A 72089-nucleotide genomic window follows, 5' to 3' on the forward strand; every position below is an offset into this window, starting at 1 on the left:
CAGTAATTTAGTGTGGGTCAATGTCTGAGTTGAATCCGATAACTATACATGTACGGCATGAACATTTCCAATATTCTCATTTACTAGAATCTAAAAATTGTGCATATTGAAAATATGTATAGCAGTTTTTAAGGATAAGAATATGAGGAGAGCAATAAAATCTTGATTATTATTTAATAACAATCAATTATGACTACATATATATCTTTAAAAAAATCCATTTTATCTATTTTATACGAAAATAACATTAAGGGTGTGTTTGATTACATTTATTTTCCATGAAAAATATTAGTTTTCCATCCAAATTTTCACTTGGAGTGTTTGATTGCTATTTTTTTCTATGGAAAATATTTTCCAACTTTTGAAAACATGCCTAATTTTCCTTGTTTTTAAGGAAAATATTTTCCTTGGGTAGAGGTGGTTTTTATTTTCCACAAAAGATGGAAAATATTTTCTTTTCTAGGTAATATTTTTCATGTCAATCAAATACACTCTAAATTATGACTTGAATTTAGAAACAAAAATGTCAAAGTTTGATATTTTTAAATGGTCATATTAAAGTATGATAATTATATTTTTTCCAAAATTAAAACTAATTCATGTTTGACAACTATTAAAATGAGTTCTAGACTAAGAAAAAGTTATGTTTATATGCAAAATATTTTATTGTAAGAATTTGCGATTTCAAAATGAGTTTATGGGGAAAAAAAGAATTATATTATACAGAAAATTTTTCACAGACACAGGTGTCAAAATATCATTCAAAGATGGGAAAAAAACATAAAATACAGATGAACAAGATTTTTCCATTTCGAAATCTTGTATGAATTCTGTAAGCTTTCCCTGTACTCAGGAAAAAAAAAAAAAAAAAAAAGGTCTTATTTTAATAGTTGCCAAACGAGGGGTTAAAACTTAATTGTTGTTCAATCTTAAAAAATGTAGCCCAAAATTCTTAAAACTGAGCCCAGCCCAATATAAAACATGCACTTCCCGCCGTAGCCACTCTCAATTTAAAATCCCGCAATTTCCCTCTCATTTTCATTTCCAAATAAGTTCTATTTTCCTTAAAAAATATCTTCATTGACTTTCATCGAACCTTTTGGGAGATCAGATTCAGAGAGAGAAAACGGAAATTGTGGAGTTTAGAGAGAGAAAGTAGGAAATGTGGAGAGAGTCTGTTAGGGTTTCTGGAAATGGACTACCCTGAATCTACCATACCCTCCGCAGGGGACGCTACTGAAACTGTTCCCGTCCAAGTACAAGAACGGAACTCTATACCTTTTCTATAAATAAAATATGTAAAATTGGGGAATTTTATACCTTTTTTTTTCATACGATTTCGTTTGGGTTAATTAATTTTTTTTTATGAAATTTACACACATGGACACAAAATGTATGCCATTTAGATGTGTAAATTTATAGCATTTTTTTAGTTTTTACTTGACTTTATGTGCATAAATTAATTTTAAGCTGATTTGCACTATTTTGGTAATGGGGTGAGGATTTTAGTTGAATTTTTAGATGGGTATTGTAATTTTATATCTGTGTAATGTGTTTTCCCTTTTGGTAAATTTAGATACTATGTGGCACTGTACTCGGTCTCCTATCATTTAATTTTTCGTTCTCCCAAGAAATGCATCTGGTTCATGTTTTTGACAGTTAACTTAAACCAATCTGCTCTAGCATCTTATCATACTCTACTCATCTATACAGAAGCACATATGTTGCATGGACCATTCATCGATGCTTTGAATTGTGAAGTAAGATTATCCTGTTAAAACAATCTGTAAAATTGATGCCAAATGTAATTTGAAGCATAATTTTTGTTATCGATTTCTATTAGAAGTGCTTAATTTGATTTGGATTTTTTTTTTTTTTAAAGAAAAAGAAATTCAACATGTTGCATCAATTGTGCTGAGCTTTAGGTAGTTCAGATTTTGACTTTCTTCAATTTTGGTGCCATATGACACATGCCAAAAATGATAGAAGGTACTCTGTTTATTGATGTCGATAACATTTTGGTCGCAGTCATACATGTCAATGGATCTTAAGAGCATATGTCATAGTTATATGATAATAAACCAATATTTAGAGAGGATGCACATGTATCTCCAATTTATATGGATAGAGAAGTTTGTTGAATTATAACCTTTAGCACTCACATTAATTGAAAAAATTATAAGCATTTTTGCACATATAAATCACATACTAAGTTCTAGTAGATTTTATTTAAATGGCAAGTATAGAAAATAATTTTTGCTTGGATTCTAGTGAAACAATATCTTGGAGTGAAGAAAGTAATTTTTGCTTGGGTTCTAGGGAAACAATATCTTGGAATTTTGAAAATTGCTCTTTGTTAAATCAGGTATTAAACATTACTAGAAATTTTAACTCACAAGGTTTGTACAAATTTATTAGGCTGCTCAACACCATGGCTTGCATGTACGTAGTCTCCAGTTTGAAGATGCTCAGCAGAAAGTAGTAACAAATAGGCATGTACAAAACACTTCAGGTATTGAAAATAGTTCTAGGCCACTTGCCTCTTCTGCAGATAGAGGGGGCCCCAAATCACTATCCTTGGAGACACCATCAACTCCCATTCGTCGGGTTGGTATGACCCAGCATACGGATTATCCTGGAAATAGTGGGAATTATAGCATAAATTTTCCAAAGCCCGTAGGTATTGGCTTGCACCTAAATAGCATTGTCAGCACTACGCAAGCAGGAACTGGAGAAACTGTAATTGTGAAATCATCTGAAAAGGGTATTTTAAGTATACGGAATGAGCAACAAGTGACTACTCTGAGCTCTCATCTATCTGAAAACTCAAAGAACTCTTCATATTTGTCTGTGTTGGAGAGTGTTCTCGGAAGTCCTGATGAAAGTAGGCGTGAAAATGATCATGCCTTGGTGGCAGCTAATTCTGCTATTTCTGTGTCCACTTATGACGCAAAACCTTTGGACAACCCTATGGTCTGTAATCCAATTGAGGATCAATCAACTCCAGTTAACAAGAGGAAGTCTAACGCTGGAAATGCTGATGATGCAGAGGAGTTTAACAAGTCAAGCCCCAAAAGGAAGAGGCAAGCCTACAACTTATCTTATGAATAATGAGTTTTATTAGTTGTCTCCATTTTTACTACATTATTTTAGCTGCAATTTTTCCAGGAAGAAAACACCCGAGTCCAATGATGATTACAGTAGCAAACTTTGCAACTGCAAGAAGTCTAAATGCTTGAAGCTGTAAGCGCATAAAATGTTTTCTTACAAATTTAGATTTACACTTCTATCACGTGCTTTTGTAATTTGTTTCCTTGTAGTTACTGTGATTGCTTTGCTGCTGGAATATATTGTGAGGAACCTTGTTCTTGCCAAGGGTGCTATAACAGGCCTGAATATGAGGATACGGTTCTAGAGACACGCCAACAAATTGAATCTCGCAATCCTCTGGCATTTGCTCCAAAGACAGTACAGAACTTCATTTATCCATCTTCAAGCATTTGTGGGGTATTGAGGCATCGAAATTTATAATTTTGCTGTACAACAGTGCAATGTTAACTGAATTATTAAGTTGAAATGTTCACAGGAAGATGAGACTCAGTTATCAAAGCCCTCCATAAGGCACAAAAGAGGGTGCAATTGCAAGAAGTCGATGTGCCTCAAAAAGTACTGTGAGTGCTATCAGGTACGTGGGTGTGCTTATGGGCATGATTATCTACGTTGTTTTTTCGTGGGGTTGGGGCTTAGAACCTCTGAGTCATGCTAAGTACTACTTAATTGCATTTGCTCTTATAAAATGAGTTTTTTTGTACCTTATAATAGGCAAAAGTTGGTTGTTCTGATGGATGTCGATGCGAAGGATGTAAAAATGACTATGGCCAAAAGGGAGGTATGATTTGCATTTGAAGTTCTGTTATCACATTGCATGAGATTCTACTTGTTAATACTCAGGAGACTTGAGGAATAGCTATTAATGTGTCTGAACAGGCAAATAAGACTATAAGAATATGAATTGCTCTCTATGGAAATGACCTGGAGATGCTCCATATATATCTAAGTAGAAAAATATGCTGCTTGCTTAGCAGGTTTAGCTTTGTTTGAACACTGTTAAATCTGGACTAGTTTTCTTATGTGTTTCTTATTGCCTCTATTTTATTTTATTTATTTTTTTATTTTTCAGTCTGTATAAGGTTTTGAATTTGGGGGTACCAATGAGAGTATAATGACAAGTACGAAAATAGATATTTTCTTGTACTCCAACAAAGTGATATATAGCAATTTTAAGTTATTATAAATTATAAAGTATATCTCTGAACTTTTTGTGGTTTCATTTCTATTTGAACTGGATGCTCCATCTTTCAGAATATGGCATGGATAACGTTGTGGGCATGCAAGGTACTGATGAAACAACAGATGGCTCCTCTGTTGAAAAACTTGAAATGGTGGGGTCTGGAAATGCTTTGTATCATACTGAGCTAAGCAATCCTCATAATTTGACTCCTCTGACACCATCATTCCAATACTCAAAGTAAGATTAGTTCTTTCTAGATACATTTCGATTCCCATGCACTTAATTTCTGGTTAAATGATTAGCTAGGTACTTGAAATTTGAAATAGCTTTGTGGGCAAATATTTTTCCTTTTTCTCCTGAAATTGTGCAGCCAGGGAAAAGGTGCATCAAAAGCTTGGTTCTCTTCTGGAAAATACTTCCATTCACCAGAATCTGGTCCCACCTTTGGGGCACCATGCATCACGTTCCCAAGGTCTCCTGGGAATGTGTATAATTCTGATATGATCTCAGAATCTTCTAAAGAAATTCTGGATCTAGATTCTTTTGATCATGAACTAGATTACCACAAAGCAGAAGCGGTCAATGACTTCTCATTTGGGCACCATGGACCTGGCAATAAGGAGCTTCTTGCTGGTCCGCTAAATGCAGGAGAATCGGAAAACAATTGGAAAGTTCAACCATTTTCTGGAAGTGGACATTTTTCTCCAGCAAGCTCCCTTCGTTGGCGTGGTTCACCGATCACCCCTATGGCTCAGTTTAGTGGGACTAAACTTCCTCAAGCTGCTGACTATTATGATGGTTTACACAACATTCTGGAAGATGACACACCAGAGATTCTGAAGGACACTCCTAACCCACTCAATGCTGTGAAAGTAAGATCTCCAAATAAGAGGCAAGTTTCTCCCCCTCATGAACATTCGCTTGAGCTGGGTTCAAGGTCATCAGAAGGCCTGAGAATTTCTCGCAAGTTCATACTGCAAGCCGTTCCCTCATTCCCACCTCTTACGCCTTGTGTTGAATCTAAAAACGCTGGACAAAAAAAGACATAATCCGCAGAATTGTAGCAACAGCAGGATATGAGATGAAGCATATGAGGTAAGTGTTGACAATTACATCGTGGGAAAATGGATGTTATGCCCAACAGGTTTTTTGGGGCATGATTTCACAATGTTATCCTGTGTCTGTTTTTCTTCAGGACCTGCTCTATACCCTCAAATGGTTTTTCATCCATATCAATGAAAGCAACCTTTAGGTCACTATAATCTGCCAGGTATAGGCATTACTTGCAACATGTTTGGTAGAAAGTATTGGACACCTTTGACATGATCAAGAAAGAAAAAGATAAGAAACTAAAATCAATCAGGTCCAATACTGTGTACTAAACATGCATTTTGGAATATAAGCTCAATTCATCTTCTAATCCTGCTTTTTATTGTCCTTATTAAAAACCGAAGTTGCAACGCTTTTCGAGGCTCCAAATACAAAAATGAAAGAAAGCCTCCAGTAGAATGGAAGATTTCCAAATGTACAGCATCCTGTCCAACCCCCTTCATGTTCATACTTTCTAGATGTTAAACAGATGCTGCATACTGCTATACTCTATTGGTTAGGAAAAAAACAAGTCGGCCTTTTTGATTTTCCATGATGAATGCCATGTTCTGAGGGAAAGAGACTCGTATTTTTTAGGCATTTAATTTCTGAGAGTACATTCTCTAATAATAAAATTTGAGTCTTGACTCAAGTCAGTGTATAAAATTAATAATCTTGCTTAATGTATTAAATTATAAATTTATTTAAAATCCTTTAGAGCCCAATGAAAATATAAACTAATAATTGATCATATACATAAAATTTTATCAGGAATTTTGCACTTGAAAGCTCTTTCAATTCAATTTTTATACATTAAAGTTGCTTGCTTTTTCTTTTAACTCAAATTGAACTCAATCTCTACCCTTTTTTTTTTTTTTATGGTACTTTGTAGAAAATAATTATTAAAAATTAAGATATTTGAAAGATTTATTTTGGTCAAATAGTTGGTAGAACACAATAATCATCTCATCATGATTATATTCAGTAAGTGTTTAGTATTCTTTTAGTAATCTCTTCATCAATGAGTTATTTTATCACTAAACTATTTTTTCTAGGATAAATCGAAAGGTGATCAACATTCATCACTTTTTTGTAGGGTTAAAATGAGGTCACATTATCTATTGAAAAATTAATAACCCTCTAAAATAATAAAATTTGAGATTTGCTATATATACACATTTATTTTTGTTAAAAATAATTTTTAATCATCCGATCACAAATTATCAAGTATGAATTTGGCACCAATTTAGCAAAATGAATATATACAAGTAGTATAAACCAATAATTTTATTCGGCCCAACATTATTATTTGAATCAACTTATAAGCAAATCCTTTAAGCTCAGCCACCAGTTCCTTGCTAGAATTAAATTCTATTCAAACCTGCCTAGAATACATCAAAGGAAAGGAAAGAAAATTGCTCTACCGAAATTGTCACCTTTATGACCGAGGGCTCCATAAAGTTGATGTCAAAAACAAATAATAATAATAATAATAATAATAATAATAATAATAAGATTAAAATTAAAAATTAAATATATGAAAAGGACGACACAACAACCTAATACATCAATCGATAGCATCAGCATTTGATCGAATAAAAGAATCTACCAAAAGCACTTCAAATAGTTTCATTGATCAGCAGCCTTACATGTGAAGGATGAAATCAGTTACATCTCAAGTTTGAAGCCAAGAAAAGGTAAAAGGACAAAAAAAGGAGAAAAAAGAGGGTAGAGGTTGTTTGATCTCTTCTTGTAAGAGATGGAAGGAATTTTTTAATTGTACAATCAGAGTTGACGACGTCCTCATATAAGGGGGTCCATGATTTTTTTATTCATTGTGGGCCCTTCTTCCATGCGTGTGGTTGCCTGAAATATTCATACAATTGAATTGCTTGAAATTTACTTTCTTTTCTTGCAAATTTCATATTCGCAATTAAACACAGCCCCCGTTTGGCTCTCATTCTTCGTCTTATTTTTCTCTCTCTTATTTTCAATCACACAATCTTTCATAAAATAATATTACACGCAAATAAAAAAAACCTTTAATTTTTTTTCAACCACACATTTTTCAAAAAAACACTATTTCAATCACTAAAATTTGGAAAGAATTGGGGTCAAACGGGAGCATATTTTGTTTTGACACTTTCTTAGGGAATTAAAAATTCTCATACTATTCATATTTTTTAAGTTACTAACTAAAAAATCATTGTAACTTTATTCAATTTTAAATGTTATTAACTACGGATAGAAATTTTCATAAGAAAAATAAAGCAAGAAATATGTAAAAATTTTAAAAAATTAATGCTTGCACGACTCTATGTGTGTCAATGTTTGAAAATCAAAATGATGTATATTTTCATGAAATTCACGTGACTCTGTAACAAAAATTTGAACAACCTTCATTGTCGAGGACCAATTGTACAATACTAACAAACGTTTTAAAACTAACATCCAACTCATGTCAAAACAAAAAATGAAAAAAACTTGGGGAAGCCATTTGGTTGAACAAACGCCCAGCGAGGAGAGCTCTCTTTGCGGAAGGAGTCCAAATGAGTTGTGGGAACCTGGGAGCCAACAAGGGCACATCCTGCGATTTACCTCCCTGAGCTGCTGAGGGGCCGGAGGTTCAGGGACAAGGATCTAGTCGGACGCAAGTCCGGACACCTTGTAAAAAAAAAAAAAAAAAAAAATGAAAAAACCTAACCTACTATGGAACTAATGGCCGGAAGACAAAAACTCTATATTAATTGTTGTTACAAAAATGGTAAGTGTGCACTTTTTTTCACAGCCCTCTCACGAAACATGGGGCCCGCAAGTAATTATTTTAATTACGAGCCCCACCCTTCAATGTGAAAAGGCTGTTAATAGCATTGTACCTGTAGCATTCCTCTAATTGTTATCTTTTTTCAAAAGTGTAATGTTATTCATAGTCGCTCACTGTGGTAGTCATCCTACGTGGCATATTACATGACGATTTTGTGATTTGATGTATTAATATGATGATTTTTTCTGTTACATATATCAAATTACTAATCGTCATATACATGTCACATAAGATGACTGAGATAATGAGTAATTACAAATAACATTATTTTTTTCAAAATATATATTTTATTTTATAAAATATAGGAAAATGTTCTGCGTACAAGGCATTTTTCTACAAGGGTCTTACTGACCCCTCTCTGTAGGGGTGGCCCCATATGTTAAGTACAAAAAAGGAAAAAAGAAAAAAAATTTACATCGAGACCCGTCATGTGTGTGGTCTGACAGGGGCCTGTGATCGTAACAAATGTCACTAACTCACTCAAATTAGAGATGTTTTGTACAAACAAAAAGTGCATTACGCACCCCCAAATGAATTCTATCTAAACCAATATTTTAATATTCCAATAATACCCTCCACCTCATATTTACGAATATTTTAAAATTTTTTTTTGGCCCCAATTATTTATCCTCCACGCCAAAGAAACAAACCCTAGAACACAAAATTAAATTCCCAAAGTGTGATTTAGAATTCTCCAGAGATCAAAACACAAATTAGGAATTTCTGAGATCGAGTTTTTCCTTCAATTTTGATTGCAGGTGAGTAATTTCATAGTTTTAGGGATTCAACTTGGGGGCTTTGAACATGTCAATTGGTTAAATTTTTGGCATTGGCATTTGGGGATTTTTGTAATAGATTGTATCTTCTATGGTTTTAATTCATTTCCTATTGATTGACATGATCATCACATCCATCCACTTTTTAAATAGTCAAAAATATTTTTTAAATCACTGGTCCGGATTTTGCCACCTCCAACATTGTCAACAATGTTTGTCAACTAATATCATACAAATAATTTAATTCAAAAATTAAACTTGTGTAGACTCTAAATTTTGGTTTAATATTATTTTTTGAAGAATTATTTTATCTTTCAGTTTATAGATTAATTTAGAGCAATGATTTCAGAGATGCTGCTTTTTTTCTGTTTTTCTTTCTTTTTTTTTTCTGATTTTCGGAAGTTATTAAAAGTTCTTACCTTGATTTAACCAGAAGATCAAAATCTTTGTTTTATTTCTAATCAATATTTGGGGATCTCTTTGGATTTTTAAAGTTGATCCTTCTGGTATAGAAGTTTTATTTGCTTTTATGCTATAAGATGCAGATGCAGTTTTTATTTACCTTTTGTTCAGTTATCAGAATATATTCTTTCATATCTATTGAGTGGGGTTCTTATAAATATGTTGTTGAAATGACAGGTTGTGATTTCTTGTGTTCAATATTGCTCATAATGAGGCTCAAAAGAGGGAGTAAAGTAGATGTTATGAATAAAAGGGGTGATCCAGTCACGCGGCGTATGGCTGAGATACTAGCTGTCAATGGCCATACTTATGACGTGCAATATGATTGTTATCCAGGTAATGCAACTCAGCCGCTGGTGGAAAGGGTAACAAGGACATTATCGAGGCCATGCCCTCCTCTCGTGGAAGGTCTGGAGAATTGTATAGCCGGAAGCATTGTGGAGGTGTTCGATGACTGCTTATGGAAGATTGCCGTGATCTTGAAAGTTCTGAATGGCAATCAATATTTAGTAAGGCTTCTCGGGTGCTCTCTGGAATTAATAATCAACAGATCAAATGCTAGGATTAGACAAACTTGGCACAATGATGGGAAGGTACTTTACTACTTTCAGTTATTTGTTGAGATCTTAATTTTCTGCAGTACATGTTTCTTTACGTCAGTTGATTGACCCCCACATATTCTTCCTCAAGACAACATCAATCTTGCTTTGTTAGACGTTCCTTTTTCTTTCCTTTTTTTCCTGATTACTTGTAAATCCTTTGCTTGCAATCTCTGATCAACCAATGCTTCCTGCTTGAAGGGTTCCAAAGGATGTGATGATGATGGAAAAGCTAGCATGCTGTTGACTTCAGATTGTTATCAAAAGAAGAGCTTTCAGGCCCCAGAAGTTAATGCGATGGATAAAAATCAAGCTCAAAAGTATGGTGTGCACATTAAGAGTGATGCTGGAGTACAGGAATCTCATCTAGTATCGCCGAGGTCCCTGAAGAGGGTGTCCCCCATCTGCTCAGCTGTTATTGAAGCAAATAATGGACATGTCCAGAAGATAAGAGCAATTGAGAAAGAAGAAATGAAGAATAGGGTAGTTTCTGACCCCATAATTGAAAAGGTAGATGCTCTTTCTTACCCAAGAGAAATCCTGGGTGAGAAACACATGCATGCTTCCTTTAACAATAGATCATATGGATATAATCAAATGGAGAGGCCTAAACAAACTGATATTTATGGCTATAGTGGATTGAGAAGCTCAGAATTTAATAATTCTGATATTGATGCCTGTTCCGTTGGTAGTTGTAGTGTTAATAGTGAGAGTCCAAACAACTACTATAGTCATGTCATACCAGTACTGTGCCACGTGACAGATACTCCTTCCAGTGATGCGGAGTGGTGTTATGGTCCAGGCTCAGGCTCTGAGGGAAAAAAGGGTCTGCGTCTCCCAAAAGAAGTGGAAGCCAGTATCCATAGGTTAGAGTTGCATGCTTATCATAGCACTCTGGAAGCATTGTATGCTTCTGGGCCCTTAAGTTGGGACAAAGAGGCATTGTTGACAAATCTTCGTATCATGCTCCACATTTCAAATGATGAACATTTGATGGAGCTGAAGAATCTAATTTCTAGTAAAACGGGTGCACATGTCAGATAATGTTGAACCAGTGTTTTTATTTAGTTTTTTGTTCAGCATAGGATTTAATCCTTTCATTTTCTAGTTCAACATTGTAAGAAAGATGACCTGTTACATTGTGTATCCTCTGTCTTAGTTGTTAGCTCTGTGATTATCTAGAAAGTGATATTTGTAACTATGACAATGTCTCACATTCTTATTGATAAAATAATGTATACAATTGTTCCAAAGAAATGATTTTATTTTATCTGTATTTAGATTTGCTGGTTAGCATGCATTTTTTCTTGGTTCCAGTTATGTAATAGTGTTGTAAAACATCTTTACTGCATGAGAACTATTATTTTTGAGGCAGAAGCATTATGTACCTAATTGGCAGATTCCAAAGATCCATGTAACAACCTTTTATTTCGCCCTTTGGTATTAGATATCTGTTGTGATCTTCTACCAGTTTGAACTCGTTGAAATTATATGCTTCTATCATGAACTCCTACTGTGTGCAGTGCATAGCTGAAAACCAATCTAAAAGCTTGCACACCTAGTACTGTTCTGCTAAGGTCGCATATTGAATATTCCGAAGAGTCACACTTGATATTGTGTTGAAGTCGTAAAGGGAAAGGCATCTTTTAGGGGTTTGAGAAGCTACTAATTCAAAGTAGTCTAGTTCTCCTGCTGCTCATTGTAATGGAGTTTATGACACGAACTCATCTATGACTAGTTTTGAGTTGCATGTCACTTCTTAACTACGATTATGTATTGGTTGTAAACTATTATTAGTTTGATTTTCTCCACATTTTTTTGGCAGCACATAATCTTCTAGTTGAGAACGTTATTGATCAACATTCAATTTCCCATATTTTCCAGGTCCGCAATTGGAGGCATGCTCCAATTTCTTCCAAAGGCTTAACGATGATGTAAGAGTTTGTTGCATTTCTCTTGGCACAAATTATCAGAAAATTCAGTCTTCCACTTTGTCACAGAGTTGACAAACTTACGGCCGGTCTCTGGTATCTCTATTTAATCTATGTAAATGTATAACTTAATTTCAGGCTTATATCCTGATTTGTCAATGTTGTAATTATGCTTGATGAGAAGTATTAAGTCCAGCATTTTAATTTTTGGGTGTTCTGTAACTGCAAAACTTGCACCAAAGCAACTTTTTCAAAAGCTTATATGAAGCACCATTCTATTGCCGCTCATGTTTTTGAGAAATGTGATTGTTTTTCTTTCTCCTCCAGTTCTTTTAATCATCTTTATCTTTATTTTTTATTTTCATATGGTTTGCAAGAATTCAACTGGCAGGATAATCATAAGGATATTTTAAGATGTAATTAATATTTCAGATGTATGATTAAAGTGTTCTCCTTGAATATCATGTATTGGTGAGGTTCTGCAACTTTATTATTGGAACTCAACTGTGATAAGAAACAAATCGATGAATATCATTACATTCCTTGTGATATTGAAATAAATTGTTTTGACACTGCTGCAGGCTGGCTGTTCACCTCCATTTCTATGGTCTCATGGAGCTCTTTTGACTTGTTTTGGCATATGATATTTTCTCCTTGGAGAATCATATGAAGGAAAAAGTTGGAGCAGATTCATCTGTGAATACTCAAAGGAGACAAAATTGTGGAGTGGAGAAGCAGAGGGAATCAAATACATTCAGCAGTAGTTCATAGGAAATTTAGCTCCCGTTTGGTTTTCATTTTTTGGCCACAAAAATAAAAAATATGATTATTATCCTTACATCAAGCCACCATATTTGACTTTCTATCTCTTGTGTGGATCTCGTAACAATTATATTTTTCATTTTCATTCTTAAAAAAATGGGAATCAAATGGTAGTGAGATTGAATATCTAATGGGTTTATGGAGTTTGTTCTCGTTCATAAAGAGTTACAATTTTTACAGTTGTCAATTTACTATTTTACTTACTTCAGCCCTCTCGAGCATCTTATAATACCAAGTTGCCTTTATGTTCTTTTTTCGCTGGATTTTACATTCAGCAGTTCATAGAAAATTTAGCTCCCATTTGATTTCCATTTTTTGGCCACAAAAATAAAAAAAATGATTGCTATCTATTAAATCAAGCTACCATATTTGATTTTCTATCTCTTGTGTGAATCCCGTAACAATTATATTTTTCATTTTTATTCTTAGAAAAATGAAAATTAAAATAAAAATGAAAATTAAACGGTAGTGAGATTGAATATCTAGTGGGTTTATGAAGTTTGTTCTCCTTCATAAAGAGTTACAATTTTTACAGTTGTTGATTTACTATTTTACTTATTTCAGCCCCCTCGAGCATCTTATGATACCGAGTTGCTTTTATGTTCATTTTTAACTGGAGTTTACAGTTTCTAAGGATAGATTTTACAGTTTTTGTATTTTTCTAGGTAAAATATATTTGTTTTTAATTCGGTTCTTCATAATTTATGCAGTTATTTCTTATGCAATTTCGATATTCTTTTCTTGACAATGATCAACGTCTGCATTTTAATGATATAAATTCCAGTCGGAAGCAAATCGGAAGTGAGCATTAACCATAAAAATCTCTCATCCATGTGAACTGAGTCGTACAACTAGGATCTTCCCCCCAAGCAAATCCAAAATCACAATCTATCAAGAATGAGAAACCCCTACATTAGGAACTTGAATCCGGGATGGAAAAGCTTGACAATCCCAAAATAACAAGAAAATAATTTGGCCATCAAAGGAATGCACCACACAAGGATCCTTCTAATTGAAAGCTTTTACTCGAAGGCATCATCGTCGTCATCAGGCAATGGCTGACTGGCAGCTGCAGCGAGCTCAGCTTCATGCCTGCAAAAATTCACGACATTCCAGTTAATATTTATGTGATGAGCGTACTCTTGCATCTTGCGATGAGAGGGAAAGAACTTACAGATGCTGTGCAGCCAAATCGATTTGGACTTCAGGAGGAGCAAGTGCAGGAGATTCCACAAAGTGCAAGTTTTGATCCCTGTAACCACAAGAAACTTTGCCTTAAGCAACTTATATTGAAAACTTTGTCTTCATATATTTTTGTTTGATCCTCGCTAGTAAAAAAAAAAAAAAAAGTTTGAGAATGCATAGCGAAATACAATAGAAATCATATCAAGCGAACAGGAACAAGCAATGTATAAAAGTTGAATTACCAGTGCCACCATCGCCAACAATAACAAGCTTGAAGCTTGGGTAATCCACTGTCTGCTGATTCGGCAAGGCCTATAAACCCAAATAAGAAAGAAAAAAAGCTAAATCTCGCCAAATCGACGGCATTTGACATAATACCCTAAAACACAAATCAAATAAAAAACAAAATTTCCTTACCATTCGTTTGATACTGCCGTTTAGAGAGAAAAATCGATGTAGGCGAGAATGAGAGGTTAGATTTATGTATAATTTGTTTTGTTTTGAGAATTAGCGAGCGCGTATATATACGTATACTGGGAGCCCTAATATGAAATATTTTGAATTGTGCTTAGCTTTAAGCTGACGCGATTATTAGAACCGTTGGATCAAATTGAGGAGCGGAGCCACGTGAGATGCACATTACCTTAAATTTTGAATTTGAAATTGTTTCAAAACCGGCATATTGGACCATCGTTTTTGCCGGCCCATTCAGAAATAAAGAAGCAAGCCCTTTCTAGAGGCTCAACTCGGCTCGGTTGAAATTGTCGAGTTTTTTTCAGTCTCGAGCCGGGCCGAGCAAAAACCTTAAACCTTCTCAACTAGTTCAATAACCTTTGGACCATCTTCTTAACAAATAGCACAGCACTTCAAAGAATCAAAATGCTTTACCCACAATTAAACAAAAAAATCCCAAAAAACTAAGAATTACTAATGCTTCATAAGTAAATATTCATATTAACAATTGACTTAAAAATGACAAGGATTTCCTACTGCCCAACAATCAAAGTACTTAAAATGTAAAAACTCTTAAAAACACACTTACCAACTGCAAACTAAATGTTATAGTATATATTATAAGATAAGAGATAATTGATTCAATTGAAACAAGTAAAAAGGGAGCAACAAATGCTTCCTAATTGACTCCCAAAACTGTTAAACAAAAACTAGAAACTAGAAAGCTAAAATTACAAATTCCATTATTCCAAGATCTCAAACAATTTTGAATATCATTTAGTGCCAAGACTTGAACTGGGACTTTTATGCTCCGGTATTACGTTGATAGGTTACATAGGTATCAAAGGTATGCAAAGAACTCAATTTTTTTTTAAGGGGCAATCATTCCATTTCAATTATAAGCACCATCATTCATTCATTCCATCAAGTGAGTAAAATTTCAGTTCCCTGTTCTGCTGTTCATGTTCCCACATAATTAAAAGACAAACTAAACAAGAAATATATTAAGTAATAACTATCCAATAAGGCAATAAGCCAGTAACCCAAAATACAAAGTATAATTAAATATTCGAATGACCAACATCTCGAACAAATTTAATTATTTCTTCTGCAAATAACGGGAATGGAAAAGATATTGAAAGATTTTCAATACAACAAAACAAGTATAATTAATTGAAAAGATATTGAAAGATTTTCAAATTCTAAGAATCTAATTAGTAAATTACTTACCCTAAAACCGAACCCAAGTCGTCGATAGCTAGGCTTGAGGCGGCGAATCGGTGCGACTGTGCAAGTCTGTCACTCACGGGTCAGAAGTGAGTCAGGCCAGTCGGCAATCAACAGTTCCATTCGACCGGCGGCTACTGGCAGGGCAAACCGGCAAAGTGAAGATTTAGGGATTTTGACTTTTTAATTTTGGGAATTCTGTGAGTTGGTTTTGCAAATGACGGGAATGGAAAATGTTTGAAAATTGGGGATTAATTATTTGATTGCATGGTAATTATTAATGAAATGGGTATTATTTTGGGCCTAAAATTATATAGGTTAGTGGGCTACAAATTAAAGAAATTTTTTTTTGAAGTGGGCTAGCCCACTGAATTTATTTGTTAGTGGGCTAATGTAGCTGAATAATTACAATTCCAACACAAATTATTTTTTGTGGAAATTACACAAAACCATGCATTAACTATTCAAAATTCCTAAATTAGATTGAAACTTTAATATTTCAAAAACCAGATTTTTTTGTTAATTATTTAAATAAACTAATTACCAAAAAAATAAAAACCCTACCCAGCCGTCACTATCCATTACCATCTCCCCCTCACCCTTTCTCGTCTCTCTCTCTCTTCCTCTCACTCTCTTCTTCGGTGACGATCCAGTTTGGGGCTAAATCATCGATTACAAAGGCGGCGATGATTCAGTGGTTGTGGCTTTGGGGATTTTTTTGGGTGTGGATTGGGTTTTTGTTGTGGTGGTGGTGGGGCTGAATCACTAGAGGTGTAGGTGGCAGCGATGAGAAGGTGATGGTGGTTGTGGTGGTAAAAAGCAGTGTTGCGGTGATGGTGAAGTGATGCCTTGCCGTTCTTCCACTGCATGACACGACGGTAGCGTGCTCTCAAAAGGTTAGGCAGTGCTGGTTGTACAAAGTGATGATGCGATCTATTTGGTAGCACGCAACGATGATGACGATCTCCATTGGTAGCACAAAGCGACAGCGAAGAGATGTGTTTTGGGATCGAATCATTGGTTACAAATGTAGTGGTGATTCGGTGATTATGGCTTTGGGGATTTTTTAGGGTGAGGATTGTGTTTTTGTTGTGGTAGAGATTAAAGGCAGGTCGTGGCGATGGCAAGGCTAAATCGCTGGTGGTGCATGTTGTGGCGATGAGAAGGTGATACTGGTGGTGGTGAGAAGCAATGTTGTGGTGATGGTGAAGTGATGCCTCGCCGTTCTTTCACTTCGTGGAATTTGTCTCTATTAATGTGTGTTGGCATCAAAGGCAGCGGCAGCGATGGCTTTGGGGATTTTTTTGGGTGATGATCATGGTTTTGGTATGGTAGAGATTAAATGCTTGTTGTGGTGGTGGCGGGGTTGAATCACTGGTGGTGCAGGTGGTGACGGCGCTTTGGAGTGGTGGGATGAAGTGTGGGTGTATGTGACGATTTTATTGGTTGACTAAAAGTTGTGATCAATGTGGTGGCGGTTTTGGAGGTGACGGTGGTGGTGGTACTGTTGGAGGCAGCGTTGAAGTGGTGGTCGTAAGTGTTGGTGATGGTCACAGATTATTTGGTTTGTTTGTGACCAGTGAATTGGTTAATCTGTGATCAATAAAAAATGTGACCAGTGAATTAGTTAATCTGTGACCAATGAAAAAGATAAATTGTAACAAAGAAATAAAGTGTGACTTAAAATATTAATAATTTGTGACTTATAATAATTGTGATCCATGACCTATAAATTTTTTTATTTCGTGATCGAAAAATAATGTGACCTATAAAATTTTTGATTTGTGACCTAAAAAAAGTTGTGACTAATAATTTGATAAGTTGTGACTAAAAATTAATCGTGACTAATTAATTTTTTTATTTGTGATCAATAAACAAATTGTGACCTATAAAATTTTTAAATTTGTGATCGTAAAATAATTTGTGACATAAAATTTCTGATTTGTGACCAAAAAATAATAAGTGACTAATTAAATTATTAATTTGTGAACAAATTGTATAGATATGTGATCTAAATATATGTAATTAATAAAATAATTAATTAATTAATTAAATTATAAATAAATTTTAATAAAAATTTGATTTTTGAAGTTTGAAACTTGTTTTCTTAATTTTGAAATATGTTATACTTAATCTCTTATTTATGAAATTTTTCTTTTTTCTTTTTTTTTTTTGTATCTGGGCCTGAAAGACAGTAGGTTGCAGCCAAGTACAGTCCACTTCTGAATCTGTCCATGATGCCACCAAAATCTTGATCCATTAATTAAACAAATGGGCAAAATAAAATCAATAGAATTAAATAGTCGGATATCTGTTTGATACTTTGATTGCATCGATAATTTCCCGACTTGATCTTGATCCATATAAACATATCAAACTTGATCCATATAATAACATGAAAGAAGATCAAATAACCCAAAATTTCAGAATTTCTAAAACCCTTATTTCTCAAAGATTCAACAATGGAGTGACTCTGATACCACTTATAGGAAATTGAAAGGAACCAGATTCATCAATACTTTCACATATATTCATAATTCTCCATGTTGAAATCAATGAGAAAATAAAAATTACAGTAGCGTACCTCAATCCATAGATTTGAGTCTTTCTGAACGGATTATGATCTTCCAACTGTTACGTGATTTCTTGATATCTGTTTCTCTGTTGATGGGGATGCAGAGAATTGTTAAAAGTCACGCAATTGGGGACCATGACCTCATATTAAATAATTGATTATTATCTTTCAATTATTTTAAATTGGCCCCTCATCAGTTTAAAATAATTATTCTGGTCTCTACACTTTAATCCCGTCAGAATTAATACTCATTAGTCCAAAATTAAACTTAGTGGATCACCTTATCGACTAAACCTTAAAGATAGCACCACACATTTTAATATATATACATGTATGGCCCCGTATGATGGAATTTTTCCAATAGAGAGAGCCTTCATTTGCAAAGAAATAAAGATATACAAGAAGGACCAGCATTAAAACATATTCAAGCTGAATTGGTATGGAAGTATTGTTACCTTAATCTTTAAAACATTAGTTCATTCATAGTACAAGAAAATGTTTTAACCCTTGTAAGATAATCCATCATACAAGTCTTCTGGGGTTAAGAACACTTAGCAACTTTACATCATCGACCACTGGGCGACAAAGTGAAGCAAAGTCATCGCTCCTCATATGGTAGTATGCGCTGAGGAACATGACATGTGTCCTAGCAGAAACCGTCACAAACCTCAGCACAACGCAGATATAACCATCCGTGCCCTTGGACTCATAAAAATTTGTGATCGTAAAATAATTTGTGACATAAAATTTCTGATTTGTGACCAAAAAATAATAAGTGACTAATTAAATTATTAATTTGTGAACAAATTGTATAGATATGTGATCTAAATATATGTAATTAATAAAATAATTAATTAATTAATTAAATTATAAATAAATTTTAATAAAAATTTGATTTTTGAAGTTTGAAACTTGTTTTCTTAATTTTGAAATATGTTATACTTAATCTCTTATTTATGAAATTTTTCTTTTTTCTTTTTTTTTTTTGTATCTGGGCCTGAAAGACAGTAGGTTGCAGCCAAGTACAGTCCACTTCTGAATCTGTCCATGATGCCACCAAAATCTTGATCCATTAATTAAACAAATGGGCAAAATAAAATCAATAGAATTAAATAGTCGGATATCTGTTTGATACTTTGATTGCATCGATAATTTCCCGACTTGATCTTGATCCATATAAACATATCAAACTTGATCCATATAATAACATGAAAGAAGATCAAATAACCCAAAATTTCAGAATTTCTAAAACCCTTATTTCTCAAAGATTCAACAATGGAGTGACTCTGATACCACTTATAGGAAATTGAAAGGAACCAGATTCATCAATACTTTCACATATATTCATAATTCTCCATGTTGAAATCAATGAGAAAATAAAAATTACAGTAGCGTACCTCAATCCATAGATTTGAGTCTTTCTGAACGGATTATGATCTTCCAACTGTTACGTGATTTCTTGATATCTGTTTCTCTGTTGATGGGGATGCAGAGAATTGTGAAAAGTCACGCAATTGGGGACCATAACCTCATATTAAATAATTGATTATTATCTTTCAATTATTTTAAATTGGCCCCTCATCAGTTTAAAATAATTATTCTGGTCTCTACACTTTAATCCCGTCAGAATTAATACTCATTAGTCCAAAATTAAACTTAGTGGATCACCTTATCGACTAAACCTTAAAGATAGCACCACACATTTTAATATATATACATGTATGGCCCCGTATGATGGAATTTTTCCAATAGAGAGAGCCTTCATTTGCAAAGAAATAAAGATATACAAGAAGGACCAGCATTAAAACATATTCAAGCTGAATTGGTATGGAAGTATTGTTACCTTAATCTTTAAAACATTAGTTCATTCATAGTACAAGAAAATGTTTTAACCCTTGTAAGATAATCCATCATACAAGTCTTCTGGGGTTAAGAACACTTAGCAACTTTACATCATCGACCACTGGGCGACAAAGTGAAGCAAAGTCATCGCTCCTCATATGGTAGTATGCGCTGAGGAACATGACATGTGTCCTAGCAGAAACCGTCACAAACCTCAGCACAACGCAGATATAACCATCCGTGCCCTTGGACTAATAAAGAACCTTGAAAGTGTCTCGACTAGCAAATGTCTCAACTATCATTGGTCACTTGCAAGAATTATTAGCATCACCCACAGCAAATGGGAGTTTGTAAGTTTTTCCTATGATGGTTCTGGCTGCTTGTGCAATGGCACTTTCCTTTCTCCAACAAGTTCAATGGCACGCTTTCCACGTGGCACTGAGAAATGATCAGAATCGATGTATTTGACAAGTTTGAGGGATTCGACCATCCAGGCTTGCAATGGAGAATCATCCTCGATGTTGAGAGGGACAAGGAATCCCCGACTCATGTTGGAAAATATATAAGCACCTTCTTCAAAATCTCCATTTTCACTAGGTTCTTTGCATAACGAGGACATAATACTAAATTGGGATTTAAGTTTTCAGATTACGTAACCAACGTATTAACTTCGTAAATAAGTAGAACGCAAAGTCAGGATATAAGTACTAGCATAATCGGCATAGACAAGCGATAACTTTCTTTAATAGGTTTGAGTTGTTGTCCGAAATAATTTGCAGAATTATATAAATTAAGAATAGAACAAGTACTATAACAGAATATAACAATGGTTACAATTTTAGAAAGAAATTGCGAAATAATACTACATAAGTATGTAATCGTTAAAAGGATAGAATTGTCCAAACAAATACGTCCCCTTGTTGTAGATGCTTGAGGTTTAATTCAAACGCATGTTTCTTAGGATACAATAAAAAATCCGTATAATCTGAGCACTACAGATGCTATCCCAACGAACTGAAAAATCATGTTTCATAGTGTAACTTTCATAGTCCACCTCCAGGGAGGTAGCTAATGGATCACAATGCAAAAGAGTGGTCCAAAAAGCTAATTAAAGTCAATTAAATTCATACAATTCCATATTTAGGCACTCAGAACTATATTCTCAAAATATAATGCCAAAATCCCTCATAATTCCTAAAATCTCCCTTGTTTTAGACATATAGAATTAGAATCATTAATCTAATTCGTTTAGGATTTTCATCAAAGAAGGAATTAAACAAAAAATTTATGGCATGAAGATCATCAACAATTCTAGCATGAATTTTCTAAATTCATCTAGGATTTTACCAACTTTATTGTCCCTCCTCAAACATATAAAAATCTGGAGAATACTTTGAAAATACTGCCTACTACCATTCTAGATCTATCTGGGAAAATCACTTATAATCAATTAATGGAACATCGAACTCCACCGACATATCACTCCTATAAATATGGTTCTATCTCTGCATTTGTACACACAGAAATTGATAGAGCAAAGAGATAGAGAAAGAGAGTGCGTAGTGAGAGAAATAGTGTACTGGAGAGAACTAGAGATAGTGATATGAATATAAAATTAGAGAGGTGTAGTGCTAGTAGGGTGCGTTCTCAAAATTGTAAAAGTGATTTATATCAATAAAATTATTTTCGTTTTGGATTTAAACTCAACAATTTGATATTGGAGCTAGACAGTTCGGAAATGAGTTTTGTGCACAAAATGAGGGAGGGTAGCACATGCTTGTTCCAGATACATTTAGTATTTTTTGGTAATTTTATTCTATATATCAGTTATGTCCCTAAAATGTTTTTCTAATATGTTTTTAATGTCGAAATTCTCATTATACCTTTTGTTTATTAATAATATCCAATACATACTTCATAATAAGTATTCATCATACTTTTGTTTTAAATAATTAACAATATGACAATTTAAATGTCATGAATATTATCAAGTTTAATTTATGGCACACAAATTATTCTTTTCTGACCATTATTTAATTAAAAATTGTGGCTTCGCAAAATTATAATGTAAATGGCATAAAATGCATTATTTATCTACTCTACAAAACCCTTTTTTTTCAATAAAGAAAAAAGACGATGCGATTATCTTACTTGTACTTGAGATGAGATTATCAGTAACAACCAATTCATATCTAGAAGTAAATTTTCGATCACTAGAAAGGCTCCACAAAATAAAAAAAAAAATGCAATTTAAGTTGATTTAATACAAATATACAATATAGAAAAAGTAAAATTAATATTCTATTTGATTCCCATTTTTTCTTAATAATGCATTTTAGAATAGTAGATTGATGAAAGGCATGTGGTTGAAAAATAAAAAAATAAAAATTTGAGTTTGGATGTAATATTATTGAAGAATATATGTTAAAAAGAAAAGAGAAAAAAATATATTTTAAAATAATGGTGATCAAACTAGGGTGAAACATAAAGACATGAAGATGCTTATATGGGCCTAAGTCTCTTATAGGCCTATTGGAAATTGACACCTGTTTATCAGTGTAAAATTGACATGAATAGCACTAAATATAATTGGAATTAGTCTATTTGTACACTTATTTTGTGCATAATCTTTCACATACCCCTCACATAGAGGGAGGCTCACGCATAATAAATTATATGCGGACCCCTTTCATGTAAGGGGGTGTCAATGATTAAGCACAAAATAAGCCTACATGTAACATTGCCCATATAATTAAGCAATAGCTGTCGCATCCTTCTACTTTGACCAACACTTTTTGCGAATGATAAAAAATATATAGTTGTACAAACTTACAGATTTGTTTATCAACAGGTTACGTGACAATATTTTGATGAAATTTGATTGAGTCAAAATCTCACCAATCAAATAAAAAAAAAAAAAAATAATCCAATTTCTTCTTGTCCTTAACTCACAATATAAGCACAATTATTTAAGTGGTGAAGAAATTTTAAAAATTTTAAGTCAATTTATTGTCACCTCATTAATTTGTAAAAAGAATCTATAAATGGTAATATACAACAAACATTTTTCAAAAATATAAATACGAATTTTGTTCTGTTGATTTGAAAATGGGAAAATGCGCACAACTTATTTAAAATTAGATAACTCAAAAATCTTTTAACTTGACAAACCCTTTTCGTGAATCCACAATCAAGATTCTCGACCTCTACTATTGACAAGAGGTCAGGATTCTTCAACCCGATTAATATATACAGGATATAAACATGCACTACATAATAACAAAATTCATTATATAAGATTCTCACATTTGAATATAATTTTACTTAATATTTATAAGTGAATAGGTGAACAATTTCTTAAAAAATTAATACGCAAAGTACAATATGGCATTGCAATGAAGGGATTATTTATCATTGGGCCCCAATTATAATAGCTAAATGACAACATGATTTCCTATGAATTTTTTAAAGATTTTTATCATCATATTCGGGCCTATTCGATAGTGATTATGAGAATTGATTTTTTAACTTTTAGAGAAAAAAATTGGTCCTACTTGTGAGTAAAGAAATAAAAAATGACGGTTGAAATAGTTAAATAACGGTCAAAAAATTGATTCTTGAGGCGAAAAATTGCTACCAAACATGGGCTCCACAACCTAAACCAATGTCATGTTCTACTGATGAGAGAGTTTTTCTCAATCAATCAATACCTCTAAAGGATTCAAAGTCGTTCTATCAAATGACAAAGTGTACTTTATATTGTATATTATAGTTAGAGGAGGATTGCGTGTTACGATACTTTTTGTTTAATTGAGACTCCAAGTGATTGAAAGTTCGTGTAAAAAGTTCATGTTGAATTGATACATTAGTAACTAGGATTAGTCATGTTGACGTTGGTCTATTCCTTCGATTAAATATGTTCAAAGGTCTTCATTTACGTAATTTATCTTGATTAATATTACATCCCACTCGTCAACCCATATTTTATAAATTTTAATCTTTTCAAATTTGTATTCACTAATGACGCATTGGGTGGAAAATGTTGAGGGCGGAAGTTCCAATAACACACGTTGATTCCAAACCGGATTATAAGAACGAGATTTAATGACAATATTGAAGTACACTAAATCACACCACGAAAACAGAAAATTGAATTTGCAAAGAAAGAACACAAAGGGTAAATGTATAGGAACGATTTATTAATTCAACAATATGAAAAATACAAGACAAACTAGCAATACTGCTTCCATGTTACTCTCTACAAACTGACCAGAAGAGCCTCGTATTTATAGGCTAACCCTAGAAGAGTCCTAAAAGGCAAGAAAATATATTACAATTAGGAGACCCAATTTCAACATGATTTTATTTCCTTATTCAACTTAGTTTCCTTAAACCCTAGGTTAATACTTTCCTAATCCAAGTCGAATACGCCTCTTCAAAAGACTCCTATTTGAGTCATACTCCTAACAATCTCCACCTTGACTCAAATTCCGGTACTACGAATGAAACTCTTAAGTTTCAAATTCATATGCATCGAAATTAACTTATTGAATCTCTTCAACACAGTAATCACTCCATATAAACGAAACACTTGTCCTCTACCCTGCGTCTACAATCGACACCGGAACCCAATCGCCAGGGTTTCTAATTCCACCAAGGAATTAATATTGATCACACATAATCAAAGCACACTCTGTAGCAAGAACCAAACCAGATACTTGATCAGAAAGCCCCTTACTGGAACTGTCGCCTTCAACGTCCCTAAAAGCATCCCAAACATTGCTGACACCACGGTACCTACGCTCGATGAGTCCTACCCCAGCAATTGAACACAGTGTACTCGTTGAAATTGGTGGCAAAGCGGAATCACCAACACTCTCCCTAACAGTGTTCTGAATCGACTCAAAGCCCAACACAAGAGGTACCGTGCCAAACTGAACTTCTACCACAGTATTAACTTGTCCAAATGTCTCCTCTTAACTGGTTTTGCACTTCCCTACAAAATGTACAACTTGGATCTTTTTCGTCCCTCCAATACAACTCAAACTCCCTTTCGGACCTTCAAGATTTCACCTCCTCTAGAGAATTTATTCCCTTTTGCATCAAGGGTACTTAGCGAAATGAGATTCCTTTTCAGGTCAAGAACATGTCGAACCTAATCAATTGTTCCAAATATTTTATCCTGCAGCCTCAATCTGACTCGACCGATCCCAGCAATACGAAAAGATTGGTTGTTTTCTATTACAACTCCACCTTGCTGAACAACCTCATATGTCTGAAATAAATTTCTATCGGAACACATATAGTGCGAATATGCTGAATCAAGAATCCACTCCTCATTAGGCCTAGACTCCACATCAGATACTACGATCAACATCACCTCTTGGCTATCTGAACAATTCTCAACTACATTGGTTTCGTATGAATTCAAAGATTGCACCCTAAGATTTGTAGCTAAATCACCTTTAGCCTGCAACATATCGCAATCCTTCCGAATATGTCCCTTCCTTTAACAGTAGTAACAGGTCACATTGCTAAATCTAACTTTCGATCTGCCTCTTCGTTGACTAACTTGAGATACAAGAGCTTCCCCATCCCTTGATGTAGCTCTAACCAAATGCTTCATTTTTTCATTTGAGTGCAAATTATCATAGACATCTTATATAGTCAATGTATCTCGACTATACAAGATAGTATCCTTAAACGACGCATAAGACTCAGTCAGCGTACACAATAGGATCAAGACAATATCTTCTTCATTGTACTTAACCTTTGACGTCTCTAGATCTACAACTACTTTCTTGAACACGGCAATGTGATCTTCCACAATCCTCTTTCCGCCATGCAATGGGCATACAACTTCTGCTTAAGAGCCAGTTTACTAGTAAGACTTTTAGTTATACATAATTACTCTAGTCTCAACCACAAAGTAGCTGCCGTCTTCTCATTCAACACATCCTGCAGAATATTGTTGGATAAATGAAGATGAATCAACGACACAGCCTTTCGATCCTTCCGTTGTTTTTCCTTCGTTGTCTAATCGGCTGGCATCTTCTCAAAACCTGACGCATCATCCAAATCCAACTGCGTTAGAATAGTCATCATCTTTATTTGCCACAAAGAAAATCTTATATTGCGATCTAGTTGCGAAATATCATACTTCAACCCAGACATCCCGAAAAAAAAATCTCAACCAATCTACGAAAGGAACCAAGTTCTGATACCACTTGTTGGGGACGGAAGCTCCAATAACACACTTTGATTCCAAACCTGATTATAAATAACGAGATTTAATGACAATATTGAAGTATACTAGATCACACCATGAAAATACAAGATTGAATTTGTAAAGAAATAATACAAAGGGTAAACGCAGAGAAACGATGTTTATTAATTCAACAGTATGAAGTTACAAGACAAACTAGCAATACTGCTTCTATATTACTCTCTAAAACTGACCAAAGGAGCATCGTATTTATAGACCAACCCTAGAAGAGTCCTAAAAGGTAAGAAAATATATTACAATTAGGATACTCAATTTCAACAGGATTTTATTTCTTTATTCAACTTAGTTTCCTTAGACCCTAAGTTAATATTCTTATAGTTTAAGTCAAATACGCTTCTTCAAAAGACTCATATTTGAGTCATACTCCTAACAAAAAAAAATGAAAAATGTGAGAAACAAAATCATGTTACCTTGATTTTGTCACAAAGTAATGAGTGGCTTCTAAAAGACTTCACTTATTTGATTACACATCTTTAAAAGTCATGATTCATGCATGGTGATTGGTGAACCATGTTAATTTTGTTGTTGGTTAAGCAACACTTGAGGCCACAAATGTCCAATTGCTTTTATCATTAGTCTATTTCTACTGTATCATGCCATTTTAATGATAAATTAACAGCATTTTCAAATTACATTTATGGAGGCATTTTCTATTTTTAATGGTTGTTATACTTGACTAAGTAGGGTTTTAAGAAAGCTGACTAAGCAATTGATGTACTGTTATTTAAGTTTTCGAGTCAACTCCACTACGATACAGTCCTAATAGAGCATGGGATGATAGAATACTAGGGACCGATTGTGATGTGACAATAGATAACGACATGACACATGACAAAGCCAAAACATGTGATATAACTTTCACTTACGACACTTACAACGATAATAACAAATATATTGGTACTTGCTTGCCCCCCGGGGCATTTCTCCACTGGTAAAGGAAGGGTTCTCTTAAGGCTAGCAGTTCAGAGGTCGTGGGTTCGATTCGTGGGGCTCTTGGAAGGCAAGACATATACTGGAAGGCAGGAATGTCTTGGAAGGCAAGGCGCAATGTGGGTTGGCTCACTAGGCACTTTGACAGTTCAGTTAGAGAAGTGCTCGGACCCTGATCAGTAGGAGACACATTCTACGATTTAATTGGTTTGTGTGAAGAGGGGTCGGATCACAAACCCAAGGAATAGTTATCGAAGGCGGACACCTAGGGATGGCAGTAGGCCGAGCCGAGCCGGCTCCGCTCGTTAACCCACGAGCTCGACTCGGGCTCATGGCGAGCCGAGCTCGTGAATTTTCTTTTTGTGCAAATTTTTCAAATTTTATTGATAAAATTTTATTTTTTTCCACATTTTTGGACGAGTTGGCTCGTGGACGCTCGGCGAGCTCGACTCGTTGGACGGGACCCCTCGCTCGGCTTGAGCTCAGGCTCGTCATTTGATGAGCCCCAGCAACCCACGAGCCGAGCTTTGACGAGCCAAGCCGGCTCGGCCCAATTGACATCCCTACAAACACCTTGATAAAAAAAAAAAAAAAAAAAAAAAACAAATATATTGGTTCTGAGGTAAGTGATCCATAGTTTTTAGGAAACAATAAAAATATTAACCATTTTTCTTTGAAGTAGATTTTATCTATGTTACTTTTATAAAATATATTCTATTTTGATAATATGCATTTCTACGTGAAGTCACAAAACTACATGAGCTTCTCTAGTAAGGAATGGAAAATTCAAGTTTCAGATTAATTCGGAAGCGGATATGTATGAGTTTTCAATAAAATCGATTTTGTTATTAATAGATATTGTTTATATAATACATTATGCCCTTGTTTGATGTTTATTATTTTCAAAATACATTTCTCTCTCTCTTATTTTGAATTAAAATTTTTTAATAAAATAATATTACACGCAAACGAAAAACTTTTCTTTATTTACTAATCATATATTCTCCATCAAAATATTATTTCAAAATGCATTTGAAATAAAAATGAGGCTCAAACATGCTCTATTTTCAACGAGTTGCACTAGTTGAAGTTGAGTTCTACTTCAAAAAGTTAACAAAATATTTAACTCGGATCATTAATTGATTTACTTACTTTTATAGCTTTGTTTATTATATTTTTCAAGGTTCGACCATATTTTAAATAATAATTTTTCTATGGTATGAAAAAAAATTTAAAAAAAAATAGAATAAAAACTCATTTATTAGATCCGGACAGGACTTTTTGCAGCCGAGCTAACACATGAGCTGCTTAATAAATGCAGGCAATTTGTCAGTTATATAAATGTCTCACCCAATACAAGAAAGAGACAGAGCAATCTTGCTATAGTGACATAGGGAACGCGTGTCAATAAACGTTTGGATAGTTTAAAAAAAAAAAAAAAACACTCAATTAGTGTTTGGTTCACCACCCTGTCACCTCCATCATTGTCATTGACCCTGTCCAAGGAGCATTATTCGAGACAAAGTCTGTTTATTCAGCACCACGGTGCAACTACAGTTACATTCTGTTTCACAATTTTATTTATAGCATTTGACATATATAATATTTTTCCAATGATTTTAAAAACATTTAAAACAATTAATGGCACAAATTCTTACCCCCCATACAATATCAAAATGCCGTACATTTTTTTATATACGAATAACATAATTCATTTCAGAATCATCATTTAAGTAATTATTTATTTATTTTTACTATCGTAGTCACTCAATTTTTTAATGGTTACATTTTAAAAAATTAATTACCCAACGGTTAGTGAATTTAGGATGAAATTTCGAAATGGTTATTGAAGTAAATTTCCTACAGAATGAGTCATTGAAATTTCTAAAATTTAAACTAATGGTAATTCGATTAAAGAATTAACGCTATACCCTATTCCTCTCCAATTTCGCACACAACTTAACGTTTATCCTAATTACCCATGTTCGCTCCCAATTACTCTAATTATCTTTGATATAAGATTATTTGCTAAACAATATATTAAATACGGATACGTTCTTCCTACTCATAAATTTGACATATTTATTTAACAAATAATCGTAACCTTTAATTTAAGACAATCCAAGACTTAATATCTTATAGATCTCAAGTGGTTATAACAAACTCTTTCATGATCTTAGTAAACTTCATATTAATCATTTGATTGACTTAAATTAAAGGTCATGATTACTTGTCAAATAAGAGTGTCAAATTTAGGAGTAAGAACAAACGGTCCCTATTAAATATTGCCTTGCAAATTTGTATTTCCTCATATCATTTTTCTTCGATTTACCCAATTTCCTCTAATTTAATGTTCTACACCCCAAAAGAAATATAAATAGAGTTCGATTCATGAGCTTTCGTCTTTAACGGGTGCATTGTGAGACTACTTGTATAATAAAGATTTCGTTGACTAAAATTAATCTAGGTCATCGATTTTCATGATGTGCAAACTTTGAGATAAGATCACTATAGCGAGAGTGTCCATGGTATTGGTGAAGTTTAAGATTTTATTTGTGTAATAAATTTTGAACTAGCTCCAACGGTGGGTTAAATTTTGTGTATTACTTATCAAAAGTATGGTTGCATGCTGTAGCATTTTCGTGATGATCAATAGTTAAGATAGTGTGATTTAATTATTATTGCGTGACTTAATTTTATTTATTTTTGCTTAATTTTGTAGGAACCTAGTGCTTTTAATTCCTTTGTTTAGATCAATCCTCCAATGCCACCTCGAGCAAATGAGTTACTATCTAATTTGCTTAGAAAGAGCGAACGAGTTGAAAACGAATGACAAATGCTTGAAAAGAAAGTGATGAGAGTTGAATAAAATTTTAAATTTGTAGTATTTATGTTGATCGCGATGGTCTTGTATCTTGTTTTAAGTATTTGCAACTGAGGGCCTAGTTTCTTGCCTTTTTCTTATAGTACTTGTTTTGAGTAAGAAATTCTTGATTGTCAATATTTTTTTTTATGAAAAATGTGTTTTTTCTTCCCAAATTCTTACTTTTTTATTGTTTGATTGACATTTTTTTCATGAAAAATATTTTCGTACTTCTGATCACGTGATCATATCTTTCTCAAAATCAAGGATAATATTCTCTTCAAGGGGATTATGATTTTATTTTTAAGAGAATTCACTTTCTTTTTCTCTCTCATCTATCCAATCTCTCTGATTTACACATCAATAAAAAAGGGACAAATATAATATATTCTAAGTTAAAAATTAAATCAATCAAACAAATTTAATTACAATTTTCATGCAAATAAGTTATAAGCAATTGAATTCGTTAGAATTTAATTTCTTTTTATACAAAGTCCATGTTTGTGGTCAAATGCACCATTACTTATTAATTCTTATGATAATTTTTTTTAATCGAGTGATCATTAATGTACAATTATAAGCTAATCANGGTCAAATGCACCATTACTTATTAATTCTTATGATAATTTTTTTTAATCGAGTGATCATTAATGTACAATTATAAGCTAATCACGTAAGACAACATATTGAAATTTCCTCCAAAGTTTGATTGCCATTGAGTAATTAACTTCGTCATCGTTGCACAATAAAGTTAATTAAATGAGTAATCATCAACTTTACCTTAATTACTACTTTGCTCACCAAAAAATAAAATATTTATTGGTTGCTCACTCACTTTTACATATCATAACAATTTCGTTCATCCACTTGAATAAAAAATAAAAAATAAAAAATTGGAAATCGTACATGACAATAAACATTGTTAAAACTTGAGAGTTAATTAAATGAACAATCACCAACCTTTACCTTCGATTACTACTTAATTACTCAAAAATTAAAGGTTACTTATTGCCACTCACTTTTACACAACGTTACTCATATATCATCCATTTCGATTTAATTTTTATACCATTCAATTTGTTTATATGATTTGCATGATTTTCGAATGGATTTTTGCTAAATACTTTCGCTCACTCTATTTTTTTATCCACACAATTTTTCCCTATTTCTATTGTCTGGGCTTTTATATGATTTTTGTGTTTTTTATTCTACAAAATCCGCAAATACTTTGTAACATATTGCTGTAACTTGACATAAAATCACTGTTGTGTAAATCCAGCTGCTATACTATTTCATGAGGGAAATAAAGTAATCCATGTCATACCTTCCCGTATTTTGTTAGTAGTAACATTAATGGTAGAATAAAGCTCCTTGTACACCGAGCATTACAGCACGATGTACACTCTCCTCACACGAGAGGAATGACCATACCCTACTAATGCTCGGGCCCCACCTCCATGTGATGGGGATGTACACAACTCGGTGTACATGTAGCAGCCCTTAATGGTATGCATTTAAAATAAAAAATATATTTATTAAAAAATAATAGCAACAAAAAATTTAGTAGTTAACAAAATAAATTTTAAGAATAATAATATAAAATTAATAACGAAGTTTAAGAGAAAAGGCTTCTCTTAATAAACCTTAAATAAAGTAATAAAACAAAATTTTACTTTAAAATTTGTGTCGATTATATTAATAATAGGTTAAGATTATAGTGCATTATCAATTAATAATATTTAAATGTTACATAACAAATTAACTTCAGTGACAAGATTTTGTCAATAGAAAAAAATAATAAAAATTTAACAATTAAAAGCCTGTTTAATTCCTATTTTATTGTAAGACTGTATTTTGGAATAATAGATTGGTGGAGAATATGTGATTAAAAATTAAAAAATTTTGAATTTATGTAAAATATTATTTTATTAAAAATGTGTGATTGAAAAGAAGACAGAAAAAAAATGTATTCTGAAAACGATGAGAATTAAATAAATGCTAAACAAAAGAGACAGAAGTCCCATCGAAAATAAAGTAATAGTTAAAAATTACTTATTTATTGGTAATTTATTTTGCCTAACTGAATGATGGATTGTACTTATGAGACATCGAACTGATTTAGTGGGTTTCATTTCAGGGAATTTAGTATTCCTTCTTGAACAATAAAAGTAGTTTATTCAATTTTGCTCTTGGATTGAGAGAGAATGATCCCTTACAACAAGTTTGTCATAAATCAAAAGAGTCTGATATATAATGAGTTTGAACTAAGAATAAGGCTTCTTGTACATTCTTTGCTTGATATGGAGTTTGACACTCCATTGTTTTAAAATGTTTTCAAAAATGGAGTTGGTGGGAAAGTGTGTTTTTTTTTTCAAAAACTGTCCAATGTGATGTTACCATGTGGCACAATGTCAAATTTAATGTCAAACCCAATGTCTTATAGCATGATTCTTGAACTGAACTATCATTCTTAGAAATAATTTACTTATAGTGACGAAAAAGGAAACCCCAACCACAAAACACTCCTATTCCCAAAAGCGGAGACCGAAGACACACCAAATTGTCAAGGACTCGCGTTATCACTTTAGTTGGATTGCTATTTTTAGCTTTTCGGTTTCATAAGAAAATATTCTTGGGTGATTCGCAAATGTGCAGATCGTGACTAGTAAGAATAGTGGATTTTGACATTAAGTATCGTACCACATGGACTAAGTATTTACTATTAATTTTATCCAAATCTAACTTCAAGAGTTTATGTATTTAACTAATTATACTAAATTAATCCAATCTACAAAAGCCTAACAAATTTGTGAAGAACTTTTACGATTAAGTAGTTTGAAATTTTGATTTTCGCTCAGTTTATTTAACATTCATATAATCAAAAATTCATTCAGAGCCCCCCCCCCCCCCCCCCNCCTCCCCTTTATTTATTTATTTGTTTATAGATATTATCTATCGAATTAATCAATTTTAGTTAGTAATATCCTTCGAGTAAAACTAACTCTATTCACATTCCTTGGTTTACTATATTTCTATGTAAATTCATACACATGTAAAACCATTAAATTTTAAGAATTCTATTATAATTGCATAAGCTATAAAAATCTCTCTCAATCTCTTATCAGAACTTATGTTACTTATTGACGAACTAGAAAAATATATCTCATATCGATCTTAATATTGTCCTTAAATCATGCAATTGATGATCAAACAATTGAATGTCAATCAAGCGTACAATAAGCAATTATTAATACACGAACTTTGAGTCAATTCTCTATATTCTGTGATGTCTAGCTTGTTTGGCGGTGCTTATAAATTTTAAGTCTTACGAAATATGTAGATGGTAAATAGATAGTATATTGTCGATCTTTAAACTTTTTGTATATTTGAACATTTAAGCTTTGCCAAACATGTATAATATATTGGAGTTGTGTGGATCTGCCGACCTTCAATGCGAGCCTGATAGAAGGATAACAATTTCCAGTTAGAGTTATTGTTGGTTTTTCTATTATTAAAATATGTCATAAAGAGGCTAAAGCAGTGTCTAATTACCATGAAAAAGAAGATACTAAAAAAGGAAAAGAAAAACAAAAAAGCATATAAAAGATTCACAACGAGGCCTGATCATGGTCGGAGAGAGAACATGAAATGCTTGAACATAAATATCGAATAAATAGAAAGAGAGAGACAGAGACGGGAGACCATTGGACACGTATCAAGAACATTATGCAGGATTGGACACAAAGAGACCGAGTGAAAAAAAGAAGAAACAGAGATATAGAAGGGAGGAGAGGGAAAATAAAGGGTGGTAAAGAAAAAGGATGTGCAGAGGAGGAAGAAAGAAGAAAAATGGCATAATGTGTGGAATAGAAACTGTAGAGAGTGAGATTGAAAGAGTCTCAAGAGATGATGATAGAAGCTCCCACAGTATCTCTACTGGCATCCTCCCTTCTTTTGGAGCCCACAGCAACCGCAGAATCAAGCTTCGTCCTTTCATCATCTCTCCCTTTGAACCCCATTACAGGTATCACACACAGCCTGTGGATGTGTGTGTGTTTTTATGCCATTTATTTTTTATTATTTTATTATTTTCTCTTTTTGGGTCTTTTTTATGTATATAATATAATGGGTTGGTAGATTTTATATGGTTAATAATCATTTTACCTTGGGAGATTGCATATGTATAATTTCTGCATGTGTTTAGATATACGTTTATATTGCTATTGGACACAGATTTTGTATTTTGGTTTATCTTTGTGCATTATGATGAGATTCTTGTATAATTTTTCTTGGATATTAATATTGATGGGTTTATTTCATTTTCTGTAAAACTCGTACCAGGAATACGAATTCCTTTTTCTTTCCATACCAATTCTTGTTCTTTTCTTTCTTTTTGAGCTTGAATTGATTTAGTTTGTGCAATTTTCTTAATCCTATCAATTTGTTTAAGTATTAATTATGATGGCTCTGTTGAAGAAGATACTAATTTGCAGCAATGATTTTGCTCTAGTTTTTAGCATTTTGAGCTTCTTGTCCCGGATTCTGTGTCTCATATTTTTCATTAAAGTTTAAAATGATGCCACTATGGAAATCAGTGAATAAAAGATACTGACGTGATGTGTTTCTTGAGGCTTCTTGCATCAGAAAATGGTTGCACATGTAAAGTTAGTTAATCAAAATAATAAAGATATTTCCTGTGTCATTCTCTATAGTTGTAACTTTCGTTTTGTTCTTCTGTTTGGAACATTTAATTTCTTGTCTTTTATTCTTCTTTATGACTACAGCATTCAAAGTGATATTGTGGTAATTTTGTTCCCTAAATGTGATGAATTTTACTCAAATTGCTTTGTTCTGTTTATACGTATAAGCTTCTGGAGCATATGAAGATTGAATCATATGAAGACATAGATGTGGCCTAATGCATCCGAATTTTTTTTTTCCCCCTTCCTTTGTACCTTTTGAGATTAATGAATTTTTATAAAATTTTACTGCAGATATTGGGAAACATTCCTGATAATACTGGTATTCTACACGGCATGGGTGTCTCCTTATGATTTTGGTTTCCTAGATCAACTAAGGGGCCTCTCTTCATTATTTTATACAACGTTGTAAATGGATTTTTTGCAATTGACATTATCCTGACTTTTTTGTCGCTTACCTCGACAAAGCAACTTATCTTCTCATTGACAATCTAAGATGGATTGCTTTGAGGTATGCAAAAACCTGGTTGCTATTTGATGTCATCTCGACAGTGCCTTCTGAACTTGCTCGGAAATTTTTGCCTGTCCTCTTGAATCATATGGCTAATTCAATATGCTTCGTCTCTGGTGTCTCCGAAGAGTCAGTGCTATGTTTCAAAAGTATGGTATTTGTCTTTGCACATCTTGTAAAATTTGCTAAGTTTTGTATGGTTACAAATTTTCTAACACAATTCCACCATATGAATTAACTTGGATTAAATCATTAAAGATGGCATATAGAGTTTTGTGTAGATTATCTTACCTTTCATCATTTAGAATTGATAAATATAATTGCATTAGAATTGGTTGATTTCCAAGTATACATGTGTACCTTGTCTAAAGCAATGGATTTCGTTAACTTTTCAAAATTTTCACATTTATCACTGCAGGTTGGAGAAAGACAGAAACTATAATTACTTTTGGGTTCGAGTGGCAAAGCTTATATGCATAAGTATCTTAAGAAACTGTGGATACTCCATGGAAGTTATGAAACCATTCTTTCTCTGATCAAGCTTCTCTTGTTTTGTAGGTTACTCGCTTGCCGCTCACTGTGCTGCTTGCATCATTTATCAGATTGCTAACAGGTATTCAGACCCAAAACAAACATGGATTGCTCTTTCGAATGAAAATTTTTCATCAAGCAAGTATATGGACAGTATATGTGACAACTATGTACTGGTCCATTACCACTCTCACAACTCCTGGCTAGGGTGATTTGCATCCGGTGAACACAAAGGAAATGTTATTGGGCGTCTTCTACATGCTCTACAACCTTGGACTGACTTCTTATATCTTTGGAAACATGACCAACTTGGTTGTTCATGGAACCAGCAGAACTAGGAAATTTGTATGTACATTTTAATTGTTTTTTCAAGTTTTCACAACATTTCCTTACATGTTTTGTATGGATTTTTAAATTTAGTTTCCAGCCAAGCTTTTGGACTGAGTCATTAAACAATATAAGAAAATTAAGCTTACAGTAGATAAGAGGCAGACAAATTTTAACCTCTTTTCCTTTATTAATCAGGTCCAATACTAACTAGGATTTTGGAATGACAAAAGTCCTCCTAACTTTCCAATGATGCTCATATCTTGTTATAGATGCTCTTCTTGAATTTGCTTTAGGCGTCAATTTGTGTTCATTTTGATAAAGTACAAATTATCTCTAGCCTTTCCCACAAGAGAAGTTTTATCCCGCGAACCTGAAAAAGGCTGCATTTAATTCTTTCTTTTTCCTATTTGTGCTGAATATCTTTTGTCTTCAACTACACCTACTGAATAAAGTGCTTCTTCATGAGAAATCACTAGAATTATTTCTGCATTTCTTAGCTTAAGTTTGCATCTCCCTTCTCTTAGGCAACTTACTTCTGTTGTATTGTCCTACAGAGAGATAGCATTCAAGCAGCCTCAAGCTTCGCTAAAAGGAAACAGCTTCCTCCTCGACTGCTCGATCAGATGCTAGCACACTTGTGCCTAAGGTAAAGAACAGACTCGGAAAGGGCTGCAGCAGCAAGAAACTCTTGATGCGCTTCCAAAGGCCACTCGATCAAGTATATCACATTTTCTGTTCTATTCCCTTGTCGATAAGGTCTACTTGTTCCACGGGATATCAAATGACCTACTTTTTCAGCTGGTAATGATTTTTCTTTTCTTTGATTCTTTATTTCCTTGACTATTTGATTTGTGGATCAACTTCCTTTCACTTGGTTACCGTTTTATGAAGTACATACTATTCTATCTGATTCATTTCCCATTTTTGCCCAAATGAAAATACTGCCCATTCAAGTAATGAAAAACTAGATTTCCAGGCCCACATTTTCTGTTTAGCATCCTGACAAGCATGTTATCCATTTGATCCATGCACAAAATACCAAATAATTCTATTGTAAATTTGACATCTGTGCTCTCAGTTTTCAATGATTCATAATTGTAGGTCTCGTAGATGAAGCCCGAGTATTTCCCCCCAAGGGAAGATGTAATTTTGCAAAATGGAGCACCTTCGGATTTGTATATTCTGATTACTGGTGCAATGGTAAGTAAGTCCTTCATGTCTTCTTCCCCAACCTTTCGGAGGAAAAAGAGAACATTTTCACAAAATAGAAATACAAAGAAGATAATTACTCATTTATAGTCACTATCATCAAGTTGACTCTAGGAAGTCGAGGTTCAATTTGAATTGTATGGTTAAATTTGAAGTACCTAGAAGTATTTTCTCTTCAAACTGTAATCAGATATCCCGGATATTCTTTTCTGTGCTTCATGGATAGGGAAAAGCATTATGATTTTAAGTAAGTTGTTTTTAGAAAATGAATCTCCTTAGTTTATTGATCATTTGTTCCTGAAAGTTTTATGAGCATGACAGAACTGCTTTTCTTGAAATTGTCAATGCTTCACCAGTTCATTGCGCGAAAGCCTTAGCTTGGCCAGGAAAAAAAAAAACCTTAGCTTGGCTGCATGAATCTTTTTAATCAATCTTTTCTGATTCATAGCATTAACTGAAATCAGAATGTTAATATAAATGTCTTCTACTGACATAAATAAAATAAGAAATGAGACTACGTGCCAACAATTAGCTGTGGTATCAATTGATGATATGTGTATCGTATATCACGTTGCATTGCTGAAAGAAAATGATCATCGCGCGTTCATGAAGAAGACTACTGAAGTCAGTCCCTTAATCAGCTTTCCAATCCGTATAATATCCTCTCTTTTTTTTTTTTTTTTTGTTTTTCACTAAATGTAATATTTCAACCTTCTGATACTAAGTTCTTGATGACAGGATCTTATTTCTTACAGAAATGGAATAGAACAGGTAACTTTTAGTAATTCCATCCCTGAGAAGATTACTATTATTGCATTCTTCCTTACGAAATTATTTTTCATGTCAATCCACAAGGAAAAGATAAAATTGGTCTAAAGAAATGTTTTGCAATGAACGGTTATAGGTTGTTGGGGAGATAAAGACGGGGGATGTTTGTGGTGAAGTAGGCGTTCTTTGCTACAGGCCACAAATTTTTACTGTTCATACGAAACGATTCATCCAGTTGCTGCCGTTGAATCGTACTACGTTTTTGAATATTGTTCAGGCAAATGTTGGGGTGGGACAATGATCACGAACAATCTTCTTCAGGTAAATAAACTACCATCACAGAGTTTTTTTGTTTCTTCTCCCAAAGATTAATGTGACTTTAAAGATGGAGAATCAAGAATGCAACCTAAGTAACTAATTTCTCATATTTCTTATGCAGCATTTGAAAGAGCACAAAGATTCCATGAGGCAAACAATTTTGGCAGACACTGAGCATATGCTGGCACAGGGAAGGATGGACGTGCCTCTCAGCTTGTGTTTTGCAGCTGAAAGAGGGGATGACCTGCTGATGCACAATTTGCTGAGACAAAGTTTGGATCCAAATGAACTGGACAGCAATGGACGCACAGCTTTGGTATGGCTCTTCATTTGTTTTCTTGCAATACGTATCTTCATAATTCGAAGTTATCATGTATAAACCAGAGGTGTAATAGCATTTTCTTGTTATATGATCTAGCATCTTGCAGCATCAAAAGGAAGGCTAGAATGTGTTCTTCTACTTCTAGATTATGGAGCGGATCCTAACAGAAAAGGTACTTATCTTAGTCTGATTCAACAGAGAAAATTGCTGCGCCATTTGTCTTCGTCCTCCTGAATACTTATGATTTTGAATATATGAGACCTGATTAAATTTCATGCAGTTTAATCTTTTCCAGAATTTTTTATTGTCATTTCCTAGACTGGAATGCCTGAAGTATATAGGCTAATCGTTGCATTTCAATTTGATATGCTCAATAGGTTTGGGTAAGTTTAAAAGGTTACTTATAAGTAAATGAGGAAGTTTGAAACAATCTTTTTATTAGTTAGATTGCAAAATATTTACTTATTTTTTACAGTAAGGTAAGACTTGATTTCACAAAAGGTACCTTTTTCTTTTAGGTTAGGAAAAAAATAACTTGTGTCAACATATTTGGAGTCAAAAAAGTTTTTAGAAGTTACTATTATTTAAAGCTCCCTTATGAGATTGACATACCTCAATACAGATTCCGAAGGAAACGTTCCACTATGGGATGCAATATTGGGAAAACATGAATCCGTGATAAATCTACTGACAGATAACGGGGCAACATTATCTTCTGGTGAAGTGGGTAGTTAGCCTGCTTTGCAGTCGAGCAATGCAACATAGACTTACTCAAGGAGATTATCAAATATGGAGGGCAGGAGGGGATATTACCTTGCTCAACAGCGTGGGACAACGGCACTTCATACAGCTGTATGTGAAGAAAACATTGAAATTGTCAAGTTTCTGATGGAACAAGGAGCCGACATTGACAAACCAGATATGCAGTTGGACACCCCAAGCTTTAGCCGATTATCAGGGCCACGAGGATACTAAAGCCATATTTCAACCTAAGCAAGAGTTGAATGACAAGAAGACTGACCACAAAAGCAAGAATGTAATAGCCGATGTGAAGGATGCACCTAACCTTAAGAAATACTCCAGTGAACCTACATTGCCTCCTCCGAACCCAAAATATATGCTACAAAAACACTCCCTTAAAACAAAGGATGAGCAATTTTCAAAATTCTCTCTTCGGGATTATATCTGCTGCCAAGAAACCAAATGAAGGTACCTATTGCTTCACATCCAATAGTTTCTCGCAACTTGGAACATATTTGACTGAGAAAATTTTCAATTCTGAAGCAAATATTGTTAGATATTTTTCATCATTTTGCATGTGTTTAATTTTTTTTGTTTTGCGAATGATTTGCCGCCCGAATTAGTGTTTGTCGCTGCGCAACGGGATTCGACCTACCCGCTCAGGTCGCAGGGTCGAGGGGGCAGCTCCCCCCTTGGGGGCTCGGGGGCAACGCCCCCGAAAGAGAATTTTATTTTCAAAAGTTTTTGAATAGGTGCATCTGTTCATTTTTAACAGTCACTTCCAATAGATGTACGCAAGGATTTCAAGGGATACACCTATTCAAACAGTTGCCTCAATTTCTATAAATTCTAGGCGAATTCTCATTTGCAAACATATTAAAACAATTTATTCTTCCTTCTTTCTCTTGGCATCAATCAGTTATTTTCGAGTGTCTTCTTGGTTTGATCAAATAGTCACAATTTGAATCAAACGCCTCCATTGTATCCTGAAAGAGATTTTCTATCATACCCCAGTTGTGACTTTGTTGAATCGGGGAGAAACATCTCTTAAAAGATAACGTTTTTTCGTGCCTTGGAGTTCATTAAAGTATTCAGATTTTCCTACATTTTTATCAACAAATATTATGTTACAAAACCAATGAATCAATGTAGTATTATATGCCGTACATATAACTACCTGATCTGAAGAAAAATAGGTTGTAACAGTAATTCTAAGACTAAAATTGGTATTAGAGATAACTAAAATTTGTTTACTAGAGGTGGATCAATCCAAATCTTTATGAAGTTGTAAAAGTCTTTATTATAAGTAGGATTAACACTTGCTGAGTGACGTTTGACAGCCCTCAACACGGCTAATTCTTTAACTAACTGGCATGCATTGGACAATATTGAAGAAGAAAAATAAACTAAAATCTTATTGATCATATTGTCCAACCATGTAACACGTAAGGGTTTTGAATTATATTTGATAATATTTTGCAGGAGAAAGGGGAGTTTTCCAATCTCTTCTCAGCCTTGCTACTCGGCAGGACCGTGCCCGAGTTGTCCTCAGTTGTCCCGAAAGGGGTGATGGTGCTAAAATTCTGGTGCTTTTGCCAGGTTCCCTTCAAGAACTTTTGGATTTGGGATATCAGAAATTTGGTTTCTATCCCACCGAGATTTTAACCAAAGATGGTGCTTTAATTGAGGATTTGGCTGTTATAAGAGATGGTGATCATCTTGTTCTAGCCAATGATGATGGACAATAGAGTGAAGAGCATAAATAGATGCATTCATATGGACATGTTACATGTACAATTTTATCTTGCCTATGTAAAAATCCCACTTCAGGAAAAAAAAAATTACGAGTAAATACTTCTTCCTCTAATGTGCAGTATTGTGGGAGTTCTCTTAATGCCATGTTTGTTAAGGAGTGACAAGAGTTTTGGATAATTTTATTTCTTCATATTTTAATTGCATTATAGAATTTCGAAATCTGTTCATTATCGTACTTATATATCAATTTTTATTTGTCATTCTTACGAATAATCTTTCATTAATTAGCACATTCGGTTTCTGATGAAAGTTTTCATCTACTAAGTCCAAAAAAAAAAAAAAAAAGAAGGTATTTTGCCTTCATATTTATAAAATAAGAAAAAAAACTCCCGAATACAATAGTGCACAAAATATCTGTCTCTGATTTCAAAGCATGCCATTGAGATTGTGTCTTACAAGTACATGAATTGCAAACAAATTATATAATGATGACTAGAGTGCCAAACTTATTAGGATGGACTATCTACATACTTTAATAAAACTAGTCTTAATCAACAAAAACACACAATTAATTATTGATTTAGTTTTTAACTAAGAAATTAAAAATAGACAAGCAAATTCTTGAAATTAACCAAATCATAAAAGGCACTAGGATTGCGAATTAACCACTGTTAACTTACTTTAATCCTCAATTGCTTGTTTGTAGACAATTTTTGCATAGTGTGAAAATTCGATGATCCAATTATAATCAATCGCATCTCTTGAGACCAATAAATCGTATACTTATATGTGAATAATTATCTCTAATTAAATTATTGACATATAAATAATATTCAAAAAGACAAAATAACTATTTCATAGAGCACAATGTTAACTGTATCTATTGTAGAACCCCATATTGTTTATTATCACGTGTTACATTATATATAACCTTTGAAAAGCTATATAAATCGTAAACACGTTCTCATAGTAGCCAATCATCAAAATGGAATAGGAGAATAATGAACAATTATCTTGAAATACCAGAAATAAACAAAAACGAGCAACTAGTTAATCAAAAAGTTAACCAAGTTTCATCTTTAATTCTATCCACAAAGGGATTAGCTTTCTTGGCATCTGAACCACTACCTCGGACCCACCACAAATTTTGGAGAGCTAGTAAAAAAATTGACTACTTCAAAGAGCATGGCCTATGAGTTTATCCACTGAGCTCGTCCAAGTGTTGTCCGCATCTAGGTATTAAGATTTGGAATTCTATCTTAAAAGGTCAACCTTATTAAGAGGAGTGGTCAAAATCCTTTCTAAGTTGGTCTATATTTCCATCCTTATTTGTTATCTCTTAACATATTATCGCAAAATGGTCGCTCGTTTGAACAGACCAATCTTGAAATTCATATGCTCATTTATTGAATCTTAATCGAATCGATTCGCTTGTTGAAGTTTAATGGACATTGATACCATATTAAGATTTTGAGTTCCATCTTAAAATGTCAACATTCTTATAGGAGTAGCCCAAAGCCTTTTTAAGCTAGTCTATATTTTCATCTTTATTTAATGTGAGAGTTTCATCTTTATTGTAATTGCCTTTTGCAACCAAGTTAGAAGAGATTACGCTACTTATTAATTATCAAATCAGCAGTATTATTGTAAGTTCTTTAAGCATTAACTATAAGATAGTATTCAAAATTATTATTTAAAAGTTATAGAAATAATCTAATGCCCAGGTGGGCATGGGTGGTCAGATCAATTCTATAAAAAGTTATTGTTCAAAAGTATTGTTCATTCCATTATAAAATCCTTAACCATGAATATCTTCAACACTTTCGGATGACACCTTATTCTACTTCAATATCATCCAAAGTCTCCAAGAATTTTGATAGACCCCTAATCCAATTCACCTATGCAAGAAAGGGAGAAAATGAAAGACACATCCAACATAGAGGGCTGCCAAGACGATTAATTTTTAGCTAGGGGTAAAAGTGTAATATAATGTAGTAGGTGAATTCTAATAAATGTGAAGGAGGATGGGATGTTTGCATCATTCTTTTCCACTGGAATGCAATTAGAGTGGAGAGATCGAGCCTCTCCAATAGTCCTAGAAATTGTCTGCTACATTTCAGTTATTACTATCAATACATATCCATTTTGCTATTATATTCCATTTAAATCCATCTAATCTGCAGGTTATCCTTAAGTGTTTTGGTCGAGTCCTAACAATTATGAAAGAAAAATGCAAACATCCCACCCCCCTTCACATTTATTGGAATTTGCCTACTACATATTATTACTCTTTTAACCCTAGCTAAAAACTAATTGTCTTGGTAGCCCTCTATGTTGGGTGTGTCATTCATTTTCTCCCTTCTTGCATAGGTGAACCGAATTAAGCGTCTATCAAATTTCTTGTAATTTTGTTCCAAGAATTTTGTCGTATAATGTTGTTGAATTCTCCCTATATGATTTTATATTATGTGGTTTGGAAAATATATTATTATAGTGGAAATTACGCTGGATGTCATTTTTTGGTTTTGCATTTACAAAAATGTCATCTTTTAATAGTTTTGACCAAACTATCACTTCATGACTTTTATGGCCCTCAAAAAAAAATTGAAATACCTTAGATGTCCTTAATTAAAATTGATTTGACTAGATGAAATAATAGTACAAAAAGTTACTTTACATCACATCAAAAGGTCCCATCTCACTACTTACAAGAAAAAAAACAAAAATTAAAAAAAATATATATGAAAACTAAAAATGTAAAAATATTCATTCATATAGCAACCAAAACCCTAAACCTAAACAACTCTCAATTTCCTCACTCAGTCAAGATCTTCTGTGATTGCCAAAATATCCATTTTGGTCCAGGTTTGTAGGTCTAAAAAGTTCATACAATTTACTCTGGTTGCCATGCTGAAGTCCTAAACCTATGTACATTTTACTGAAATTATAAGGAATCTACTTAAGTTTAGGAGAATTGTTGAAGATCAATATCTACTTTTTGGTATGTTTCGTTTTATTTTATTTTTTTCTGACTTGATTTGGATATTTTCATGTTCCCTTAAGAAAAAAAATGTTGTGATTCGAAAAGAGATTATCTCGATTCATGGAATTTTTCCTGTTGATGGTGGGAAGATAGAAATGCTGGTTTGGTTGCAAGTTCATTATAATTTTTATCTTTACTTTCTTATAATTGATATCATGAAGTCTAGCGAAGTATCCTTGTGAATTCACAAATTTTGGTGTGCAATGAGATGGCTATAATGTAAATAGACTTCTTGCACTTTTTAATCAACAAACAATGGTAAAGCCGTATTAGTTAATGGTAGAAGATTAACTATGAGTAAGAATAAATGTCTCTTCACTATACATAGTATTTTCATATAACTATTAAAAATGTGAATATTACAAGTTTACAATTGGGCTTTGTTTATTTTCAGTTTTTTATTTTTATTTTTTCCTCCTCTGAAACGAAGAAGGAAATTAACTAGGTCAACTGGAAAACTAGAGAGGAAACACCATAACTCTTGATAGACGTTCCCGACATTTTATCTATTGACAAGTTCATCTGTCAATAATTATCAAGGCTAACTGTCGGGAACGACAGTTCAGTCTTTACCTGAGCTCAGTGTGTTTCACATTAATTTCGATCTTACATAAGTAAATTTGTAAAAGGTGATTTGAAGTAATATGTGTGATATTCATTGTATGCATTTTGTGGAAATCTTGATTGACACTTGACATATATTTCGTTTCAATGTGTATGTTACCTGTGTTATAGCCTTGCTTTCACTTGCAATCCACTTGTTGTGTGTGGTACTCGTTGTATTCGGGTGTAACTCTTGATAGACACTTCATAGCATACTTATGGTTTTTGGTCTATATGCAGCTAGAAATATTATATTATCATCTGATGCATTCATTTCTTGTTTTATCTTTGCATACACGGATTTCGAGCTTCTTGCTCAGGAGACAGTGACGACAAGGAAGCTTGTGTTGGTTTGGGGGACGGTGACAACAAGAAAGTTCCCTACGCTGGTATGGGAAACGTTGAGCAAAACTTAATTGCTTCTGCTAGCGGCATGGCAGGGGGGATGTAAGTTTCTTGTGAGAAAATTTTGATCTGATTAATTATGGTTAGTGGTACAAATTTCGATTAAATATTTAGGGCCCTCTGCAATATTTTGTAGGTGGTGCGAGTGAAATGCCGACGGAGGCCACCACAGTCGTGCCCGGGGATACGGCACCTATCTCAAAGATGATGTGATCTGCACGCTTGCGACATCCTGCACCGTCTACTAGGACTCCGTACATGAGGAAGATTGCAAAGAAAGTGAAAAAATAAGGGAGCAATTCTTTTTTGTTTTGGCAACTTCGACAATACAATTGCATTCGAAAACTTAAATGCCATGAAATTTGGAACCTGATGTATAATTGCACTTATTGAGCTCGTATTAAATGCAATTAAACTCTACTCTGATACAGTATATAATACAAATGGATTGAATCACAAACTCTATACACTTTTCTGAAATTCTATCAAACGTTTTGTTATTTTGTGAGGTGATCGATAAAGATAGCATGGACCTGAACGCTATTACATTTCTTCATCTTGCTTTCTACGTGTTTTGTCTCAAAATACTCATTTTACTTATGTATGACGGCCTATGTGCAGAATCGTACTCATGACCTGAACAAGTATCAAAGTGTTGGTCGACAGGTTCTTGTTGTAATGGGAGGTGGATCCAATTGATGTCCATGTCAAAGAAAGAGCAACGTTGACAATGTTTTACTTCGGGTGACTGCGGAGAATGCACGAAGGAACATTTTGTTTTATATTATTGTATATTTATTTTTTGGGAAATGTTGGTATGTTCAAGTGGTATTCAGTGTCAAAGAAACTGTGTGAATTTAGTACGGAAAATGTTGGTATGGAAACTGTTTTTGGCACACTTTGTAAGTTTCTTACTTTTTGAACTCATTCGACCTAGAGATTAAAACTGGTATCTAATTGAAAAATGAAAATTGGTGCATTTTATAAGTTTCTCGCTTTCAAAAAAATGAAAGTTTGACTAATATCCGGATCGTAGTTCGTAAATGGAAATTATAAAGATTATAAGTTTCTCCTTTTTGGAGAAATTGAAATTAATGCATTTTATAAGTTTCTCATTGAAAACGTCAATGAGAAAATGATAGTGAATGTCTAACTAATACAAATACACTTGGTTGAAGGCATAATCCACCCCTTGAAAGACTAGAGAAGCTCTTGTAAGACTCTCATATTGAAACAGTTAGTAATACGAGATAATGGGTTCATCCACCTTCAGCAACGAACCATTCAACATCAATATGCATCCACCAATACTAGGTTCGCCACTGAATTTCCCATCGTTTTATCCTCGGATGATGAGGAGGTAAGCATTGAGCACCATGGTGCCAAGTTTGACGAAGTGTCAAGTGCAGAATCTAAGTCACCGAACAGCGTGCTCGATTAAGTTTTCAAGGTCAGAGATCTGATCAAATCACCGTCTGACTCGGATGAGTGGCTGGCTCATCTTCAACATCCAGAAATAATTGTCATAAGCTAAGACGACTCTGATGGAAAAAGTGGGGGAGAAGCTCAAAATGTCGATAGCAATACAAGTGTGCAATAAATGGCCATTTTGTAGGAAATTATGAATAGTATCTTGTGGTAGGGATGGTTTTGGTCACGTCCTCTGCGTACATGCAACAATAGCATGTTCATAATGGGTAACCACTATAGCGTATTTTTGGAAGCCGTTATTGTTCCCAATTGTCGAGAATTACAGAACCTATCTGTCGAGGACGACATATGAATTGTCGAGATGTAATATTGGTGTTTTGCTTGTGAATTGTCGTTTCATGAAAATCAATTTTCCATTTCAACAAACTATCAGTCGAAACTAATGGAACCATAATGATCTGTTAAGTTTATAATGAAAATAACGTATACATCCCGTTTGTGCTAATGGAGCCGTAATGATCGATACTTTGCTTGCAAAACATAACGACCAATTTTTTTATTGGCATATGATAATAACAAATAATAAATAACATAATTTCAGAATGTACACTACATATGTGGGAACATTTTTGAGATTACATTTGACAATCACTTTTACCACCAATTTAAGTCTTTATCGTCGCGTATTTCGACCGGAGATATGTTCAAGTTAGGAATTTTGAACTTCAATTCAATTTGAGTGTGGGGATCAAGAATACCAAGTTTGTCCTTCAACCTTAACAAAAATTCGACTACGGTGATACTTGTTGGCACCAGAATGGAAGTGGTTTTGTCCCCTCTCCACTTTCATTTGTCATCCGCATGAACAAACTTTTTCCCATGCGACATGATAAATCTCACATGATTACTCATACCTAAAATGTTGGGATTGCAACGATAAGAATTCAGAATCAATATATTAGCATTTAATAGCATGAAAGTGGCACTACATAATACATAAATCCATACAATAGCAAAATGTCAAATCAAGGGTTTCCATCGTTTTGAAGTGTCCAAATTGAAAGTAAAATTGTATCACCTGACAGTTTGTAAATGTCGGGTTTGATATCTCAAACGTCTAACCCGACGGTTTGTAAATGTCGAACTCAACAGTTCAACTGTCGGGAATGTCGGGAAGCAGATGGCAGTGGGTTTCTCAGGCTTCTTCAACACATCACATTAAGTGTGGTCATTATTATTTAGCTACAAAATGACAAAATGTAAATGACATATGGGTCTTGTCATTAAAAAGACCTTAATGGTGGTAATTGGAGAAATTACTCAAAACCTTAATGGTGACAATGACATTTTGTGAGGATTCCAAAACCAAACAAATGAATGCATAATACTTTCAAAAATTTCAAAGAAATATGTCCATGTTGTATTTAACATGTATAAATAAAAAGTTATAAAAGTAAAATATAAATAATTTGTAATTGCTAACCTCTCAAAATGGATGAAGAATGCAACACAAATGTCTTCTTGAGTAATGAAAATTAAGAAGATGGAGAAAAGGTAGACTTTCTTGTTTATTTTACGTTTTCAAATTTCTTTGGTGATTTTTTATTAACAAAAATTCATATTAATTAATAAAAAAAACATTTCTCTATATTTTCTATATAGAAATTAAATGATCACATCAAATCAATGCGTTTCCTTCAAATCAAGCATTTAATGCAACTAGAAATGTGTCATTAAGGGTAATTTGGACTTTGCACCCAAAAAATGTGACATTTTTGCTTACAAAAAGTGAAAATGACAAATTTTTTGAAACTTTCATTTTTGTAAATTCCCCTATATTATAACCTTCAATGTGCCGAAGAAGTCGCATCTTGAGAAACCTTAAATACCATTGAAGTTGTAGAGGACCCTTGCTAGAATTAACTACCAGTGCAGCCTTGGCCAGTTGCTCACAACTTGAAATACAATTGGGGGGATTTGCTTCAGGCTGAGAGGCATCGCCACTCCTTTCTCCAAATTTTACACACCAAGCCTCCCAACTTTCGGATCTCTTCCAAGTGTTCAATTTGGTCCCCTAACTTTTTCAAATTTAGTCCAATTGAGTCTCGATATTTTCAGCACCTTTAAAATTTCATTATTTTGTCCAAATTAAGCTTAAAATCACTTACTTTTGCTCAATTCACCTCCAAGTCGGGATTATTTTTTCCTATAATAGCAATATATACACTAAATTAAGAGCTCAAATAATCAAATATTTAATATATTCAAGAGTCTATTTAACATTGTAAAATACACTTATCACATGCTAACAGAATATTTGAACATAAACCATCTAAGATTTGATAGCTTATTTATAGAAGATTGATGATAAGAATACAACAAAAAATGGAGATTAAAGTACGACAATATGCAGAAATTGGGGATCTCCAATGCAATTAAAAAGTACTGAAACTACATAAAATGTTGTGTGAATATAATTACCGCAAACAAACCTAAGCTTCATTGGTACATTAAAATGTCGGGCATAGGCAAACCTTTACCATGTATCTAGCTCTATGCATTGCATTCTTTCGTATTATGTTATAAGGTATTAGAGCATTGCAAATTGAGAAACCTTTACTAGAGCAAGTGCAAACTAGGAACAACTAGATGATTAAGATTCATGAGTTAGTACCAATTTTTTATACACTTTTAATTTTGCAATTTATATTTTGATGCATTAGGTATATGTGCATCATTATTTGTTTACTTTTATTTTTCTTGCATTCTGGAATCTTGAACCAATATCTCTCCCATCTTTCTTTGCCTGAAATTGGCACTGTTGGGTTTTGATGCCCAATAACTCTCCGAGCAATGATGTAGCCTCAGTTTTATCCATTATCAATCGGTCTTGGCCATATGATTGATTTATATGTCGACACTATTATTGAGACAACCCAACCCACATCCCTACGGACCGTTAGAAGCAACCTATTTTTAATAGTGTTGCTCATGGTTCGTCCCACTTTCTTGGAGGGCTATGGTATTAATTTGGAGCCCATTATTTTGAGATGAGCCTTGTTTGGTCCACTAAATAAACCTAACCTAATTACCATTTTTTGGCCACTCACTTGGCTTATATTCTCGGCCTCTCTTCGCCTCCACTATGAAGCATAATCCATCTCTCTCTGTGACTTTGATTCTCGGCTTCTCCTTTTCATATAACCTTTGTGGTTTCTTGTGAACAACCTATTATTCTTCATCTTGGCCAACTCTTTGTGAGTATATTGTAGTAACCGGAGGTGGGAACAAAGGCGGTGGTTTTGGGTGTTGTCTCAATTGGCGGTGGTGTCGACATATTGTGGAAACTAAGCCCGATTTACCTTGGGTCTTGTTGGAATTCGACCTTACAACTGGTATCAGAGCCAAGGTCACCATCTCCAGCAAGAAATTGACTCAAAAGGGCGGTGGGTTCGCATTTTTTCAAAAGGGAGCTGAACCTGCAATCGTGAATTTCGGCCAAACTACAAACTTTCTGACAAAACTGACCCCACACTCGGAATCAGCAGGCAGAGACGCTCCTTCCAGTGGGGCGCGCGGTGGCGGTTGCGCGTGGTGGCTTTTTCCGACGAACTTTCTTCGAGCAGTTTGCTCATTTCGATTCCCTGAATGAACTGAAACTGTTCATTTTTTGTTTCAGGTTACACAGAAAAGTTGGACAACTTTGCCCCTGGTGGATTGACGATTGAAATTGTCATATATTTACTGAATTACTTTAGGCCAAAATCGTGGCCCTAAAGCAGTAGATTCACATCTCTCTCGATTATACGGACTCAGACACGTCCGCTCTGGTAAATTGGCTTAACTCATTAATTGCAGCGTTAGCGCGTCACCGTGTGGGGTGACAATAGGTTGGGGGTTGTCGTTGTTTGACAACCATTGCTTGTGCTAGAAATTAGGATTATTTGCTCTTTTGTGATTGAGTACTTATCTTTGGATAAATTAGCATATTGTGCTTTGTGCTAAAATTGCCGTGAAATTTCGTTTGATTGGATATATCTATTTTGTTGTATCGTAAATTTCGTTGTGTTGTTACTTCCATTAGAGTACCTAGACTTTACCCGTTCGAACGTTCCTTTGATCTAAGACCACGAGTCTTACGAAACTCTGAGAATCTAGAACGGTGTATATTGCGATCGTAGGAATACTTTGTGTGATCTATTTGTCCAATTGATTGCTTCGTTTTTCAAAATTGTCTTCACATTTCGAAGTTGGTATTTTCAATGGAAAATGTGATTTTTCAATCTGGCAACAAAAAATGAAAGGTATTTTGGTCCAACAAAAGGTTTCAAAAGTCATTGAAGGTAATTTTCAGGCTATTTCAAAAGAACAAACAGAAGAAGCCGATGAGCTTGCTTATACCTCAATCATTTTATATCTGTCTGACGCTATTTTGAGGAAAGTGGGAAAACTAAAAACCACAAAAGTTCTTTGGAAAAAGTTGGAAGATCTATATTTGCTTAAATCCACTCCCAATAAACTTTATCTTCTTGAGCGTTTCTTCAGTTTTAAAATGGATCCTTCAAAGGATCTTGATGATAATTTAGATGTTTTCGATAAACTTGTCCAAGATATTGTTAACTGTAAAGAAACCGTATCTGAAATCTATAAGGCTATAATCTTGTTTAATTCTATGCCTAAGTCATATAAGGAAGTCAAAAATGCTATTAAGTATGGTAGGGATACGTTGACTCCCGAGATTGTCATAGACTCACTTAGGAGTAAGGAGATGGAAATAAAGGCTGAAAATGAAGATAACAGGAGTGATGAGTTACACGTGATAAGGAGTAGGATGAAATTTAAGCAAATGAATTTGGGTAGAACTCAAAATAGTAGTGATTCAAATAGTGACTCGAGTGATGAAGGTGGTAAGATGAAGGGTAAGGGACGGGACAAGTCTAGTGGTAGGCGGTGTTATAGTTGTGATAAGTATGGACACTTTATTAGGGATTGTCCCAAGAAGAAGGATAAGCAGAAATATAAGATGAGAGGTGAGACGAATGTGGTTGAGGGGTCGAGTTATGACCCCTGTGAGGTTTATTGAAAGAGTAAACCTAGTCACTGCATATGCATTTGTGTGTGATCCTTTCAGCATGTGTGTGATTGCCTAATTTGTTGCATGACTATATGTTACATTTCAATTTGTTTGATATGTGTATTTGCATGAATTTAAGGTAATGTGATTACTTGGTGTGATCGTTTGCATGCATAGTGGGTTTGGATGCATTATTAGTGAGTTAGATGTCTTTTGGTAAGGTGGGGTATAGATGCCTAGGGGTATATAATGTTTGTGTACCAGGGGATGTAGGGTGTGACATTTGGATCACGAGTAGAGATGTGATCAAATATGTAGAATCATTTATCTGTGAAAGAGACCGTGTACATGTGGAGTGCGAGAGAGGCACTTCTATCACTTCTGTAAGGTGGAGTCCCATTATCCACATAGGTTGGGAGAAGTGATGTGGTGATAAAGGATTATCCCTAGAACTTAGGATCTATTGTGACTTGCCAGTTTGACATGAGTTGTGTGATCTATTTAGTGAGCATGGTGGGCGATGAGAGGAGATATGTATTCTCGAGGTGGGAGTAACACGAAATGGGATAGGATAGGTGTAGTGAGATCTTTCGTGAGGTCATTTATGAATGTGTTGCATATGTGTTTGAACGTGTGCTAATTAACTTGGTGTTAATCAGTGGTTCTGTGTGTATGAATTTGAAAGATTTGTGTGAGGTATCCTATATAATATCTTTATCAAATGATTAGTTGTTCACTGTCAGCACTTGTTTCTAACTAGGTGCTCTTGATCTTAGTCCTAGTGAGTATACGGAGTAGGTATGGTGTGTGTTTCAGGTTGGAAACACGAGGTAAGGTATGTGAGCCCAATTTTATTGGATTACCTTGATTTTGCAAGTATAAACTGTGTGTTTTTTTTGATTGCTTGCAGGTTATTGGGTATCAAGGTGGAGATTGTTGGGTTTTGATACCCAATAACTCCCCAGGCAATGATGTAACCTTGGTTTTATCTATTATCAATCGGCTTTGACCATATGATCGATTTATATGTCGACACTATTATCGAGACAACCCAACCCACATCCCTATGGACCGTTAGAAGCAATCTATTTTTAATAGTGTTGCTCATGGTTCGTCCCACTTTCTTGGAGGGCTATGGTATTAATTTGGAGCCCATTATTTTGAGTTGAGCCTTATTTGGTCCACTAAATAAACCTAACCTAACATACCATTTTTTGGTCACTCACTAGGCTTATATTCTCGGCCTCTCTTCGCCTCTACTATGAAGCGTAATCCATCTCTCTCTGTCACTTTGATTCTCGGCTTCTCCTCTTCATATAGCCTTTGTGGTTTCTTGTGGGCAACATATTGTTCTTCATCTTGGCCAACTCTTTGAAAGTATATTGTAGCAACCGGAGGCGGGAACAAAGATGGTGGTTTTGGGTGTTGTCTCAACCAGCGGTGGTGTCGACATAGTGTGGAAACTGAGCCTGGTTTACCTTGGGTCTTGCTGGAATTCGACCTTACAGGTACTTGAAAGATGTCTGATATGAGGTACACCAAAACTGGCGTTAATATTTGTTTAGACAACATCGACCATAAAAGAACATGGAATAAAGAAAATATGTTATACAAATCATCAGATACCCACATTTTATGATTTATTGAGGATGGAAACAGTGCGATTATGATAACAGAAACTACCCGAACATAGCTCACAACTTTTATTGTACTCATACTCAAGAGGCAAACTTTTCTCAAAAAACAAAATAATAAATTTGAACCCAAGATGTCAGTTGAACCTAAATTCAAACGATATGAAACACCGTCCAATCCATCAAGTTTCTGTACTATACAGAATCTGTGTAAATTTTCTAACTGTCAAGGAGCAGCGGGTAAAGTCAAATATTAGTAAAAGTGCTAATGGTTCATGTAAAAGATAATGAAGCCATTGCAAATTTTCTGAATCAACTACAAATTTTATAATCTAGAATAGATGACCGAGTGGTTTGAGGAATAATCAAATCGAAAAGGGAAAAACATTAAATCACGAGTTTGGCTTTCAAGCTCAAATTTGGGCTTATAATACCTTTTCGGAAAGGGAACAACGAGACGGATCAAACTCCCCACTTTGTCGTGATATATGTTGGATTTTAACCATCCGAGTTCGTTTAGGACTTAAAAACTATTTTTTAAGTTTTAGTACTATTTTTGTCTTTTAGTTTAATTCGAATTCTTTATAATTTTAGTTAATTTAGGCTATGTTTTCATTTAAACTCTTATAAATAAAAAGTTAATTATTTGTTTCTAAGCATTTTGGAATTAATAAAACTTCTTGTTTTTATCTTTCACTTTGTGGTGGATTTTGGATTTGTGCTCTTAAGGGTTTTACTAGAATTCCTTGTTTCGCACTCTGTCATTTTAGCGATAATGCATTCAAATAAGTTCTTTCCTTGATTTTCCTTTGTCGTTCTTTTCCTGATTCTCCTTTACATTACTCAGTTGCTCGGACTGCTAGTAAGAAAGGACTAAGACAACTTCCTGAAGCGAATGATTTTTTAAATTTTCGTATATACTAGACTCCATAGATGATTACGTAAACAGAATATAAGACTACAAAGTAGCATTTCAGAACTTTAGAGATTCTTTAAAAGGAAAGGAGAAATCAAAACTACTGCAACAATTATGCATCATATACTAAATCGAGTGTGTGAGAAACAGGATTGTCAATTTGTTGTTACCTTAGAAAGAGAAGATATTTTTGCAGGTCCCTATATATCCGAACATATAACTGCAAAGGTTTTTGAACTTTTATTCGGACTTGTAAATAAGGAACACGATGACTTTTGGCCAGTTCACAAATATTACAGTGGAAATTTGAATCATTTAAAGCTGAAAAAAGGTGCGGCTTTAATTTTCTAAGATATCCAAATAAAAGATGTCCCAACCGAGGGTGCCCTAACCATATAGTTGCTCGAGCTTTCTCTTTACTGCTAGTTTGATATGCACGAATGAGTTTCTGTCCTCCATTCTCTGTTAATTCTAAATAATAGAGTTTGCCTCTTTTAACACCAGAACCAAGAATCTTCCGGGTCAGAATGTCCTGAAAAACACAAAATGAAGGCCAGAAAGTTACAATACATGCGAGAGTAGAGGTAATTTGATGTGCTGATAAAAGATTATATTCAAGGGAGTGGACAATCAGGAATGAATTTAATGTAAGAGTTTCAGACAAGGTGACAGAGCCTTCTCCAGTAATAAGAGAGGTACTACCATTGGCTATAGAAATAACAGATTGGAAAGATGAACGAATGGAGTGTAACTGATTAGAGTTTCTAACCATATGATCGGATGCACCCATATCAATAATCCAAGTATCTTTCTTCGAAGTTGCATTTGTCTTACCAATAACACTAGGATGAGAAATACTCACCGTAGGTTGTGATTTATCTTCAACATTTGATTGGACTTCGTTTGTTACCATAGCTTTCCCTGCAATCTTCTTTCTTAGTGTTTTTTTTTTTTTTTTTTTTTTTTTTTTTTAAAAAACCAACCCCCAAATGATTTCATAACATAGTTGCTTCGTATGAATTGGTTCACCACAATGATTACATACGTGATTGTTAGACTTTTCGGTTGGGAGATTGTTATTATTCTTCATCACTCCAAGTAATGGTCCTGTCTTGTCTGGTTGGCCAGCATAGCTGAGTGTTCAGAGATTGGGCGAGAGCCCCCCATTGTCTGCCTTTGTTGATACTCCTTCCTCACATATGCATATGTGCTCTCCAAATCTAGTTTTGGATCTTTTCGTAAGATTTCTCCACGAACCTGATCAAATTCCGTATCAAGTCCACTTAGGAAAATATGAACTTGAAGCCTCGCCATTACTGAATGCAATTGAACCACTTCCTTTTTGAGAGGTAGTCTCGTGATCAATCTCCTGGAAAATAGCGATAATTTCATTAGTATGCTGACAATGGTCTACCATCTTGTCTATTAGAATATGATTTTTGATTCAATTCAAAGAGACGGTTTCGTCAGATCCATCATAGAAGGGTTTTGACACAACCTCCTATATTTCCTTAGCTGTGGAAAGACAAATAAATCGCTGCATAAGTAACAGACTCACTGAATCAATAAGCCAACTTTTCACTCTTTGATTTTCAGTGATCCACGTTGCAAATGTATGATCGCTGGGTGCTAGTTTTTTTGCTTCTCCGGTTCGATATCCAACTTTTTTGCGAGCGCCAATACGCATCTCCATAAGTTGAGACCATAATGGATAATTGGTCTCATTTAGTATGATATTGGTAGGAAAAGCAAAATTTTCTTGGTGAATTAAAATTGTTAATATTGTGTTGTTTGGTGTAGTTGGAAAACAAGATAGGGATTTTCCATGCAATTTTTGAGTATCAACTTCAAAATAATCAAAAATTCAATTCCTGTTTGATCAATTCTATTGAGATCGAAACCACTCTGATACCATGTTAAATAATGGTGTCATAAACTTGGTTTTCAATATACATCTTCTTCCCTACCAGAGCAAATATATAGTTACAATTACATCTAAAAATTAGGAAAATGATCCTATCCTATGGAAAATATATATTTCTATACATACAGAGTTGGATAGTTAACCAATTCTATATAATTATAGAATGAATTCCTATAATTACAGCTCACAATTGATTCCAGCACAAATATAGCACACCTCAACAAATATTATCTTAAAAAAACAATGAATCGGTGTGATATTACATGTTGTACATGTAACTTGCTAACGGTCTAAAGAAGAATAGGTTTTAACTGTAATTCAAAGACTAAAATTGGGGTTAGATAACCAAAATTTGTAAACTAGACTTGGATCAATTCAAATCTTTATGAATTTGTTTAATCTTAAAAATCTTTACTATAAGTTGATTAACACATGTTGAGTGACATTTGTTTGCCCTCAACACGGAAAAGTCTTTAACAATCTGACATGTGTTGAACAATGTTGAAGAAGAAAACAAGCTAAAATTTTATTCATTATATTGTCCAACCATGTAACCATTGGTGGATCCAGAATTTTAATTCAGCACGAGCGACTGTTGACCTCCTATTGTCAGCCCAATAAAATATTACGAGCTCGTTTGATGTAATTTTTTTTTGGGCAAAAAATGCATTTTGAAAAATAGTGATTTGATGAAAAATATATGGTTAAAAATAAGGAAAATTTTTGAATTTCGTGTAATATTATTTTATTGAAAAATATATGGTTGCAAATAAAATAGAGAAAAATATATTCTGAAATAAATGGAAATCAAACAAGACCTAAAATTTAAACATAAAAATTATTTTCTTGAAATTGAACATATATAATTTTGTTAAAATAATAGACTATACTCATCAAATGATAATGTTGTCAGGTTTTATATAATTTAAAAGAAGAGGATGGATTCAAATATTTATTGTATTAAAACAAGCTAAGATCTTAACAATTCAACCATTGGCATAATGGTCAAACCATTAATAACTTTAACAATAGCTCCAGGTTCGAATCCCCTCCTCATTCCATTAATTTTTGGTAAAAATCATAGTTATTAAAACCGGCCCGACCATGACGGTTGGCCCGGTAAATCAATGACCCGAGCCCTTGACCGGGTCGGGCCAGCTGATTTTAAATAGTTGCAAGTGGCCCGGTCAAAATTCGGATTTGATCAGGCCAATGGGCAGTTTTTGAATATTTTTGGGCCGGTTCAGCTCGATTCGACCCAATTGATTTTTAAACTAAATTTCAAAACTCTTTTATATTGAAATTATAGGTACTAAAGATTTGAACCCTTGACCTTTAAGTAAGTAGAACACAACCTTACTACTAGTGCAAGCAACACTTTATCATCTTTTGTTTAATAAATTATATCTAACCTATGAATAATTTTCTACTTTTTGAAACTTTTTTTAAAAGCAAATAATTATTTTATATACTTATTTTGTTTGAAAAAAAATTAATTTTAACTAAGAAAAATTGAATAGATAATGCAAAAAATTTTTGTCAATAACTAATAAATAATTTGTAAATCACAAAAAGGGAAAAATATATTTTTTAATATAAAATACAAAATTTANAACTTAAAAACTTTAATTTTGTCTCAAACAAAAAAATAAAAAATTATACTTTAAAAATTATTAAATTATTTTTAAGTAATGACCCACCGGTCCGACCACGGGTTCATCGGTTCAACCAGTAACCCACTGACCTGGTACCTTGACCAAGTGAATGTCCGAATCGGGTCTGATAACTATGGTAAAAATTGTAAAGTTAAAAAAATTGAACAATAAAAGTTAATTGATAAAGGATCGAACCCGAGACCTGCAAGATGTGAAAACCAACACTAACCAACTTGGCCAGAAGCAATGTTTGAATGGAAAATGATTATCAGAAATATAACCTAAAAAATTCATCTATTGTCAACCAAAAAAAGGGTTGTCGGTGGATCTAGCACACGCGATCGCCGGTGCTTGCCAAGTGCTGGATCTGCCAGTGCATGTAACACGCAAGGTTTTGAATCATATTTGACAATATCTTGTAGGAGGAAGAGGAGTTTTCCAATCTCCTCTTAGCCTTGCTATTCTGCAAGACCGTGCACGAGTGGTCCTTAGTTGTTCCAAAAGGGGTGGTGGTGCTAAAAATCTAGTGCTTTTGCCAAGTTCCCTTCAAGAACTTTTGGAATTGGGGTATAAGAAATTTGGTTTCCATCCTACCAAAGTTTTAACCAAAGATGGTGCTTTAATTGAGGATATGGTTGTAATAAGAGATGTTGATCATCTTGTGCCAATGATGATGGACAATAAAGAGAAGAGCATAAATAGATACATTCATATGAACATGTTACATGTACATTTTTGTCTTATCTATATAAAAAATCTCACTTCAGAAAAGAATTATGAGTAAATACTTCTTCCACTAATGTGCAGTATTGTCTGAATTCTCTTTAGATAAGGAGAATTGGATAGTACAGGGTGATCTTATGTTAAAAACAAAAAAATAAATAAAAAAATAGTAAACTTTCTTTATTATATAGTCTAGTTCGATTTAGTATTAGGTACCCAATGGGTATAAAATTTATTTTGATATTGCAGATAATTTCTTCTCTTGATATAGTTAATTCAAATGTGGAAAGGCAAATGTAGAGGGGAGCGTGTGGTAACTCATAAAGAAATTACAAGTAGATAAATGGTGGTTATGTTGGCATCACATTTTTTTTTTACTGTCACATCATTTTTTAATTGCATTGTAGATTTTCAACATTTGCTCATTATTGTACTTGTGTGCCAATTTTTATTTGTGAGTTACGAGCAATCTTTCATTAATTAGAATATCTGAATTCTGATGACAATTTTCATCCATTAAGTCCACTAAAAATGATTTATTTAGTCTACATACTTTTAAAATAAGAAAAAATCACAAATATCACTACAACAAAACTGTGATATACCGATAAGTTTTTTTTGCAACGTAGAAAAAGTTGTTGCAATAAGTGACTTAACGCGATACATTTTTAAAGTTTGTCGCAAAGATTGTGATGAAAAAAATAAGTACCAAAAAATATAAGACGACATAAAAAGTTGTCATGAAATGTGGGAAGTTGCGACAAATAATAAAAAATAATGCCAAAAATATGAGGGAAGCAAGGCGCCAAAATACTTTGGGTGTAAAATTTATGACGACAAACCTTTTTTTTTTCTTGCTACAAAATGCTTGTGATGCAATAGGGTCTTCTTTTGGTAATAAAAAATATTTGTTGCTAAAAATTTTATAGTTGGAGGAAGAAAGGGTACAAGAAAATAATTTTTTTGCAACGGATAAAAGATATTGTAGTAGATTTTTTACAATGCTCACCCATATATTGTAGACTCTAATATTGCCGAAGAGTTCATGAATACTGCAACGTGCAATGCATGCTACAAAAACCCTCAAATGTATGTTGTTGTAAAAATTTTACGATGTAACTCATCCATTGATTTTATTTTACTTTGTAACATTCTTTGCTTGCTGTCTTTACTTTTTTCTAACGTTAATTTTTTTTTGTAATAAGTGTTTATTTTTTTGTCTAGCTAAATTTTTAATATGTAATACAATTTTTAAAAAAATTTAATAATTTCTTAACAAGAGCAAAATTTTTATAATAAAAGCTGTATAAAATTTCAAAAAAATTTATTCCCAAAAAAATAAAGAAAAATGCATCAGACGATTAAACTTTCAATCACATAATAACTTATGAAAAATAGAAATACTAGGTCAAACCAATCCATAAATGAAAATAACTATCTCAACAATTAAAGCAAATAAATAAATAAATTATAGTTCACATATTATCAGTAAGCGTTAGCATGCTAAACATTGTTGCTGGTTCAACTTGTTGTGGAGACATGTCGACTTGACTCGATACGAACTTATGCATTAGTGCCTCAAATTGAGAAAGCCCGGCACACATATCCAATAGTTCTTGCTCCTACTTTTGTATTTGTTCTCGAAGGGCTATTGATTCAGTATCAACCGATGTCAAATGAGTAGAGTGGCTTGAGGCAGGTTTTGGACCATTTCCAAGTCCTCTAATGTAACCTCTGGATTTTTCTTAAACTTTTTTGCATAATCTCAAATTCAGTGGGGACCTTAGATCCTTCTGAAATAGGTTGCTCTTTAATTTGAAGCATCCTTTTCTATATATAAGTAAAGAGAAAGAAGAGGGAATAAATGTTTATAATAGTGTATATATATATATATATAAAGGAATTACTTAATAGACAAAATCAAGTAAATAAATAGCTATATATATATATATATATATAAAAGATGTCAATAACAACTAATAAATTGTTAATATACTTACATATCTTGTTCGTGCTTCATCATTTAACCACATTTTCTTTTCACTGTAATGAGTCTCATAATAAAGTTCTATTTCTCCTTGTGTGTTGTCTTTAGTAATTGATCTCTATTTGAAATAATATATATCATGTTACACAAATCTATTTTTTTAATAAAAGAAAAAAAAATTACCTTTTCTTCAATGCGTACAACAAATGATTTTGATCCGCCATGATGATTATATTTGATGTAGTCGTGGCTTGCTAAATTACTTGTAGATAGTGCCTACAATTAATTTATATATAAATATAATTAACTCCTTATTATAATTTATCATTTTTAATTATATTAACTATTTTAAGATAACATCTAAATTACGTTATTCTTAATATTTACAAGTATCTGCATTATTAATAAAAGTTACCCAAAATTCAAGGGTAGACCAATATTGACACAACCATTCGCAATCAACTTGCTTTATGTCAGTTGGACAATTCTTCATTGCATCATCTAATATTTTCCATATATATATATATATATATATATATATATATATATATATATATATATATATTTCTATATATATATATATATATATATTAGTCTATATCTATAATCATGATATCGTTTCGTTACAGTATCGTTCACACATTTATGGACATGCTCAACTGTCAAATCATGCTTGAATTTTGCCTACCAAAAAAGAAATGTGTATATTATTTATTTAAATATGAGAAACTAATAACTATTTTACAAAATTTTGTAAAAATGAATTTGTTTATGACTTACCAAAACTCGATCATATAATTTATTTATTTTTCTCTTCATTGGGTATGTCTATCCACCTTTTGTAACTAAGTGGAGCAAATGATCGAACAACGTAGCCACATTCACTAGCCAAACGTGTTTGTTGATTTCCAATAACTTTTCCCAGTTTTCTAGAAATCTTCAATGATATTTTTCGAGCTGCACTAACGATGTCATTAGTGTCCTTACCTCTTGAAGTACCATGTCCCTTGCTCTTCAAAGAATGAGAATCTATGAAATAAATTACTCAAAAAATATATATAAACATAAAGATAAATTATTACCTTTGAAATTGAGGATGGTCTCATGTGTCAATGTGGTTGCATGTGATGAATTAAGGTGAGGCTGGGGCTGAGATAATGGGTTAGGAACCCGTAGAAGTTGAGGTAATGGGGTAGGAACTTGAGCATTACTAGTCTTCGACAATAAGGAAGAAATTTTAGCTTGAAGAGTAGTATGGTTTAATGGACCCTTGCATGATGCCTTTGACAAGAAAACATTTGAAGGTGGCTCATAATATGTAGTAAAAACTCTATTTTTCTTGCCAATTCGTGTTCGAGAAGCCATTATCTACCAAGAAAAAATCTAAAAAAAAAAAAAAAGAGAGATCATTTTTTTACCCAAAAAATGGGTCCCCCATTCTTGCAAATTCATGTTCAAGAAGCCGTTTTCTACCAAGAGAAAAATTGATAATAAAATCTTGAAGACAATTAAATTTAGTTATTTTTAGAAAAAAGAAAACAAAATGATTTATTTCTTGATGATAGGACCACTTCTTCTCATCTTTCTTAGCTTTTCTCCTCTTTCTATTCTCTGATCCCAACTGGATATTCTTATTTCACTTGTAGACAAACCCATCTATTATTTTTACCATTAACGAAACAAAAAATAATGCACCACTCTTTTCATTCACGACGTCTTCCAAATAATGTAATGATGTCAACTTTCAACCCCCAAAAGAAACTAGTTGTCTTGCATCTTCATTGACATGCTCATTTAGTTAAAGATGACTAACCCACAAATATCTTCAAGAATGGTGAGGAAATTATATTACACATCCTAAATATATTCCAACTGTAAGTTGTACATGACACGATTAATGAACTAAAACGTGGCCAAGCGGGGAGCACTTCAATAACCAATAAGTATTCTGCCTAATGTAAAACTATCATTTTTATATATATGTATATTGAGCCAAATGATATTTAAAGACAACATAAAAAATTCCAAACAAATTTGGAAAATTGAGGAGATCAGCCAAAATGCCTTTAATCAGGCACTTGGCCAAGCGAGCAGCACTTCAAAAACAAATAAATATTAAGTATGCCAAACTATCTTTTTTATATGTATATTGGGGCAAATGAAGGTTAAGGACAATAGTAAAAGTCCCAAACATATTTGGAAAAATTGAAGAGATCCACCGTAATAACATTCATAAAAAGTAGGCGGCTAATTCTAATATTAGGAAAATTTCCAAGAAAATGCTAAGTGAATTGGGTTTAGGTTATGAGACTATTCAGCATGCAAGTATGATTGTGTATTATTTTGGAAAGAGCATGAATTTGCCACTAGGTGCCCAGAAGTGATGAACCACGATGAAAAAAAAAAAAAAAACCAATCTTGGCAAGGAAAAGAAGGTACCCCAAAAAGTATTGAGATATTTTCCATTGAAAAAAAGATTACAGAGATTATTCATATCTAGACATACTGGTAAAGATATGAGATAGCATGCAGAAGACCAAGTTGAGGTAGAAGGTATTTTAAGACATCCAGCTGATGGTGAGGTATGGAAAGAATTTGACAAGTTATACCCAGAATTTATGCAAGATTCTTGCAATGTTAGGTTAGGTCTTGCAACGGATGACTTCCATCCAATTTGAAACATGTATAATTCCTACAACATGTGGCATGTTGTTCTAGTGCAATACAATATGCCACCGTAGAAGTGCACGAAAAAATCGTTTATTAGGATGTCATTACTAATTCCAGGGCCACATTGTTTATTATGATGTCTATTTGAGATCACTAGTAGACAAGTTGAAAGAAATATGAAAAGTTGGTGTCGACACGTTTGATGCTTATAGGGGTTGAACGTTTTCTATTCGTACAACTATAATGTGGACCATTAATGATTTGCCTGCTTGTGGAAACCTATCAGGATATGTAAATAGAATACTTCTTCGATAGGTTACATAGTAAAATATACTTTATGGGGACGTTATTTGCGACTTAATCATCCCTGGAGAAAAAGTAAATTACATAATGGTAAATGGAAATTATGACTACCACCAAAAAAGTTATCAGGAGATGATATTTTGAAGTAATTACAAGCTGTGAGGTGTGGGAAACTTGGAAAGCATCCAAGTAATAAAGATAGAAAAAGGAAACATACTCTAGATGAGATAAACTGAACAAAAAAAAAAAAAAAAAAAAAAAAAAAAAAAAAAAAGCATTTTCTTGAAGTTGGAGTATTGGTCTAAGTTGAAACTAAGACACAATTTAGATGTAATGTATATTGAGAAAAATGTGTGCGATAATATTGTTGGAACATTATTGAATGCTGAAGGGAAGACAAAAGATATGGAAAAGGCTAGATTGGATTTGCAAGATATGAAGATTAGAAAAGAATTGCATTTAAAACCACATTGTAATGGATTTTCTAAACCTCGTGCTTCTTATACATTAACATTAGAGGAGAAAAAATTTGCAGGTTTTTGAAATCTGTGAAGTTTCCAGATGGATATACATCAAATATTTCTAAATGTGTTCGAGAAAATGAAGGAAAAATATTAGGTTTGAAAACTCATGATTGTCATGTGTTGTTACAACAACTTCTTCTCATTGTTATTCAAAATTTTTTGCGAAAGGAGGTGTGTACTGCAACTATAGAGCTCTATTGTTTTTTTAAACAATTATGTTTAAGAACATTGAATATTAATGATTTAGAGAAGCTGGAAGAGAGGATTATTATAATTTTATGTAAATTAGAATGAATTCTCCCACCATCATTTTTTGATGTAATGGTTCATTTAGCCATTCATCTACCTGAAGAAGCAAAACTTGGAGGTCCCATTGCATTTAGATGGATGCCACCCAATTGATAGGTAACTGCTAATATTGCATACATATATACTTGTTCATTGACTTACTATTTTAAAAAACATTTTAGATAATATTTGATGACAGAATATTAGGTCGATATAAGAGTTATGTTAAGAATAAAGCTCGACTCGAAGGATCAATTGTTGAAGCATATATTGTTAATGAGTCTTTGAATTTTTACTCGATGTATCTCAACGACATTGAAACAAGATTTAATCGACCTAAGTGTAATGACGACGGTAGTACTCCATCTACAAGCTTGTCAGTCTTCTTTCAAAATACTAGACTATTAGATCATGCAGAACCAAAGTTACTTTCAAAATAGGAATTGATAAAGCGCATTGGTATGTCCTAAATAATTGTGATGAAGTTTGGCAATATTTAGTAAGTTCTTAATCAACTTTTAAATTGTTTTGCTATTAATTATTAATGTGTTGTAGCATTTAATTGCATGTTCCTTCTGTAGTGAACACATGGAGATGTTGCAACAACAAAATCATAACAATTTGGAAAAAAACAAGAAGAATTATTTTTTGGATGGTTTGCTTCACATGTAAGTTATAGTACGTGTCTTATTTATTTATTAAAGTAACATAACATTCGCATCTGAAGGTATATTGATTAATATATTTTTATGAGTACAGATAATGAGATTATGTAATAAAAAAGATTTGGCTGTAAGTAAAGAATTGTATGCATTAACATGTAAACCGTATTTTAGAATATTTTCCTATTTGGGTTGTATTGCTAATGGGGTACGATTCCTTGTTAAAGATTGAGATGATTGTCATACAACACAAAATAGTAGAGTGACGTGTCGGGAGTTGAGAACAGCAACTTTTTTCCATTTACTGTGTGATATTATTGAGTTGGTATACGTTTTTTACTATCGCGTCACTTTGTTTCAGTGTAATTGGTATGATAATAATTCAAAGAAAAAAAAAAAAGAACATTCATAGATTATCATCTTATGTCTATCAATGTGAATCACAAATGGTACATGGATGATTCTTATATACTTTGCATCCAAGCACAATAAGTATTTTATATGGATGATCTTTTGTTGGGTCCACAACGGAAGGTAGTTGAAAAGGTACAACACAGAGGTATATGGGACATTCCTGTAAAAAATTATGGTGGTAGTGAACAAGTAATATTTCAAGAAAATGAATCATCGGATATTGTCTTCCCAATACAACGTGACTCTCAAGTATGCCATAGAGATGTTGATCCAAATATTATTGAAAATGAAGCACTGCAAATAGACATGGAATCAATAAATAAAAATATGAATAATGTTATATATGATATTTCAAAAGATGAAGATGATACATTGAATGAATATTACAGTGAGGATGAGAAATCTCTAGATGATAACGATGATGATGATGGTGATAGTGATATTGGTAAGTAAAACATTCTTTATAATGATTACAATAGTTATAATGAAATATTAGCATTAACCGATAGTTGATAAGAATTTTTATTCATAGTTAACGTTAGAGTGATCAACTAATGAGATATATTTGATTACTTATTGTGATGGTTATTGATCTTTTAGCTAATATTTCATTACCTTCTATATCTACATGTTTGACTAAAGTTATGAATCTTTTTTTTATTATTTTCATTTAACCGAAGAACATATTGATGTTTAGTTGAAAGCATATCTTAGAGTTAAGAATCTTATTTGGGTGTCTCGTGAGTTTTTTTTTTTTTTTAGTTCTTCCATATTTCTAGTTCTATTTTCTAATTTTCAAGTTTGGTGAATCATTCTAAGTAGTTCGACCTTGAAATTACTAGTACTATAGTTTATTTGTATTTGTTTTAATTTTGAAGGTAACCAATTTTGTTGATAATACCTTGATCTGTATTTATTTGGTTGATGGTGATATGATTTTTTTTCTATTTTGATATCAATTATAGTTTAATAATTGTACGTTGAATTATGCTCTTCATAAAGTCATGAGTTATTTCTAGTTAAGTAAGTTAAATTTTTATATATATGTACAACACAGTAACAATTCCATTGCGATGAAAGAAATCGAAAATTATGTGTTTAAAATAGAATCTCCGACATATGTAAATAAATAGAATAATTATGCGACAATTGTACATCATTGAAGCGACAAACCCTTTGTATTGCTGACTAAATTTAACTACGAGCATAACTTGACACATAAATAAAAGTTTATTGTTACAAAATACTTTGCGTAATAATATTATATGTCGTAAAATAAAATATGTGACTTATATAAATAATTACGAAATCAATTAGGCAACAACTATACTCGTTGCACAAATGATGGCGCGGCAGACTATTTGTGTTGCGAAATAAATTTTAAATACAAACATCACTTGTTATATAAAATATTGTACTACAAATATTGAATATATTAAAATACATTATCCGACATATCAAATACATTTAAAACATATTTCACGACAAACATTACTTGTTATTAAAAATATATTACTACGTGCATGTGTTGTTGCAAAATAAAATAGGTAGCAAAAGTGATACTTTTAAAAGAATATTTGCAACAAATATTTTTCTCGTAAAAACTCTATTGGAATAATTGTTGCAACAAACTGCCGTGTCGCCCTTTTATTTTTCATGACATATATTCATTGCGACGACATTATAGTTACATTTATCATGTTGCTATTTCATATATTCTTTGGCAAAAAAAGAATGTTGCAATTTTGTTAATTCGATGAATGGTTGAAAGTTGTCGCAAAATATGAATGGTGACTCAACATTCGCAACAAACATAATTCTCGTAAAAACTTTATTGGAATATTCGTTGCGACAAATTGACTTGTCGCGATTTAAATTTTTCGTGACATACATACATTGCGACGATATTATGGCTTCAAATATTGTGTTGCCATTTCGTATTTTTTGTGTCACACAAATAGTGTAATGATTTTGTTAATACGATGAACGGTCGAAAGGTGTCGCAAAGCACATTCCGTGACTCATATAGAGCGACAATACTCGCAACAAATGTATTATCGTTGCTAAATTACTTTTGCGACAAAATATCAATTTTCGCCAAAACATTTTTTTGTCACAAAATCGGTTATTTTTTGTAGTGTATAAAAGCGCACAAGAAATCTGTCTTCAATTTTGTTTCACAAGTAGATGAATCGTAAACAAGTAATATAATGATGAGTAAAATGTTACACTTATTAGGACAGATTAGTTGCCTATTTTACTTTAATTAAAACTAGTCTTAATCAAGGAAAAAAAATTAATTATTGATTTTAGTTTTAACTATATCTACGAAGATAAGTAATTAAAAATAAATAAACAAATTCTTGGAATTAACAAAATCTCAAAAGGCACTAGGATTGCGAGTTAACCATTGTTAACCTACGTTAAAAATCCTCCATTACTCATTGATAGTCAATTTTTGCATAGTGCGAAAATCAATGATCCAATTATAATCAATAGCCTCTTTTGAGGTCAATCAATCGTATGGTTTTATGAAAATTAATTATCTCTAATTAAATTGCTAACATTCATTGGCTTTTCAAAGACGACATGGCGATTTCATAAAACGTAATGATATCTATATCTATTGTAGAATCATACATTGTTTATTATCATGTGTTAATTGTACATAAACTCTCAAATGCATTCTAAATCAAACACATGTTCTCATGGTGGTCAATCCTCAAAATGGAATTGAAGAATAACGAACAATCAACCTCAAAAATCAGAACTAAATAAAAACGAGCATCTATTTAATTAAAGAGTCTACAATTTTATTATATGCAGTTTTCGTCTGTTGGTAAAATTAGTTGATCATTACTTGAGAAGGATGTGGTTTAAGGAAATCTATGGTTATGTTTCCATAGCTTTGTAACTGATCCTAACTAATGAGCATAGATGATGTTGGCGTTTGAACTTCCCTAGAGCTAAAAAGTTAACCTAGTTACCAACTCATAATATCACGTCTTCCTGTGCCTCCATTGTCATATTAATGCTTGGAAATTATTTGTTAGTTCATATTATGTCTATTTCTTAGGGATGTTCAACTCATGTCAAGAAGCAAGTTTGTCGTTCCTATTTTAGTGAAGTTGTGTATACAATTTGCTGTCAAATTTAATTTTTGTTACGATGTTTTCTTCGCACTATTTTGAATGAATTTTGACAAAACGAGTGAAAATACATCTAAGTTTATTTCTTATTTTTGTAATGTGCTTGGAGTCGATTATTTTTGGAATAACTAAAATGTTGATCAGAGAAGCAAACTTCTCGATATATGGATAAATTATTCTGTAATAGTTTAATAAGTTATTTTGGAATGGTAGTCTACATTTTAGCATATTGTATTGTACCACACTCAATATTTTGTTCATTGAATTTATTTAAAACATAATAATATATCTATTGATATACAATTATGTTCTTTAATTATTTATGTCTGGTAATCAAATAAATAAATATTTTTTAAAAAATTAAATGGACATTTACGACACGCATTAAAGTATGCAGTAGTTTTATTTATTATTATTATTTTTTTACAGCGTATAGATGTATGCTATACAAAAGTTAGTATTTACAGCGTGCTTTTCGTTTTTTTACAACATGCAATATATGTCATAAAAAGCAAATTTTGTTGTAGTGTTTCCAAGTACAGTCATTAGCTTTTATCTGAACCTAACAAGGGTTTTCCATTTCTACAATATTTTGATATCATAGCCCAAGCTCAGATAGATTTTTTGATATATATATATAAGAGGAAATTACATTAAGGCAAGTTTTTGAAGATCCAGTTTTAAAAATCAGGTTTAAGGTTTATTTATGCAAAAGCCTGGTCATAGTTCTACATTTTAATATTAATAATAATATTATAAATTAAATTAGTTCCTGTTTGGCCTCATTCTTTCCAAATTTTAATGGTTGGAATACTGTTTTTTTGAAAATTGTGCGGTTGATAAAAAATGAAAAGTCTTCGATTTGCATATAATATTATTTTATGAAAGATTGTGTGGTTAAAAATAAGAAAGAGAAAAAGAATGAGAATGAGAATGGAGCCAAACGGGGGTTTAATCTATCAACCCATCATATCCATACAAACCGATTTCCCTCATTTTCCTCTTTCCCCCCTCCCCAACTCCATATCCTCTCTTCATTTTCTTCTCTTCTCTTCACTCCCAATCCCCACCCCATATTCGGCCAATGGCACCGCCATGTTGCGCTGTGATGAAGCAACGCAACTTTACGAACTCTTCACCTTCTCTTGTTTCATTTCTCCCTCAAATTTGAACTCACCGTCACCATTGTACCATTGCCAACCTGTGAACTCAATTGCCCTAATTGTAACAGCGAATTTTTAGAAGAATCCAACGCGTGCCTTACCCTCAAACCCTAACGCTTCTGATTTTGATGATGATATCAGTATTTTTTTTCTCTGATAACTTTTAGCAGCTTTCCCTTTTGTTATAAAAAATTAGAAAAATTAAGAGATGGATGGAAGGGAATAAGATGATGGAATTTATTATAATCCAGCTATATATAATGGAGATCTTTGTGGGATAATATGGTATGCGCGGTGCCAATTTGGGCGGCGGTGTTGGATGATTTTGTGAATTGGATTTGAATCTTGTTAATATGTGAGTGGTTGATGGTGGAGGTGGTTGTTTGTGGTTGAAGATCTGATAGTGCTAGTGGTTGTAATTTTTTTTAGCATTAGATTGGATCTAGTGGTGGCGGCAGCTTTTGTTGGTGGTGGTGTTGTGGTGTTGGTGCTATTGTGGTAATAACGGTGGTAGCGAGATGAGGGTGATCGCAAGTGGCCGCAGTGGCAGTGACGGTGGTATGTGACACACTATTAGGTGTATGTGATCAATTATTTGATTATCTGTGATCAAATATTCAATTGTGACCTAAATATTTGATAATATGTGATTGAAAAATAATATGTAACCAACTAATTTGAAAATTTGTAATCGATAAATAAATTGTGACCTATAATGTTTTTGATTTGTAATTGATGAAATAATTTGTGGCAAATTAATTTGATAATATGTGAAATTGTGACCTGTAAGTACACATTTGTGACTATGAATTTTATAATTGCGACCTTAATATATTTAAGTAATTAAACATTTTTAATTAATTAATTAATACTTGATTTTTGAATTTTGAAACTTAAAACCTGAAAATTGAATTGTCCATACTTAATACATGTCTTGTGGATTTTTCCCTAAATGTAAGGGCTTGAACCACTATACTCAAGGCATCATATCACAGCTATTGTCTGCTTTAAGAGCATATATGCATTTTACCCTTTCACAAATTTCTTTCTTGTCTTTAAGATTCGAACTCAAGATATCTGCCTTATGAGAGATATAGTTGAGTGTAGGTACCAATTGAACAACTTAAGCATCTCATAAGGTGTACATCTTGAATTCGAATCCATGGGATGCAAAAGAAATCTATAAGAGGTCAAATGAGAGGAGACTCTTCCAAAGCAAACAATTTGTATGGTATAATAGTATGGACACAAAGGCTCAGGTTATTAATAAAAATGCGCATTTATTTGAAACATTCAATCTTGTATCACTTTTCAAGCATAGCAAACATAGAAAATCTCTCAATGGAAAAATTGCAACCTTTTAGTAGATTGCATAAAGCAAGAATCGTCAATAGTTTATAAAGGATTTCAAATTCGTTTATGAAGTCCGGAAAATACCTATATGAGGGGCAACCTCTTCAATGGTCAAGCATCCGAAAATCCTCTAGTTTTTAATACTTTGTTACTTTTGAGATTTCCGTTGTAATTGCATTTCGTGATCCAAGTTAGAAGAGATTGTGTTACTTTGTGTTCTTTAATTATCAAATCAGTAGCAATATTGTAAGTTCAAACATTTTTTGTAAGATACTATTTACAAGTTATTGTTCAAACGTCACTGTTCATTTTATCGTTAAAAATTATTATGTGTTATGCCGTATTTTGACCATTGCTATTGGAAAAATTTTACTAGAACAACTGCAGACTAAGAACGACTAGATGGTTAAGATTCATGAATTATTCCCGATTTTTTTATACATTTTTTATTTTGCAATTGATATTTTGATGCATTGGGTATACGTGCATCATTATTTGTTTACAAGTGGATTTTTTTTTTTTTAAATATGCTCTGGACACTTGAACCAATATCTCTCCATCTCTCTTTCCTTGATAATGGTACTCGAAATATGTCTGATAGGAGGAGGTATATCGAAACTAATTGGGGAATTATTCGAAGATCGCAAAACAATTTGACCATCTTTCATTTTCTCTTCAACTTATCACACTTTTAAGAAATTTCCTCTTTGAGATATCAACCATTAAAATTTAAAACTGGACCATTCCGCTTAATAATTTAATCTTGTTCTAGAGTGCACGAATCTTCTTTCAAGCTGCTTTTTCTCTAACCTAACTTTGCTGCCAAAA

The 72089-nt window shown here is 33.1% G+C and overlaps 2 protein-coding genes, 3 long non-coding RNA genes and 2 pseudogenes across 12 annotated transcripts; 4 read left to right on the plus strand and 3 right to left on the minus strand.

The window, feature by feature from the left end:
- Positions 1-1072: 1072 nt before the first annotated feature.
- Positions 1073-5986, plus strand: LOC111398655. Of its 3 annotated transcripts, XR_002703368.1 has the most exons (10): positions 1073-1256; positions 2419-3083; positions 3169-3243; positions 3321-3507; positions 3587-3685; positions 3823-3889; positions 4363-4528; positions 4662-5386; positions 5487-5561; positions 5746-5986. XR_002703368.1 is itself a non-coding variant. In XM_023025668.1 (9 exons), the coding sequence occupies exons 1-8, from the start codon at positions 1194-1196 to the stop codon at positions 5338-5340; spliced, it is 2001 nt and encodes a 666-aa protein (XP_022881436.1). In that variant the 5' UTR covers positions 1073-1193; the 3' UTR covers positions 5341-5386; positions 5487-5711. The 3 variants fall into 3 exon arrangements, 2 of the variants coding, with proteins under 2 accessions (XP_022881436.1, XP_022881434.1); XM_023025668.1 differs by lacking the exon at positions 5746-5986 and having other exon boundaries at positions 5487-5711; XM_023025666.1 differs by lacking the exons at positions 5487-5561; positions 5746-5986 and having other exon boundaries at positions 4662-5480.
- A 2715-nt stretch (positions 5987-8701) lies between these two features.
- Positions 8702-12824, plus strand: LOC111398656. Of its 6 annotated transcripts, none has more exons than XR_002703369.1 (5): positions 8702-8962; positions 9620-10035; positions 10243-10551; positions 11926-12068; positions 12554-12824. XR_002703369.1 is itself a non-coding variant. In XM_023025671.1 (5 exons), the coding sequence occupies exons 2-5, from the start codon at positions 9652-9654 to the stop codon at positions 12597-12599; spliced, it is 789 nt and encodes a 262-aa protein (XP_022881439.1). In that variant the 5' UTR covers positions 8702-8962; positions 9620-9651; the 3' UTR covers positions 12600-12824. The 6 variants fall into 6 exon arrangements, 4 of the variants coding, with proteins under 4 accessions (XP_022881439.1, XP_022881440.1, XP_022881437.1 ...); XR_002703370.1 differs by having other exon boundaries at positions 11926-12061; XM_023025671.1 differs by having other exon boundaries at positions 11926-11975.
- Positions 12825-13581: 757 nt separating this feature from the next.
- LOC111398657 lies at positions 13582-14077 on the minus strand. Its single transcript, XR_002703371.1, has 2 exons — positions 13969-14077; positions 13582-13886 (listed from the first exon to the last, which is right to left on the minus strand). It is a non-coding gene; the product is annotated as an uncharacterized LOC111398657 (long non-coding RNA).
- Positions 14078-14220: 143 nt separating this feature from the next.
- Positions 14221-14552, minus strand: LOC111398658. Its single transcript, XR_002703372.1, has 2 exons — positions 14397-14552; positions 14221-14291 (listed from the first exon to the last, which is right to left on the minus strand). It is a non-coding gene; the product is annotated as an uncharacterized LOC111398658 (long non-coding RNA).
- Positions 14553-20144: 5592 nt separating this feature from the next.
- LOC111398223 lies at positions 20145-20695 on the minus strand (annotated as a pseudogene).
- Positions 20696-33975: 13280 nt separating this feature from the next.
- Positions 33976-41489, plus strand: LOC111398659 (annotated as a pseudogene).
- Positions 41490-45170: 3681 nt separating this feature from the next.
- Positions 45171-45845, plus strand: LOC111398661. Its single transcript, XR_002703373.1, has 2 exons — positions 45171-45433; positions 45528-45845. It is a non-coding gene; the product is annotated as an uncharacterized LOC111398661 (long non-coding RNA).
- The last annotated feature ends 26244 nt before the right edge of the window (positions 45846-72089 follow it).

This window comes from Olea europaea, chromosome 8, assembly GCF_002742605.1.
Source record: "Olea europaea var. sylvestris chromosome 8, O_europaea_v1, whole genome shotgun sequence".
NCBI classification, from domain to species: Eukaryota; Viridiplantae; Streptophyta; class Magnoliopsida; order Lamiales; family Oleaceae; genus Olea; species Olea europaea.

Bases quoted from the DNA above. Each gene is read 5' to 3' on its own strand.
- LOC111398656 (XM_023025669.1), top strand. From the start codon at position 9,652: ATGAGGCTCAAAAGAGGGAGTAAAGTAGATGTTATGAATAAAAGGGGT. The intron at 10,036-10,242 runs GTACTTTACTAC...TCCTGCTTGAAG, and splicing joins CTTGGCACAATGATGGGAAG to GGTTCCAAAGGATGTGATGA.
- LOC111398655 (XM_023025668.1), top strand. From the start codon at position 1,194: ATGGACTACCCTGAATCTACCATACCCTCCGCAGGGGACGCTACTGAA. The intron at 3,084-3,168 runs GCAAGCCTACAA...CAATTTTTCCAG, and splicing joins TCAAGCCCCAAAAGGAAGAG to GAAGAAAACACCCGAGTCCA. The intron at 3,244-3,320 runs GTAAGCGCATAA...GTTTCCTTGTAG, and splicing joins AAGTCTAAATGCTTGAAGCT to TTACTGTGATTGCTTTGCTG.